Source organism: Loxodonta africana, chromosome 4 (genome assembly GCF_030014295.1).
Source record: "Loxodonta africana isolate mLoxAfr1 chromosome 4, mLoxAfr1.hap2, whole genome shotgun sequence".
In the NCBI taxonomy this organism is placed as follows: Eukaryota; Metazoa; Chordata; class Mammalia; order Proboscidea; family Elephantidae; genus Loxodonta; species Loxodonta africana.
The window spans coordinates 150,360,970-150,433,058 of record NC_087345.1 but is presented as its reverse complement, the minus strand read 5'-3'; positions in this window follow the sequence as shown (position 1 = coordinate 150,433,058).

The window sequence follows — 72,089 nt, the reverse complement described above, 5'->3', positions numbered from 1 at the left end:
GGCTTGCATGTTGCTATCATGCTGAACAGGTTTCAGCAGAGCTTCCAGACTAAGAACACACTAAGAAAAAAGGCCTGGTGATCTGAAAATCAGTCAATGAAAATCCTGTGGATCACCTCAGTCAGATCCACAAGCAATCATGGGGATGGCGCAGGACCAGGCAGTGTGTTGTACATGGAGTTGCCATGAGTCAGGGGCCAATTTGATGGTAGCTTAATAACAACATCTTTACTGGAGCCACACAGTGAGGATCAGCCTGAATCCTGGGGTAAGTAATAGAACAGTCTCACTGTTGGGTAAGTCAGGTCAGTGCCACTGAGGTAGACGTATAGAGGAGAAGCGTGAACTTTGGAGTCATCGTGCTTGGGTTTGAACCCTTACTCTAGCACTTACTAGCTGTATACTGAAATTACTTAACTTCTCTCTATTCAGATTTTTTCACTGGTAAAGTGAGTAAAATAAATGTACCCATCTATAGAGTGAGGAGCGCTGGTGCTACATTGGTGAAAGTGCTTGGCTGTTAACAAAAAGTTCGGCTGTTCAAAGCCACCAGGCCTTCTGCAAGAGAAATATGTGGCAGTCTGCTTCCATAAAGATTACTTTCTTGGAAGCCCTATGGGGTGGTTTTACTCTGTCCTACAGGGGTGCTATGAGTTGGAATCCACTCAGTGGTGGTGGGTTTGGCTGGGGTTTTGGTTTATCTACAGAGTTGGGATAAAATGAGCTAATATACATGAAATTTAGAAATGCTGGCAAATGATGAGCACTGTAAAATTGTTAGGTGTTATTCTGAAGAACCTGTAGCACAAGGTCAGAGAAGGCAAAAGCACTGCTTTACAAAGTCTATAGGTTCTGGAATGACTAGGCTGGAGCCCCTAGGAGACAGAAGAATTGCTGTTAGCAGCGAGAAAGAACAGAGTGGTCCTCTGTTTAAACCTTCAATGGTTCTAAATACAGTTTTACAGGATCTGTGATTTCTTACCTATTTGGGGGGGAAAAAACTTATAAGGAAAAGGCCACGGAAATAAAATTGCTGTGACATATTTAAAGAGGGGTTTACTTAAGTTGTAATAGAATTCTGTTTGTCACCAAACAAAGGATTGTGATAGTTTTTAGACAGAAGACTAGTTCTTAAAGTACATACTTATTTGTGAGAGGAACTATTGTAGAAATTTAATAAACTTGTTTAAGATGTCTCAGTCACTGACATGACTATAATGATTCATGTCAGTTGGTGGCAGCAGTGGTGGGGGGGTCTGTCAACAAGGTTAAATTTCAAAGGCTCATAGGTGAGAGACACATAAAGGGGTCAGTCAAGCGAAATGGAAATTTCTGGCAAGACGTAAAAAGTTAAACATACCAGCACTATCCCTCTCTAAAGTCAAATATAGATTTATTGAGAATTTGTAAATCACTCATTTTGGGGATGTAACCTTTTCTTTTTTTGATGGCAAAACTTACATTTTGGGCTTTTCTCCTTTTTAAGCATTTTCTTGTTTCAAGCCAGGCAGGGCTCAACAGAATAGAACCCACGTTTACTACTGGCTTAAGCTAAAATGAATTAGGGAAGCAAATCTGCTGCTCCCCTCAATAATCAAACCCTGCGTACCAGAATCAAGTCAAAATGAATTTTTAGACTATCTGTTATTTGGGAATATCTGTACTGTGCCTCCTTCAATTACCAAATATAATTCGGAGCAGACTGCAATTTAAGCACTTTTAGCTGGAGAAGTTCATGAGCCGTTCAGACTAAATCTAATTCATTTGTACAGTATTTCTTGGGCAAAGGTGGGTAGCTAGGGATTTGCCTAAGTATCAGGAAGAGGAAAAGTACAGCATGAGGGACTTTCTAAAGTCCCCTAAGTAAGGTGGCAGCAAAAATGGGGAATCGGATTTGGCTGTTCTCATCAGCTCCACGGCAGTGGTTTTTTTTTTTTTTTTTTTGATCCCCAGCGGCATCACAAAGGGAGTGTGGGGGATATGGACGGCACTGGGTGACACTATCAGAAGGGGTTGACAGCAAAATGGCTGTAAACATATCCCTGTAGTTAGTTATAACAACAAAAACATCTTTTGTAAGCCCAGCTTACGTGTATCAATATACCTACAATGCTAAATCTCTATGCGGATTTACTTTTTAAACCTTCTAATGCGTTTGGTCAGAGCTGTCATTATCACCCAATTACAGTGAGGCTTTGAATCCATGGGGTTTCAGCTGCGTGAGCTACAAGCGCTGCTGTTGTTTTCCTTGCTGCCAGTGTTTTTATAGTCATTGATTTTGCCAAATTTTCTGGTGTTTTAGCTATAATGTTGTGATAATTAATATTTGTGAACCTATATCAATAACTTTTTTGAGACTGTAGTAGTAATTCAAGGAAAAGAAAGAATGATATACAGGAATTATGATTTATGAAAAACATTAGTACAAACGTTACTAAGGATTCTGTAAGGTCTGTTATGGGAGGAGCTCCATGGGGTGGTAATACCATGAGTTACTGCACTGGGTGACACTAAGGATTCTGTAAGGTCTGTTATGGGAGGAGGCCCATGGGGTGGTAATACCATGAGTTACTGCACTGGGTGACACTAAGGATTCTGTAAGGTCTGTTATGGGAGGAGGTCCATGGGGTGGTAATACCATGAGTTACTGCACTGGGTGACACTAAGGATTCTGTAAGGTCTGTTATGGGAGGAGTTCCGTGGAGTGGTAACACCATGAGTTACTGCACTGGGTGACACTAAGGATTCTGTAAGGTCTGTTACGGGAGGAGCTCCATGGAGGGGGGTGGTAATACCATGAGTTACTGCACTGGGTGACACCAACTCTGGTGACACCACTGCTCACCCCCATCCCTTCCTGCCTCTTGGTTTGCCTGACTTGCCTGCTCTGACTGGCCACAGCTCCCCACCCTACTCTCTCCTTTCTGCACAAACACACTATGTCTATTTGGGAAAATAATAATAATAAAAAAGCCTGGCTGCAGCAACGTTTGCACATATTCTGTCTATGTGCACCCCCGTATGTGCACATCCTGTGAAAACCTGGAGACGGTGGTATTTGGATATAATTGAAAGGGCGCATGCTAATTTGGATGCTGTGACAGCATTGTAACCAAGATTTACAGTTGCAAATGTTTGACAACTCAGCTATTGGGTGAAAAGAGGGTGATGGGAATCTGATTAGATGGGATGACCCTTTTTGACATGTGAACAAAGAAACCTGCATATCTATTTTTAACCAGGCTCTGGAGACTTCCAGTAATTGACATTTGGAGCTGAGGCTCACTCTTGTCCCAGTTCCTGGGGATATTTGCATCTCTCCCTGTGTTTGGGTTTTGTCTGTCTAAATCTTGTGAGCAGGTTGGTAAGCAGCATTAGCCTCACACATAGGCAGAGAGCTCAGAGGGGATGCCGCCCTCCCACACACGTACGCGTACATACAAATACTGCAGTCTTCCCGGATTTTCTTGGGTCAGGGCTTCAAACCTTGAGTCCAACGTTCTTATTCCAGTAAAAATGCAAATACTACTTTGAGCTATTACGATTCGCTACATCTTAGCACAAAGGATAAATCTAAGTTTAGTTTTTGTAGTTATTTTTGATTATAGTTGGAAAGAGGAAGAAATCAAGATAGGATCCTTGAGTTAAGGTACAACAGAAGGGAGAATGAAGCCAGGACCTGGCATTTGGGGGCTTCATACAAATATTTCTTGCCCAAGGTAGTGATTATAATTAACTGTTAAGTCTGAATTTAGTTTTGAGACCTCCTGGTTTCTCTTCCTTTCGTTTCTTTATGGTGTTACTCATTTCACCCTATCAACTTTCCTATAGTTGATCTTTTATTCTGTTGCTTCAGGAAAAAAAAAAAGTTTCCCCATGAAGGGATCCAATGATTTATCCATACTGAGATTAATGGATAAATGGGGCTTATGTGTTACTTCTTATCATGTTTTTAGGCTATGATTTTGTTTTTTAAGACTTTATTTTTTAGAGAAGTTTTAGGTTTACAGAAAAATTTTGCAGAAAATACAGAGTTCCAACATAACCCCTCTCCCTCCTGAACACTGTCCGTCCTATTATTAACATCTTGCATTCCTGTGGTACTTTTGTTACAACTGATCAACCAATACTGATGCATTCTTATTAACTAATGCCCGTAGTTTACATTAAGGTTCACTCATTATGTTGTACAGTCCTATGGATTTTGACAAATGCATAATGTCATATGTCCACCATTATAGTATCATGCTTAATGGCTTCACTACCCTAAAAATGCCTTGTGCTCCACCTATTCATCCCTTCTCTTTTCCCCCTGGAACCCTGGAAACCACTGATCTCTTCACTGCCTCTATAGCCTTCCCTTTTCCAGAATGTTATATATTTGGAATCACACAGTATGTAAGATTTTCAGACTAACTTCTTTCACTTAGCAAGGTACATTTAAATGTCCTCCCTGTCTTCTCATGACTTGATAGCTCATTTCTTTTTATGGCTGAATAATACTCCATTGTGTGGATGTATTATGGATTATTTATCTCTTCACCTATTGAAAGACATCTTGGTTGCTTTTAATTTTTGGCAATCATGAATGAAGCTTCAAGAAACTTTCATGTGCAGGTTTGTGTGTGGACATAAGTGTTCAGATAGTTTTAGCATTTTAATAGGGACAAAGCCTTAAGTCAAAGGGATAAATCTTTTATATGGTGATTTCAGCTATCTAGTGGAGGCAATATTTTCAGTTCAGGTTGGATCTTGTGGCTTTATCTGGAATTATTTAAGTGTCAACAATTAAGTATTTAGGCCTTTGCTGTTTCTACCAATATAAGACCTATCTCCCTTAAGATGTAGGTAAACATGTGATATCTGGAAAATATTTTAAAGTTGCCAATCTGCTATCCACAATAAGTCACCAACGAGATCGCCAGAGTGATGATTTAGACAATACATATCTCTTTACTCCAACTTAAAAGCTAAGAGTAGTTTATCATGGCTCTTAAAATAAAGACCAAAATTCTTAGCTTATTCAGCAAACCTCCAGCAGATTCCAGTCTTCTCTGGCAACCTCGCTCCTTCTTGCTTTCTGAGGTCCCACCTTCTAGTTCCTCAAACATGCAAACCATTCTATAGTCCAGCAACTACCTCTTCTAAACCAGAATGGGTGATGTTCCTTCTGCCTGGACTCCCTCACCTCTCACTTTCTTCCCATTGCCCCATCCCACAAAGTCTATCCAGATAAGACAAATTACTCATTAGATACTAGATCAAATATCACTTCCTCAGGGAATACTTTTCTGATTGGGTCCAGGCTCCTTGTTATTTGCTCTAAGTGCTTAAACAATTTGCAATTATACATCTATCTGTGTCATTATTTCCTAAATGTCTAAGCATCCATCTCCACGAGGGCTGAGGCTGCATATGAATTGCTCTCCATTGAGATGCTCCATCTCTAGCAAAGTGCCTGACACCGGAAGTGCAAAAAGAAGTTGTTATGATATCAATTCATTGATCTATGGGGCCCACAAATTATTTTGAACCCCGAAAGTTGTGCATAAATTCTCTTCTATCCTGAATGAATAATTATTATCATGATAGTTAATTTAGTATTCATAAAGAAACTTAAACACAGTTTTCTTTAAAAACATATACTATTATTTTCATTGGTAAGCTTGATACATATATGTATGTGTATAGTCAGAATGCTCCTTGGAAGCGAGGATGGCAAGACTTCATCTCACGTACTTTGGACACGGTATCAGCAGGGGCCAGTCCCTGGAGAAGGACATCATGCTTGGTAAGGTAGAGGGTCAGTGAAAAAGAGGAAGACATTTGACAAGATGGATTGACACAGTGGCTGAAACAATGGGTTCAAACATAGTAGTGATTGTGAGGATGAGGCAGAACTGGGCAGTGTTTTGTTCTGTTGTACATAGGGTCACTATGAATCGGAGCCGACTGGATGGCACTTAACAACAATAGCAACATACGTATATAAATGGGCAGCATAATTTGGACCATATTTATTTTTCAAAGGCTCTTTCATATCTATTACCATAATTGCTAGTCAAAAAAAAAAAAAAAATCCCTGTGAGGAAAGTAAGGCATTTTATTGTAAGGGAATGTGTGTGTGTGTATATATATATGTGTATGTGTGTATATATATGTATATGTGTGTGTATATATATATATGTATATATATATATATAAACTAGAGTCACATTGCAAGCTAATTGCAAAGACAGAATCATTACTAAATTTTATAATCATGTGTGATGATTAAGATGATGAAAACTATGTGGGTGTTTTTTGAAAAGACTGACTTGTGGACAACCCTTCCTTCTGGGTTGACGTGTGTGAAAATGGCTCTTTGATGTTCACACTGTCTTTTGCTGTTTGCTTATGATAATAAACTGATGAATGCTATGAGAAGTCTTTCATTGCTGATTTTTCTGTGAAGTCAGAGGGAATAAAACAGAAGTCTGTCAGGAAGGAGTTGAGGCCAGAATGTGTCTGTTCCATAAGCACGTTGTTCGGTAAGATCTCCAGACTTCAGTTTACTAAGAAGGCTGTTACAGGGCTTCGATGAAAACTAATGAGTATGTAATTTGGAGAAATTAAAGGGTTTCTCCTTTTGAAAATAGATGGAATTAGGTATAACAATGAAAGTTACATATGTATAGTGTCTGCTTTGCATCAAGTACTTCGCTAAGCACTTCCATAGGATTTATCTTTCTTTTTTAATCCTCCCCTCACCCTATGAGATATAGGTATTGCATTTGAAGGAATCAAAGTAAAGAGAGGCCAGGAAACTTGCATAAAGTCAAAGAAGTAACCTGATTTCTGTCCTACCACTCTAAACACAATTAATCAGTTTCACTGGCATAAGATCTTCTCCTGGAGCTATTTTCCATTTAAAGTGAATATTCTACAATAGACTTACTGTCCTAGTAGACAAGTTTCTAGGCACTGAAAGGACTGGTATCATGGCGGGGCTTGGTGTTCACACAGAAACCCTCATTGATACCTACAGAGCTGGTCTGTAGACAGCTCCCGGTTCTAACACCCGGATCTAAGCAGTGCTTCAGCATCCTTGTAATGAGATGGACTTTCTGTGGTTCTCCTGATTTACGATGGACAGCTTGTCATTAGTGATAATTGGTTATCACTAATTTTCCACACTTCTGCCCCACTGGAAATATCCTAGAGTGACCCAGTACCATGCTGGTAATTCCCAGGCCTTGCTGTTAGTGCTCTCATTTTGCAATTTCTTACTCTCTACATGCATGCTTTATGCTAACTCAGCATCCCCAAACTCAGATTTGATGCTTGCTCCAGGTTTGCTGCTACTTCTTTCACCTCGTTCTGAAGCAGGATGCCATGATAACAACATGTGCCAGTCATCATGCCAATCATTTCAGTATATTTCTTATTGAATCCATCAGAGCACACTATGAGGCAAAAAATATTGTGATCTCCATTTTACTGAAAGTAACACCGAGACAATGAAAGAAAAGGAGTTCCCCAAAGACACGCAGCTTGAAGGAGGTTTAGCTGGGATTTTGCCCCCAGGTTGTATATCTTTCCGACTTGCACTATTGTCAATTAGTATGCTGATGAACTACTTGGTGGGAGCAGGTGGGCATTTTTTGCTTGACTTCTACTTTTATTTTGCTAAATCAGTAGATATGGACAATTATTACTAAAGAACATACTTAGAAAATTTTAAACATACAGAGTTGATAGACCAGGAAACACATTTCTTTTGAATAATCCAAGTATCAAACACAAAGGAAATTCATTCTGGAGAACATCACACCCTAGTACATCAGCAATTTAGGCATTATAATGAACCAGTCACAAAGAAAAAGATGCAAAGGTCTGGGAACTTAAGTGTGAGGTCAGAAATCTTCTGGCATGGGGGACATCCCTACAGTTTTGGAGTAATGAAGAAGAGGAGACATTTCATAATTTGGAAAAATGATAAACTGTATGCATATTACACCCAATGTTCCATAGAGCTGGCCACAATTTAAGCCTCTTTCTCAATCTTGTCTATTCTGACGACTGCCAGTATAGTCTCTACACGTGGATTGGACTGGAACTGAGAATGTGCTCAACCTACACTTATTGAATGAATTAACCTGGAAAATATTGTGGGATTTCTTATTTGATTTCCTGACGAAATTCAGTAGAATAAAATTTTCTATACAATTTCGTTAGAATATATGTATTGCAATGAATTTATAATACACTGTGAAACCAATTTTCACTTCTTTTTAAAAAATTTTTGACTGAATATAGAGTTTTCTTTGTGGAAGTTGGTGCACATGCTCAGTTATTTGCTAATCCAGGTTCTTTGGCAAATCTGGGTTGTGCCATAGTGATTTGTATGCTTTCTTTGGTGTTTGCTTCAGCGTAGATTCATTGGCATGAAATCACCTTTGAGTAACCTTTGTAAATCCCTTTAGTCTATGTGTTAAATGAGCATTTTCAGGAATATCAAGTATAGTCAAATATTATCCATAATTTTTCATGTTAAAATTTCACTAAATATGATTTATTATATAACCTGACATATTGCAAAGGTGATGCAAAAGGGACCAGAAAGTGTACTATTTATTTTTATCTAACTGATTATTTCACCATAGGTTAGTCTTCATATAGCCCAGTTTCTGGGGTTATTTGCTCAGCATACAGATTGAATAGGAATGGTGAAAGAATACAACCCCGATGCACACCTTTCCTGACTTTAAACCACTCAGTATTCTCTTGTTCTGTCCGAACGACTGCCTCTTGATTTATGTACAAGTTCCTCATGAGCACAATTGAGTGGTCTGGAATTCCCATTCTTCCCAATGTTATCAGTAATTTGCTATGATACACACAGTTGAATGCCTTTTCACAGTCAATAAAACACAGGTAAACATCCTTCTGGTATTCTCTGCTTTCAGTCAGGATTCATCTGACATCAGCAATGATATCCCTGGTTCCACGTCCTCTTCTGAATCTGGTTTGAATTTTTGACAGTTCCCTGTCGATATACTGCTGCAGCCGCTTTTGAATGATCTTCAGCAAAATTTTGCTTGGATGTGATATTAACAATATTGTTCGATAATTTCCACATTTGGTTGTATCATCTTTCTTGGGAATAGGCATAAATATGGATCTCTTCCAGTCGATTGGCCAGGTAGCTCTCTTCCAAATTTCTTGGCATAGATGAGTGAGCACATCCAGGGTTGCACCTGTTAGTTGAAACATCTCAGTTGGTATTCTGTCAAGTCCTGGAGCCTTGTTTTTCACCAATGCTTTCAATGCAGCTTGGACTCCTTTCTTCAGTTCCTGATCATATGCTACCTCTTGAAATGGTTCAACGTCAACTAATTTTTTTTGGTATAATGACTCTGTGTATTCCTTCCATCTTCTTTTGATGCTTCCTGCATCGTTGAATATTTTCCCCATAGAATCTTTCACTATTGCAACTCGAGGCTTGAAAATTTTCTTCAGTTCTTTCTGATTGAGGAACTACAAGTGTGTTCTTTCCTTTTGGTTTTCTATCTCCAGCTCTTTGCACATGTCATAATACTTTGTCTTCTCCAGCTGCCTTTTGAAATCTTTTGTTCAGTTCCTTTATTTCATCATTTCTTCCTTTTGCTTTAGCTGCTCAACATTTGAGAGCAAGTTTCAGAGCCTCCTCTGACATCCATCTTGGTCTTTTCTTTCTTTCCTGTCTTTTCATGACCTCTTGCTTTCTTCAGGTATGATGTCGTTGATGTCATGCCACAATTCGTCTGGTCTTCGGTCATTAGAGTTCAATGTGTCAAATTTATTCTTGAGATGGTCTCTAAATTCAGGTGGGATATACCCAAGGTCATATTTTGGCTTTTGTGGACTTGCTCTGATTTTCTTCAGTTTCAGCTTGAACTTACATATGAGCGATTGGAGGAAGACTCATTAACGACCTGTGTTATGCAGAGACACAACCTTGCTTGCTGAAAGTGGAGAGGACTTGAAGCACTTACTGATGAAGATCACAGGCCACAGCCTTCAGTATGGATTACATCTCAGCATAAAGAAAACAAAAATTCTCACAGCTGGACCAATAAGCAACATCATGGTAAACGGAGAAAAGACTGAAGTTGTCAAGGATTTCATTTTACTTGTATCCACAATTAACACCCATGGAAGCAGCAGTCGAGAAATCAAAAGATGCATTGTATTGTGCAAATCAGCTGCAAAGGACCTATTTAAAGTGTTGAAAAGCAAAGATATCACCTTGAAGACTAAGGTGCTCCTGACTCAAACCATGGTATTTTCAATCACATCATATACATGTGAAAGCTGGACAATGAATAAGGAAGATGGAAGAAGAAAACTGGTGCCTTTGAATTGTGGTGCTGGCAAAGAATATTGAATATGCAAAAGAATAAACAAATCTGCCTTGGAAGAAGTATAATCAGTTACTCCTTAGAAGCACAGATGGCGAGACTGTGTCTTACGTATTTTAGACATGTTGTCAGGAGGGATCAGTCCCTGGAGAAGGACATCATGCTTGGTACAGTACAGGGTCAGTGGAGAAGATGAAGACCCTCAATGTAGGTGGATTGACACAGCGGCTGCAACAATGGGCTCAAGCATAACAATGATTTATAAGGATGGTGCAGGACAGGGCAGTGTTTCATTCTGTTGTGTATGGGGTCGAAAAGAGTCAGAACTAACTTGAGGGCACCTAACAACAACAACATGTTAGTCTCAAGGTGTTATTTTAATTCTCAGGGAATTTAAATGCAATAAAGCTTGTAGTGGTGCCATGAGCGCTTATCGATCAAGGAGCAATGCATTGAAGTCCCTGTGTTGCATCCAGCATTTTCACTATGATAGACATGCAGGAAAGGTACTATTAAAGCCACCTGTAAATTTGGGAGTAGGAATCCCTGAGTGGTGCAAATGGTTAACACACTCTGCTGTGAACCAAAAGGTTGGTGGTCAAGTCTACACAGAAATGCCTGGGAAGATAGGCCTGGCAGTCTACTTCTAAAAAATCAGCCATTGAAAACCCTGTGGAGCACAGTTCTACTCTGACACACATGGGGTCGCCATAAGTCGGAGTCAAGTTGGTGACAACTGGTTTTGGTTTAAATTTGGCAGTACAGTTAGCCACAATCCAGGAGGAACTTGGGGAGTATCTGGGCAGCTTTCTTTCTGAGTATGGTCATGGGAGTGGCATCTTTGAAATCTCATGGCATTGCTTCACTGCTCCATAGGTAGAAAAGCAGTCCAGACATGTTTATCTTCTTCCTTAAAGAATTCTGCAGAGTGGAGCATATAGATAACCCTAAACTAAAGTCACAGGGCCCTTCCTTAATAAGAGAGCACTTACTGCATTGGCTGCATTATTGCAATGAAAGGGTTGCAGGTAAAATCCCAAATCCAAAAATAAAAAGAACAGAGTGACTATGAGAAAAGGTATCCCCACAACCCAGTAAATACCTTGCTGTTCTGATTAGCCCGTTCGAGAGTATTATATATACAGCAGCAGCAGTAGCCCTTGCCGGGGATCTATGGCTTAGAAAGAACAATGGTAAAGGCTTTACATGCTTGAGTCACAAGGGAGAATGGAAGACATGATTTCGCTGTCTGGTCCTTTGAGAAGGCCCATTGTTTCTCTTAGCAAAAATTTCCAGACTTGCTGGCTGCTCTGATCATTTTTCTTTCTCCTGCTTCAGGTAGCAAATTGACAGTGGACTGGGGAGAATAAGTGCTGGGGTAATAGAAATTATGTAAATGTCGCATTCCAGCAAGAAAACTTTCAACCCCCAGAGGTCTTTTAAACACCATTAATTTTAGAAATTAGATACAAAATTTAACTTTTTCATGCTTATAATGATTTCATAAAGAAAAACTCGTTAGTAAAGGTGACAAATATGAAGTTCTATTGAACATTTAAATTCAGGAATCTCAGTGAGTGCCCCAGGGAGATATTTACCCAGGCAATGGCTCTCTGATGTTATTAAGAGGTAATTTATTCAAGAAAGTCTCCATTCATGAGTTTACATAAGAACAATATCTACTTTACAAAGGTTTGTGTTCTCACTATAGCATATACCTAATTTACAATGACTTTTGGTTAAAATTTTCATTAGGTTGGCTCAATAGTATTTGATAATTTTAATTCAGTTTTATGAGGTCCCAAGTTCCCATTTATAGGAAGAGAAAAGGCAAAGGAAATAAATTTTTAAAGAGCAAATTCATCTCTCAAATGAACCCTGCTAATTTCAGTAGCAAATCTGAGGTGGAGGAAAGTTAACCTTTAGTATTCCTGCAGCAGCCCTTTTGGGTATAGACTGTGGGCATCTATTTAAAAACAACTCTGATGCACTGTATCTGTGCTTTGCAACTATGCCTGTACGCATAGTGATTTGACAAGGAGAGACTCTAATGGTAAACGCTGTAATGGAAAAGGCACCCAGGAGTTTAAGTAAAGGATATTTTCCTGTGCTTTCTTTTTTTTTTGAGGACAGGAAAGGAGCAATGGTCCTCAGGCACAACGCAGGACCCAAATAGGTGAGAGGTGAGTGCTAGCTGCTCGCTCTGGCAAGAAGGGGGTAAGGAGCATGTAATTACCAGAAGCCAGGAATGCTCACAGCATCAGGAGTTTGGGTAGGCAATACACTATTTAAGGATTAGTCAGGAATGTGAATCGGGGAAGTCTCCATCCCAAATACAAGAAGATAAGGTAGCCATATATGGGACCAGTCTTCTCGGTATGTGGTATGAGCCTGTCCTAGTCACAGTCTGATGTCCTGTTCCAGGGAGGAAACAGATCTCAGAGAGCTGGTGGACCCGATCCTGGGGACGTGATAGGGAATTTGTCCAGCTTGTCTGGAGAAGGAGGTGATTCAACAAAAGGCTGCGAACAAAACAAAATGGAAAATAGAAGTTTCTCATCAGTTTTCTGTTGAAGCTACCTAATTTAGACTTACAATGTGATAACTTCGAACTCCTTTCCAGCTAATCTGTAAAGGGTATTGTTTTTGTTAGATGCCTATGTCCAACAGAACGAAACACTACTCTCTCTATTCTGCGCCATCCTCACAATCATGGCTATGTTTGAGCCCATTGTTGCAGCCACTGTGTCAATTCATCTCATCAAGGGTCTTCCTCTTTTTCACTGACCCCTCTACCTTACCAAGCATGATGTCTTTCTCCAGGGACTGATCCCTCCTGATGACATATCCAAAGTATGTGAGACGTCTTGCCACCCTCGCTTCTAAGGAGCAATCTGGAGCATAGGGCCATGTAAAGTGAAACACTACCTCAATTTTACCAACAGGGTAAAAGAATACAATACTATTTGCCAACAATGCAATCCATCTCCTTACAATATTGCCTTCATGCTGACAGGGGAAATGTAAGCAACATTCCCTGTCACTTTATGCAGCAGGGTCCTGATAATTTAGCTGTGGTTTGACTGCTGTGGGTGAAAAGATCATAGAGGGCAATCTACTCCCTGACCTACCACCACCATGCTGAACTGACATTTTCACTCTAATTCTTCATGTAAAGGAAGAGAGTTGCGAAGCAATTATCCAATGGATTTGATCAATGTAGAAAACCAAACTAGATTATTCAGGTTCTAAATGTCAGTTTGCATTTACTCACAGTCTTATTTGTGTTTCTTCTCTTTACCTAGTTCATAAAAGAGCCCTCAGTCTGCTTAGGAAACAGACTGTTTCACACCCTTACTTGAAACAACTTTCTTTATCAATAGGAGTCCTATGCTATAGAGTCAGCCCCATATTAAGTTGGGAATCAAATGAACATCTGTGTTTTTAGGTCTTGGACCCTTGAGGCACTATTTAAAGCTTTAAAACCGACGTCAAAAGCTCTGTGTGTTATTGTATATGGACTTTATAGTCTGTTTAAAATGCTATCTGCTAGTATTAGAAGCAAATCTACAGAATATATTGTATGTAATTTTCATTGTCGTTATAAGTTATGGCTCTACATTTTATAGTGTGTAAGGAAATGAAATGATAAAAGTGACATTAAGCTTTGGATTTCAGTGTTTAAATCATACATCTTATTCATCATTTGGCAGCTAAGTGTCTCTTAAATACTGTGAAAAGTTTTATGATTCAGTGTTTTCCTAAAGAACTGAAGAAAATGTGTAAAGCTGCGTTAATAAGTGAAGTCTGACCACGCTGCTTAAAACCATTAGAAGACAGATGTTTGGTCCAGTTTGGCCTCTAAGAGGAGGGTGGGGCTGAAATCTGAGCTGAACTATGTACCTCCGGATTCCACACTCCTAGAGGCTTATTGTCTTCATTTCTTAGGGCTGCTATAACAAAATACCTCAAAGGGGTTGGATTTGAAGAACAGAAATTTACTGTCCCGGGGTTCTGGAGGCTAGAAGTCCAAATCAGGGTATCGGCCACGTCAGTTCCTTCTGAGTGTTCTGAGAAAGGAAATGTTCATGCCTCTCTCCTTGCTTCTGGTTTCTGCTAGCAATTGTTGGTGTCCTTTGCTGCTTGTAGATGTCACTTCACATGGCATCTTCCTCCTTTGTAGCTCTGTATACATGTCCGTCTTTTTTATAAGATCCCAGTCATATAGAATTAGGACCTACCCTACTCTTGTACGAGCTCATTAACTTAACTGGTGATATCTTCAAAGAAAGACCCTATTTTCCTAAATGAGGTCACATTCACAGGGGCAGGGGTTAGGATTTCAACATATCTTTTTTGGGGGACACAATCCAATCCATAACACTCACCAAAACACACTATTCATAGAGCAAGAGTTGACCCACTTTCTAACTGCTACATTTAGCTTTCCATGATAACCCTTTACAACTCTTCTTTCATTTTAAGAAATTGGTATTTTGGTTTCTGGAGGTCATTGGTGTTTAGGCTCCTGCGTTTTTTGGCTTTGCTGTGACCAATGAGAATTCGTCGTTATGTGAGAAACTTAACTCCCAGTGGCTAAAGGCTCAGTGAAATAGCGTCTATTGTTGTGAATATTGTGTGTCTGGTGGTTTTCTTAAAGACTTTTACTGACTGTGAGCCTTGCTGGTCAGTTTTAGGAGCTTCAAAACATTCCGTTCTTGTGATGGAAGGGGGCCTAATTTGACAAAACTCTTGCTGTTACTAGTGAGTTTGTAAACTTTAAACCCTCTGCCAATGGAAAGAGTTTTCCATTACCTGACCACCACCCCCCATCATCATAGGCCAGGTATGAATATGGGCTGAAAACAACAGCACCTAGTTTCGAAACTCATTTGGTTTGGACTTTGCCTCCAATTAATCATGACCAGCCTTCGCATTGATAGAGGTGCAACCCCCTTTGTGATATGATTTCAGCGGACCTGGGAAGGTCCTAATACTTCCCTATAATGTTTGTCCACCTGCTGGTTCATATAAAAACAACCATAGTCCTGCGTCATCCGTGCTTCATCCCTTTATCCCAAGGTTTGAATCTCAGGCACTATGCAAAGGTTGTAACACAGGTAACTCTCCAAGGTATAATTAATCATTTTTTTTCAAGGTCCAGGAAGTATGTGAGATTTGTTGTGGGCATAGGAGGCCATGAAAGTAGAGGTTCTAAAATGGGATGGAGTGACAGGGGACTAAAAAGAAAGAAAGGTAAAAAATTGAAAATCCAGAGTTTCAGGAGATGATTCATCCCATTTGATGCACACTTTTGCCTTTGGCGCTGTTGCCAGAACTCTAGGGTCGTATAGGGTCTAAATTGGTTTTGTCATGCTCTCAATTAGAGAGGATAATCCTAATATTAATGAACACTGGAGAGCAATAAAGCGTGTAAAATATTTTCCCTCTCACAGCCCAGCAGGTCATATATGACCCGGATCACAACTATCCATGAGATGCATATGTATTTTAAGATTAAGTCACTTTCCCCTTTCCCATCTGGGCTCTAAGTAGGTGCCATATGTCACCTAACAAGGTATTTTCTACCATTCTTTTATTCAGCTCACTGCATGCTATTTCTTTTGTCCCTTGAAAATTAGCCTGTCTATAATCAGAAATCACTTCCACTCACAGTTCAGTGCACCGACTGTAAAGGTGGCAAACGCTTGTTTACGGGGCTGGTAATTGGATTAAAACATTGAAAAGAAACAGAAAAATGGAATGGAATGTATTGAAAAAACAAAAAACACAGGCATGAAAATCAACAAAACCAAGCCAAATTAAAGAGCTCTAATGAATGAATGAAATGAAATTGCTATTAATAGGACTCATTTATCAGTAACAATGCTCCAGAGTTTGAGGTCCTCAATTTTCAAATGCAATGATATTTGAAAATCTAAGAGAAGGAGGAAAGGGATTTTCAATAATCTTTCTGGGAGGATGGCTTGAAATTGGATGATTAGTTCCCATGTATCTTCTGCGTAGCCTTGCAGAACTGGCAAGACGTAAATCTCTACCAGGTCTGAATGTAGAAACACTAGACTAGGGAAAGATCTTCTGTATTAAATTATTTAAGAGGGAGAATTAATTACTCTTTTAATTCTGATATTGTTGTTAACACAGCCACAGTCCTCCGTCATCAGTGCTTCATCCCACTATTCCAAGGCAGGAATCCTAAGCACTAAGTAAATGTTATAACACAGGCGACTCTCCAAGATGTTATCAAATACATCTCAAGGTGCTGGAAGTGTGTGAGTTTTCATGTGTGTGTGAGAGAGATGTTTTGGATACTGTTATTTGGATGTTCAAAATCACAGAAAAGAGACAACAAATCTTATCTCTTTCCAGAGTCCTGCCAGGTGGTGACAGGCGGAATGTGACATTGAGGCCCCTTGATCATGGTGTGCTATTTTGTCAATTTCGGAGTGATGGTGTTGGCATATAGTTGACTGCTTCCTTCTTCAAAACCATACCCACAGACTTAATTTCCTGCATATTCTTCTAATAACATTATTCATAATATTTTTAAAAGAGGCCAACATTTTGGTGAAACCAACCAAACAAAACACCATGCAATAAGCCAAAAACAATAGTAATACAGGAATGTAAAATTGAATAGTCATACAAGAATGCCAGTATCAAACAATAGGTAGGTTCGCATCCAGACATGATCCAAAGAGAGAATGGATCAGACTTAACGGTAAACAAAATCCAGAAGTTAAAAATCCAAAGAGAAACAACAGAAATGCTTAAATTCCAGAAACAGTGAAAAAGTAGAAAATCAAAAAAATCAAAGCCGTGTGAACAAACTACCATCACCATACCTTTTTAGCAGGTACTTTTTAAGCAGTCCATGTTAAATTTTCAAAAGAGGTAAGTTCTTACCTGAATATTTGGGTCACGCCTTCCTTCTAGCTTTGTAGACCTAAGTATGAATAGAAATAAACATAATGAAGAATCAAAACCAAAAACCAAACCCGTTGCCAACAAGTCTATTCTGACTCACAGTGACCCTATAGGACAGAGTGGATCTGCCCCCATAGGTTTCCAAGGGGCACCTGGTGGATTTGAACTCTAACCTTTTGGTTAGCAGCCATAGCTCTTAGCCACTATTTCACCAGGGTTTCCTAAAGAACGGTCCTTCAGTTTTAGAAAGACATTTTACACCTTTTTCTGTTTTGTTTTTAGAAGAAATTAGAGTGAAGACAATATAACAGTTAAGCAAGTGAGACTAAGTTTGTATTATTTGTTCTTGTAAATCCCTCCTCATGCGGGCTACTTCATCTGAATATGCTCAAGTGAAATTGAGTTGTAGGGGGCTGTGAGCTCAGTCCTCATCAAAGCAAACTGATGTTGCTGCATTAAAAGATTTACAGTTTCTGCCACATCCACGCTGCAGATATTTTACCAGTTGGTCTACACTACCCTGGAGATTTTGATACCTGATGGCTGCCTTTTGTTTTATCTTAACTTGAATTGAGAGGAAGGGAAGGTTTTAGTGTCCTTCTTCTGGACTGAAAATCCTACCTTGAGTTATAAGTGAGGGGATTATTATGGGAATCTGTTTGGTCTGTTTTATGTAATGGTAGAATCTAGAATATTAGCCATCTGTTCTGGTTAAATGCTTACTGAAATCCACTTACTACATGTAACATTTGTAGTTTTTGGCCAAGCAATACAAACTGGGTTCCAAAATGTTTTACATGAGTTACAATTCATTTTCATGGTTGTCAGGGGTATAAGGCTAATGAATTAGGAGCAGTCAGAAATATCCTATAATAAATGGAAAACCTGAACCCAACTCTAGAACCCCTGAATCCACTGGCCAAGGCTAGGAGTTAGCAAACTACACCCCCCTGGGCCAAATTCAGCCTGCTGGTATTTTTATACACCCCGTGAGCTAAGAATGGTTTTTACATTTTAAAATAATTATAAAAAAATCAAAAGAAGAACAACATGTCATGGATGTGAAAATTATCTAAAATTCAGATTTCGGCGTCCATAAATAAAGTTTTATTGGATCATGGTCACACATATTTGTTTAAATACTGTCTGTGGCTGCTTCTGTGCTACAACAGCAGAGATGAGTGGCGGCAACAGAGTACGTATGGTCCTCGCAGCCTGAAATATTTACTACCTGGCTCTTAAAAAAAAGAATTTGCCAATCCGTGGCCAAGACAGTTACTGATTTCATCTTTGTGGGGGTAAGGACAGTGATGTGGTGATGCCCTAATAACTGAGGCCGATCAGTACAGATAGGTGAATACTAGCTTTTCAGAGCATTAAAATAAAATGTCTTGCATTCCGGGGTCATCTGGGTGGCTCACCATAGACCATGAGAGGCTTACTCATGAACAAATGGGGTCCTTAACTGCTTGTGTAGGAAGTTCTAGGAGGCTTCATCACTCTAATATGGTTACTTATCAAATCCACTGGCATCTTCTAATAACAAGAATTCAATCAAAACAAAATAAACAAACTTAAAAAAAGAATTCAAGATTCCCCTTAATAGTTGATAAGAAGAATATCCAGGGCATTAACTCACTATGGAGTAAATAAAATAAAACCCGTGAAAGAAGCAAAACAATATAATATATTAAAAAACCAAACCATTGCTGTCAAGTTGATTCTGACTCATAGTGACCCTATAGGACAGAGTAGACTGCCCCATAGGAATTCCAAGGACAGGCTGGCTGATGGATTCAAACTGCCAACATTTTTAATTAGCAGCCGAGCTCTTAACCACTGTGTCACCAGGGCTCTAATATAAGTATACGTATAATTATTTACATGAAATGTTTATACGAAGTGTAATAAGTTTATATATTTACACGAAGCGTATATATAATACATAAAATACTTAAACATTAATATGAAGTTCAAAAACAAATACAACCAAAAAATGTTTAATAGTGCCTATATATAATAAATATATAATATATAATAAAATATACACACATATAAACATATTTATTCATATATATGTGAAGCCCTGGTGACGCAGTGCTTAAGAGCTCATCTGCTAACCAAAAGGTCAGCAGTTTCAGTCCACCAGCTGCTCCTTGGAAACCCTAGGGGGCAGTTCCACTCTGTCCTACGGCATTGCTATGAGTTGGAATTGACTTGAAGGCAATGGGTTTGGTTTTTGGTTTATTCATATATATATAAAACCAAAACCAACAAACCCAGTGCTGTTGAGTCAATTCCGACTCATAAGCGACCCTATAGGACAGAGTAGAACTGCCCGATAGAGTTTCCAAGGAGCACCTGGCGGATTCGAACTGCCAACCCTTTAGTTAGCAGCCGTAGCACTTAACCACTACGCCACCAGGGTTTCCCTATATATATATATGTTTATATCCATACGTGCACACACACATAAACATATACATCACAGCAATCAGGCTAGTGGTTACCAGGGAGGGGAGATGACGTGGTTTCTAGGATGCTGACAATATTCTATTTCTTGATCTGGTGGTGATGAAATGAATATTAACGTTTAATTACACTTTAAGTTGTACATATATATTTTGTATGATTTTCTGTATTTATATCTCGATATAAGAGAAAAACAGTCTTCATAGAGCAAGTTATTATAAACATATATGCACACACACCCAGACACACACATACATATAAATGGGTCCAATGTTCCAACTGAAATATTCAGCTACACAGAAGATTGTCATCTTGTCCATAATCTTATTACTCAAGGACCAGTACGTGTTTTTGTATGAAGTCACTAAAACCCACTCAAATTGTAGATGTGCCCCCCCCACCCCACACCTACCATTTGATAAACAAGTGTTCTTCTAGGTGTTTTACAACTTGCTGAAGTGGGAAAGAAAAATAATAAATAAATAACCAAGCTCTCACCTGAGGTCTTTTTATTTTAGCTTAGTTGTTCAAAGAAAATCATCACAATTTTCATAGTCAGAGGATGGAATATTGATTATTTTTTTTTGCTCCCTGCTTGAGTCTTGGAAGAAACCCTGGTGGCATAGTGGTTAAGAGCTCAGGCTGCTAACCAAGAGGTCAGCAGTTCAAATCCACCAGGTGCTCCTTGGAAACCCTATGGGGCAGTTTTACTCTGTCCTATAGGGTCGCTATGAGTCGGAATCGACTTGACGGTAATGGGTTTGTTTTTTTTTGGAGGGGGGGGTTGAGTCTTGGAAATTCTGTCCCACTGCTTATACGGGTATCTTGGAATGGGGTGTTCCATTTATTTTGGTTTGACTGTGTCGTAGCAGTATAAACCTTGTCCATATAGGTTACATCAAATGACTTTAAAATCTCAGCTAAACCCGGTAGAGCCACATATGATCATAACAGTGAACTGTAACTTTCTCTATGGATGGGAATTGGAACTTCTCTCCCTATTTCAGCACCTACTCTAGTTCTGGAAATAATGCAGGCCTAATTTTGTTTTTTTTTAATAAGTAAATCATTTTTAACTGATTGATCACAGGAGGACTCAAACCTATCAACAGTCAGTCCCCTGTAGCCTCAGAGTTCCATTTTCAAGTTTCTGGTCTTTTTGCAGCCATTGCGTGTCCACAACCCAAACCCAGTAAAAGCCATGGCACATGCAATTTTGTTACGTGGAAAGACCGCAGCCACCTTCCACATAGGGATGAGCATCTTGAAAATAGCATGTAATTTTTAAAGGCATATCATTAAACTTCTTTAGTAGTTTCCAGCAATTAGGGACTGACAAACCTGATTACAGCCTGTGAACACAGATTTTGTAATATAGTCACAGTAAGGTAAAATAATTTTGTGTTTACGTGACTTCTTTTAAAGGTGTCAAGTATAATTTATTGATATTTAAAAAGAAACTAAAACTCAACTCAGTTTGAAAACAGTATTTGATAGATGTGATTTATGAATATCTCCTGTAAAGTAATATAATTGAAGGTAACAAAGAGAAAGCAGTCATAAAGCTGGTTGGTAACTGAGTAAAATAGGCAATGTATGCCAAAGAAATAGACTTTTACTAGAGGACTGCATCAGTGGCCTGCTCTGACAAAGGGGCTGAAGTTCCTAGATCATCTTATATAGTGACTGTCTTTTAAAGTCACCCAGATCAACCGTCACCAGTCAATTCCTGGCAATTGCATTACTTGGTTCCATCTGATTCCATTGTTCATGTGGCCCTAAATAATCAGGCCACTCTTATTGATTAGTGGCTTGTTCTGGTCAACTGAACAACTCAATCAAATTGACCCTGTGGCAGCTGGTTTCGTTGCTTAGCAGATAGCACTGAGTCAGCCATATTTGAGCCATTTAAAGCATTAGACAAGAAGCAGCTGTCAAGCAAAGAACACGCTTACAGAGAACGAACCACTGGATGGCCCTACTGTGTGTTGTTCTGGGGCCAGCTTTGATACACTAAAGGCAGTGCTCAAATTTTATTGTTCGTAACAATCGTTTTAGGGAACTGATTGACTTGATAGCAACCAGTGACTGGTGTTTAGAACTCTGATTCCTAGGTCCCATTCTAGAGATTCCGACTCAATATTCTGTGTTGGGCCCCCAGGAATATGCATTTTTATTAAGTACCCAGATGATTCTGACTTCGATGGTCTCAGAAAAACCCTAGACAAACATCAAGTTTTCTCCAGGCCTGTAGCCCTAAACTGTCAGAACTGCTTCTAGGCTTCCAAAAGGGGCAGTTGGTTTCTACTATCACCATATAGCTTCATGTGCTTATGCCAGGACCCTTTAGTTGCAACACATTCTATGACCCAGTAGAGAAGGTTGCAACAAACGGAATTGTCCACAAGCCATAAGACTTATTTGGCCGGTGTATAAATGGTACTTTATTTGGTGTTTCTATATAATTTTGATGATGTAAACGATGTGACCCTTTAAAGTATTTTATTACCATCATATAAATGTATACACCCCAGAGAATAATTCTGGCAAGTTTCTTTCCCTAAGCCATACATTACTATAAAAAAGCCCAAACCCATTGCCATTGGTCGATTTCAACTCATAGTGGCCGTATAGGACAGAGTGGAACTGCTCCATAGGGTTTCCAAGTAGCACCTGATGGATTTGAACTGCAGACATTTTGGTTAGCAGCTGAGCTCTTAACCACCATGCCAGCAGGGCTCCTACATTACAATAGTTGTTCTTATAGCTGTCAAATAAAATCTTGAGCAGCTGGGCTGAACTGGTTTGATTTTTTTCTTTTTTGGACTATAGTAAAAGACTTTATATTGTTACTAAATGAAGGTAATTAAAGTTTAAGTATTTAGCTCACCTTAGAATAATGACTGATTTAAATTTTTTTTTTTTTTTATAAAGAAAGGTTCAATTTAATTCCCTAAATTTAAATGTGGCATTTCTACCTATTAAAAGTCTAAGAGCTAAACTATGAGTAGCCTATTTTATTGTTGTCAGTTTTTTGAACAGAATTGTGTTGATTCACAAGTGAACTGTATTGTCTGATGGTCACAGCAGGGCTGGTCAATTGGTAAAGGTGTCATTACTCTCACTGGAAATTGAGAGTGGGACAGAAAGTCAGTTTAATTTAATTTAATGATATGTGTTGAGCACATGTTACATTTAAAGCCTGCATAAGATTCAGCCCTTGCCTGCAAGAGGCATGCAATTTTAGACAAATAGCAATAAAACACTGTGAAAAACATGTAAGATCCCTAAGAGGAGTTCAGGTTAAAGTCTCTGGGGCTCAGAGAAAAAGGAAATTGTATCTTGTGAGGATAAACTGAGATGTCATAGAAGAGGTGGCATTAGGAATAGTGATAAAGCATGGTGTCTATTGAGAAAAAAATAATCCAGCTTGGGTGGTCCATAGGTTGCATTTTGAGGGTGACAGAAAATGAGGCCCAGGAGGAGGTTTGAGTTTTGTTCAATTACTAATGGATCTGAAGACTCTTCTCCTTTCATGCATCTGGATTTCAGTTCCTATTGATGCTTCACTCATTACGGATTAGGATCTCCTACTGCCAACTCATAGTGACGCTGTAGAACTACCCCAGAGGGTTTCCAAGACTGTAATCTTTATGAAAGCAGACTCCTACCTTTTTCTCCTCGTGCCACGTAAAAAACTTAACTCAAAATTGATCATAGACTTAAATATAACACCAAAACCTAAAAAAATTCTGAGAGACATCATAGAAGAATCTTTGTGACTTAGGGTTAGGTAAAGATTTTTTTGATATGGCACCAAAAGCGTGATCCAAAGAAGATTAAGTTGATGATTGGAATTCACCAAATTAAAAACTTCTGCTCTTCAAAAGACACTTTTAAGAGAATTAAAGGAAAAGCACAACTGGATGAAAACATTTGCAAATAATATATCTGAAAAAGGATTTACATATCTTAAAGGATTAAAAATTTAAAAATAAAATTTAAACTTAGGTTTTCTTGACATCTTCAGAATAAGAAAACAAACAACATAATTAAAAAAGGGGCAAAATATATGAACAGACGCTTCACGAAAGAAGAGATATGGCTGGAAAATAATCACACAAAAAGATGCCCGACAGCTTTAGCAATTAGGGAAATGCGAATTAAAACCACAATGAAATAGCATTACCAACCAACTGACCAGTTGCTATCAAGTTGATTCTGACTCATGGCAAACCCATATATGTCAGAGCAGAACTGTGCTCATTAGTGTTTTCAATGTCTAATTTTTTGGTAGCAGATCTCCAGGTCTTTCTTCCAAGGCACCTCCAACCTTTTGGTTACTGTATTTTTATGCAAATAACGCAAGCCTTCTATGTTCGTCAATTGCACCGTCGCATAGTGAGGCATTTTTGTAAGTGCTGCTATACCAACTTTTATGCCACAGTGGCACTTATAAAAATATCTTTCAGGGTTGGGGGAGCGGGCACAGTTGGCAAACAAATGTAGAAGGCACTTGTTATTTGCATAAAGATATGGTAGTAACTGTTAGCCATTTGCACCCTCTAGGGACTGTAATCAACAGGTGAATAGATAAACACACTGTAATGTAGCCACACATATACTACTAGCAATAAAGAGGAATGAACAGTTGACCCATGCAAGAAAGTGGATGAATCTTAAAACCGTTATGCTGAGTGAAGGAAGCCAGACAAAAAAGATTAAACATTGTAGGAACCATTTACACAAAATTCTAGGAAATGCAAACTAATACATAGAGACAGGAAACACAGATTAATGACTGCCTGGTGCGACTTGACGGCACTGGGGCTTTGGGGGGCTGGGGTGATGGAGTTAGAAAGGATGTTGTAGGAGATGGTGGAAGGGAAGGATTAAAAAGGAGCCTGAGGAGAAATGAGGGTGACATCTTCATAGTGGTGATGATTGCATGGATGAGTACACTGAATCACCTTATGAGACTGTGAGCTTTAAATATGTGCAGTTTATTGCATGTCAATTCTACTGCAATAAAGCTGTTACAAATGTTGATGGTAAAAGCAATTCATAGGACAACAGACATGTTCACTCTAAATTTTTGGTATATTGAGTCTCTCCCTCCCTCTAGGCTAATGTTTTATCTGAATTGTCCATTTTTGTCCTTTCAAACAGTATAGAAAACTAAAGGACTGGTACAGCTGCTATTGTGAATCTGTGGCTCTTTTTGGCACATAATTTGAGCTGTGAGTGTAGTCAAAGGATTGTGCCAGAGGTGAGGGTGTGCAGAGAATCACTGGGCTAGTTTTAAGAGTAAAAAGCTAAAATGAACTCCCATTCTAAGATGCCCAGAATAATCTTGACTGGTAAATGGCATAGGCTATGCCCCTAGCGAGAAGAAAGCCAAAAAACCAAAACAAACCTGTTGACGTCAAGTCGATTCCAACTCACAGTGACCCTATAGGATAGAGTAGAACTGCCCCATAGAGTTTCTAAAGAACGGCTGGTGGATTTGAACTGGCAACCTTTTGGTTAGCAGCTGTAGCACTTAACCACTACACCACCATGGCTTCCAATGAGTAGAGAGTCTCAGTTATATTTCAATCTGACCCTCTCTTGAGTCAACATTGTACTCTATCCCAGAAGTTCCAGCGAATTTGGGGCTAAGGTCTGTGTATACACAGAGGCCCCTTTGAGACATCTAATTTGCATAAGCCACACACTGTAAAGCGTTGAAAAGATCCATCAATAACTATAATATTGCTCCTGCAGATAAAAATAAAAAGGTTCCTTGAAATTTGAGCGAATATATTCAATAACGCCAGCTTACATGCTCTTTAAGTTATAGGAAATTTTTCCATGCTGATTTCTAGTTGTGAACAGCTTTGCAACTATCCCTGTGGACTTTCGTGCTTAAAAACATATCCATTTCTGTGTGTTGACACCCGAGAACACTAGCCCGCAGTCATTAATATACATGCTCTCATTTATTTGGAAGGAGCTGAAAGTACCAATGCAATTTTGAATACATTATATTTCCAAAACAAATGCTTGGTCAATTTTCAAAATATTCGCTGATACAGGCAGTCACTAAAATGGGAAGCTGACCTCAAACACTTTCTCTGATTCTGTTGTGTAATTAAAAAAAAAAAAAAGCTCTTCCTGGTGGATCCTCAGCTGTTTGAGCCATAATACCAGAGGAGCAAGTCTTCCGTTCACATAGCATGGTACCTCTGAACCTGGCATTTTAAATATTAAAACATTTTCAGGCAAACAGACCATTTTGACCAGTGTGCACATTCATTTCTCCTATCATTCATCATGCTGTCATGTTTTCTTCTGATTATTTGAGGGGATTTTGTCTTATAGGTGTCCCCGCGTAGTGCAAATGACTAAGCGCTGGCCTACTAACCAAAAGGTTGGCAGTTTGAAGCCACCTAGAGACACCTTGAAAGAAAAGCCTGGGATTTGTTTCTGTAAAGGTGACAGCCAAGAAAACCCTATGGAGTTCAGTTCTACTCTATAACACGTGAGGTCACCATGAGTTTGAATTGACTGGATGGCAACAGGTTGGCTTCTTTCGACCCTGGGTGGTGCAAATGGTTAAATGCCAGACTGCTAACCAAAAGACTGGTGGTTCAAACCTATCCAGAGTTGCCTTGGAAGAAAGTCTTGGTGATCTGCTTCTGAAAGGTCTCAGCCATGAAAACCCTATGGAGTACGGTTCTGCTTGGAAACACATAGGGTCGCCATGAGTTGGCATCTACTTGATAGCGACCGGTTTATTTATTTATTTATTTAGCTTTTTGCAGGGGTAGGGGGGATGGTTGTTTTATGGGAGTCCCTGGGTGGTGCAAAAGGTTAACATGCTTGGCTGCTAACTGAAAGTTTGGAGGTTGGGATTCACCCAAAGTGGCTTGGAAAAAAGGCCTGGCAATCTACTCCTAAAAAATCAGCCACAGAAAACATTATGGAGCATAGGTCTACTGTGACATACATGGGGTTGCTATGAGTTAACTAAATGGCAACTGGTTTTGTTTTATAAGTGTATGCTCTGTGTGTGTGTGTGTGTGTGTGTGTGTGTGTGTGAGCCACCTGAGAGCAGTGTAGGAGTTGGACTCAATTCTTTTTCCCTGGGGCACACTCTTCTTCCTCAGGTGAGAATCTTAACTGTTTCTGAGACAGTTTGGGGTCTTCTTTCCCTTCTTACTTGCTGCATCCATTACCATCTTGAGGCTCTTTTCTGTGTTTCTTCAACGATCCAATTCAAGAGACAGAGTGGTGTGAATTGCTTGAAAATATTTATAGGTTGGAGGCAGGGCTGCCATCAGCATTTGGTTCCCTGGTGCTGTGCTAGGCACTGACCAATGAGACACCAAGCCAACCCAAGCCCTTCTACCTTGAACTGATGTGACTGGCGGAATCTGACAAATGGCACATACTCAGTCATTATTGCTTGACTAGGACTTTTCACCTACCACAGGGGAAGAGTAAAGTTATAGGCACCGCTGAATAGAAAGGATGGGATTTACACTGTTGGGTTGAGGAGTGTCTTTGGAAATCCAATAAATGGCTATGAAGCAAAGGAGCTCTAAGTCTGAAATCCTAACCAGGGTTGCAACAGAGCCAAAGGAAGAATTTCCTCCCCTTTGCAAGGAGAGAGAAGGTCGAAGTGCACCGAGAAAGTCCCTGCCTATTCGTATCACCTGGCAGGGTAGGCTAAATCCTAATTGTAGGCTTGGGGGATCTTGGCTTCACCTTCCATTGCTGATGATTGTGTGAAACGAACTTTGTATCTTTCTTGCACAAGTAGTTTTTGTGGAGCAATATTTTTCCTTTACAATTTTATGCCCCTTTTCTACCAAATGAGTTATTTGTGGACCCTAACATTTAGGACTTGTAGGATTTTGGTGCATCCAGCACAACCTCCCTGAGCAATCCTAAATTCTAGCATTTATTAATAAGTGACTTACACAATTTTGGTATCACCCTTCTTTTCAAGCTAATTTTACATAATACATTGAAATTAAGATTAAATAAATGAATAGAATCATACTTTATTAGAGCAGTGTTAAGTTTATTTTCAAGTACAAAATGGGTGCTCTTTAGATACTAAAATTGTAATGCCTGCTAATATGTATATATGTCTAGGGTAAACAATGGGCTTTCAGAGGGAACTTGCTTCCCATTCAACTGAAGACAGATAATTAAACAGGTAATTCCAGGTGCTTGGATTACAAGAAAATATAAGAATTTGTTTCTTGCTTTTACATGTATTTCCATACATCCATAATATGCTTTATGCATTTTATAAGTTTGTAATGCAGAACCATTGGAAACTCAATTTGCAGACAATATTGCTACTTTCACAAAGTTACGGGGATAAGCTCTGGATTTAATTTTGATTTCCATGTTCTTTTCCACATGCAGGGATATTACTTGACCCTAGGAATAGGTTTTGACCTTTGCAACTCCTTTATTCAGTTTGACATTAATTTTTATTCTTTATTCTTAACAGAGTTTCATTGTACTTAGTGAACAACACAGGGGCCCTGGGGGCCGAAGTAAACCTGTAACGTGCCCGTGAATTTTAACCAAAGACTGTGGCCCTACATGATTAAAAGCTTTAAATTCTCAAAGAGCAACATGATTGATCCGGTACCACAGTGCTGAGTGGCTTCACACTGGCTTCATTTGTTGGTATTGTTATTTTCCTTGTTTATATGCAATTTGCTGGAATAATGGTGATTTTACTTTATACAGTTATGTGAATATCTCCCTGCAATTTCACAAACAGCTTAACTATTTCAATAATTTTTTAAACTACTCATATCTGTCTTTGTGAGAAAAAGAATGCAAGCACAAGATATGAACACGAAGATACCAAAATCCAAAACCAGACCAGTTGCTGACAAGTCGATCTGACTCATAGTTGACGTATAGGACAGAGCAGAAACCCATGGGGTTTCCAAGGCTTTACGGACCCCGACTGCCACATCTTTCTCCCATGCAGAGGCTGGTGGCTTTGAACCACTGACCTTTTGGTTAGCAGCCAAGCACTTTTAACAACTGCACCACCAGGGCTCCTCAGTAGGAGGAGAGCTTCACCTAAACCACACAACCTGGGGGTACCAACTTGAAGGCAAAGACAAAAATTCTCTTCAATTTATTGTGTGTTTTGCAAAACTGAAGGCAGATGGTTCAGCTGGTTTTCTATCCTGGTTTGTTTTCTATCTAGCTATTTTTAAAGATCTCTAGGATCCCACACTCTTCCTTGATAGCCCAGCCCAGTGTTAGAATAAAAAAGTGCATCCATAATTTCTAGCCAAACTCTACTTCTGCACTTTCTTTTTGGCTTGTTCTTTTGCAAATACAGAGAAAATCTGCTTTGTGTCTTTGTAACATTGCTTCAAATACCCAAGGGTTGCTATGAGGGTATTTTGTTAGCTTCACTATTCCAGGTGAAAATTCCCCTATTATCATTAATCTTTCAATTACAGAGCTTGCCTAAATCACTTTGTGTTTATATTTCTGTATTCATTTTTTAAAACTTGAGCCCCAAACTGGTTGCAATAAAGATCGTTACAATGAATGTTTAAATTGAGCAGTGGTTTCAAGTCTCACTTCATCACACATTATTCTGAAGGAATACCTGCTGTTGTTATCATCATTAGATTGACATATCAAGCATATATCACGACATGCTAAAAATTTCTCTAAAGTTCGTGATCTGCTAAGACAACCAACACTGTTTTCAGTGCTTTTGCCTACATATCCTTTTCCCAGATTTTAAATGGCCTCATTGTTTTTTGACTCTTTGCAAAGTTAATACGCATCTATCTTCAGCGGTTTCTATCCTTAATCTAATGTGTTCTTGGAGTTCAAAGTTCTTTAAGATATGCTCCAGAAGGCTAAGTAATTCCAAGTTTTCAACGTCAATTTGTCTTTCCAAGTGTCACTTAAACCAAAATGAATTTCCTTTGTTTCAGTAGGTTTACTACGGGTAGTAAGCTGAAGATGGCATGCTGAAGGAATCTATATATGCTCTAATTACATAACATATGGCTACTGTTGAGTTAGAAGAGTAATAATATTTCTGCTACATACTAGGATTCATTTCCTAGGGAAAGAATAGGTATTCAGGCCCGGGGGCGTGAGTCTCTGATGCCAGGGATAAGTAAGTAAATGCAAACAGTAAAGTCAGTCTTAGATGCTTTTCAGTGGGTCAGTCAACTGTCACAAGGCCACTTTATGGCTTACATAGCTTGCTGCCTCCACCACCATTAATTGTTCCTAGTTGCCTGTTCACCCAGCTTCTGACAGGGCAGTTCAGCTCTGAACATTACAGCGTCTAACTGGCGTGCACAGGCAGGTCCCATATGGTCTTCTGTGATAGAAACCAGTTAGTTACTGTCACAGTCAGTCTTTCAACTGCTGTAGATACTCCTTGCCCATCCCAGCCTTGCCTTATGTGGGTTCCCGTGATTACAACCTCTCCCTTTGCCCTTGCTAATGTGCTAGAAACATTTAAACTGACCAATAAGACTTCAACATGTGCTAGTCCCAATACCTCACCCTGCTTGCCATACGTAAACTATCGCCTACAATTCCAGCTTGTTTTTGCCTTGTCCCTCAGTGCGATCCCTGTGTACGTGTGCTATGGTTTCCTCTCTGGGACCTGTGAGAACTAAATTCTAGGCATTTTCTGACCTTCTTGCCTGAGTCTCACTTCCTCCTGCCACACCCGAGAGACCATTCAAGATACCCACAGACCCCGTTTGGATCATTAACTGAGGCTTTTCTTACCATCTTACCTGTAGTTTCCTATATGCAAAAACTGTCATACTCTTTTCTGATTACTGGGTGTTATGTGAGAAATAATCAACTTAAGATGTTTCTTTCTGTTTTTCTGTTTTTTTTTTTTTGCCTTGGTTCAGCAGCTGACATAGACATTCTTTGGGTCTCAGTTATCAAATGGGTGGGAGAACTGGTAGCCAAAATCAATGTCATAGTAGTTTGAGAATGTAACTTAAGGGGTAAGGAGGGGGTTTCTGATGACCACTGTCTCTCACTCGGTGTATGAATATTCTCTATTCTTACTGGGATTTTACTCTTTTGAGGAAACTGGGGAGGAGTTGCAACTTATGAGACTATTTCCCTCGAGCAGTCCTAAATATTAGCTTGTGGCTGCTTGCTATTGAACAACCACAGAGAAATAACAAAAGATTAATAAATTTTGCTCGATTTTATGGATGTTGTTCTTGGGCAAATTCTTCCTCACAGTGTTTTGAGTGTACACAGGAGCTGAAAGCTTAAAATGAAACGTTTTTCAAGTTCACCTTTTAGCCCCTCCCTGTAATATTGCAGCTAAGCCTGCCTGAGGACTTCCTCTCTTTCTATGATAGAAACAATAAACCATGATGAGTTTGCAATAACACCTCTTGTTTCCACCACCATCTTATTTCTAAGAAGGGGAACAATAGCTCCTTATATTGCTCTGAATAAGACCCTCCAGAAGAGTGGAGTTCAGGCTGAGAAGCTGGAATGGATTTTGTTCATACGAAGTGCCGCAAGGGTCATGGACAGCCATGTTGACATTCAGTTACCATGGATGCATTATGCGGTTGTGGTGACACTCCTCTCTGTCAGCAAGTGGTTAATGTACATGCCAGTTAACACATGAGAAAGCAGAGATGCTATGTCGAAAGATCATCTGGTGACCCCTAACTTCCCTCTGCCGATGACTCACTCCATCAATGCTGGCTTGGCTGCAAGGAGATAATACTGATTTTTTGCCATTTTGTTACTTTTTCTTTTTCATTTTTATACCCATTCATGTCAATTTAGGATTAAAATATCCCTCAAAGAAAGATATCCCTTGCTCCAAAGACGAGGCCCGTGGAGGAGAGGTCAGTTTTGAGGACTGAGATTTTTAGGCACACATATTTCCCTCAGTTCACAAGTCAAGTCCTTTCTCATATGCCTGCCTGCCAAGCCTGCTTAGCTTACAAATCTGTGATATTCATTAGTAACTAAAGCACCAGGACTCAGTGGTGAGCAACCACTGCTAGGATCTAGGTCAGCACTGAAAGACTTCAGAGGGCAGGCAAAATCCCTGTGGTGCAAGGCCACCAGGCGGAAGTTCAAAGGCGGCAGCTACTGCTGGCCTCTTAACCCTCAAGCAGTTGCATAAGTCTTCAGGCTTATACTTAGTCTGAGTACATATCTGTTATGTAGGCCCCAGAAGATGAACCTTTAGGAGTGATACTTGAGAGTGCATTTCTTTGTATGGATTTGTCTATCCAGAGCAAATGTGGGAAAATTGTAATATGAAGTACACTTTCTGCATCCTAGTGGCTGGTACAGTAGATGTTGTTACAGCCCCACCCAAATCCCCTTCACTAGGCTGGTGGATCCACCTACCAGTTGCTGTGTCTGCTGTCTATGGCTCACAGCTGCGCACTTCTCCAAGGACTTGCCTTCGGCCCCCACAGCCCCCAGTGGAGCCAACTCACCCAAGAGATGCCTGGGAGGTTACATCCTGAATGCCACCAGCACCCCTCTGGGAGGAGGGCTGTCCTTAGCAAACGACTGTCTGGTATGTGGTTACAAAGATCCAGCTCTTTTACCTCAAGATAGGATGTTCTAGAAATTCCTTTGAGGTGAGAACGAGGCTGGGCTTCAGCTAAAACCACCTCTTTACTTAGCTTCTTCCCTGCCTTACCCCTTTACAGGTTTCTCTTCTTCTGTCAATACATCATTTCCACAAGAGTCCCTGCCTCAACCTCTGCTGTAATGGAACTTGACCCAAGACACGTGGTAACTAACTACACCATTGCAATGCATGCATATTCATAGGACAGCTATGGTAATTTGTGTATTTGTTATACAGTTTAAATGTTAGGTTTATGTAGTTCCTTTAAGTTACAGATTTACATTTACAGCGTGACACAGCGATTCCACTCCTAGGTATTTATCCATGAGAAAGGAAAACATATGTCCAAAGAGATCTTGAACAAGAATGTTAACAGCAGCTTCATCAACAGAAAAATGGAAATGGAAACTATGGTATGTTCATAAAATGGATTCTGACTCAGCAAGAAAGGGGTGAACTGATACATGTAATGACATTGGTGAAATTTACACGCTGAGTGAAAGAAGCAAATATAGAAAGATATACACTGTGCGATCCATTTATAAGGAAGTCCAAAAGGTGATAGAAATCAGATCAGTGATTGCTTTGGGGGAGAATGCGGAAGTGACTGGAAAGGGGCAGGAAGGGATTTCTGGGCTGATGGAAGTGTTCTGTCTTGACTTGTATTCATCAAAACTGACTGGAGAACACATTTAGGACCTGAGCATTTTACTGTATAAATCATACCTCAATTAAAAAAAAAAAAGACATGTAAAAATATATCTTTTTCTGAATGTTGTTTATTTTGATCATAAATTTGTGTTGAACAGGGAGTATGACTAAGTTAGCTCAGAGTCCTGGAGACAGGCCAAAGTGACTGGTTGCAATATTTTAGCATGTTTATGCCAGTGTTCTATAGAGCCATTCATTTGGGATCAATTTCAGGTTTCCTTTGGTTTAGAAAATACAGAGAAAGAGTCAGATTGATTTTCCAGAGTGCTTAAAAAATCAATGCGATATATGTCATCTTGTTTTTTTATCCCATTTTTTAAAATTATGGTAAATACATAGGTAACAATATATTTATCATTTCTACAATCTTCACATGTACAGTTCAGTGACATTAATTATATTCATAATGTCGTTCAACCGTCAACATTAACCATCTTTGAATTTGTCCATCACCCTGAACAGAAGCTCAGCATTCCCTTAGCATTGTATCTTCTCTTCTCCCTCACTCCCAGCTTTCCTTGATAACCATGAATAAACTTTGATCTCTATATACTTGCATGCTGTAATATTTCATATAAGTGGGACCATCAACAGACGAATGGATAAACAAAATGTGGTACACACATATTATGCAAAATTACTCAGCCACAAAGAGAAATGAAAGCCTTGATACATGCTATGATATGGATGAATCTTGAAAACATGATGTTGAGTGAAACAAGTCATAAGTCATATTTTTCTATGTTATTTTATTTGCAAAAAAAAATTAAAATTTCCATCATCACTTGTTTTTTTTCCTGTAAGACATTTGTAATATACTCATGGTGTTGCAGGTAGTGAATTAGATGCCAGAAATATAAAGAACACATTGTCTCAGCCTCAAAGAAAGTGTTAAAGGAATTGATCGTCGTTAACTCAGCTGCTAACCAAAAGGTAAGTAATTCGAACCCAAGCAGCTGCTCTTAGAAACCCTAAGGGGCAGTTCTACTCTGTTCTATAGGGTCGCTGTGAGTCAGAATTGACTCGATGGCAACTAGTTTGGTTTTTTCTGAATATGGCCAGAAGAAAAATGGATGCCTTTGAATTATGGTCTTGGCAAAGAATATTGAAAATACCATGGGCTGCCAGAAGAATAAGCAAATTTGTCTCGGAAGGAGTACAGTCAGATTGCTCCCTAGAAGCAAGAACAGTGAGATTTCCTCTCACATACTTTGGACATGTTATCAGAAAGGACCATTTCTGGAGAAAGACATCATGCTTGGGAAAGAAGAGGGTCAGTGAAAAAGAGGAAGACCCTCAATGAGACGAAGTGACACAGTGGCTGCCACAATGGGCGCAAGCATAACAAGGATTGTGAGGATGGTGCAGGACCAGGCAGGGCAGTGTTTCTTTTTGTTGTACATAGGGTCGCTATGAGTGAAATCGACTTGATGGCACCTGACAACAACAGTATGATGTTAAAGCAACACTGCAAGGTAATTATTATAAAGAGATGGAGGCTCAGAAGGATAAGCAAATTGCCTAAAGTGATTGCTATGTGTGTAGAAGCGAGATCATAACAGGTTTGTCTAAATCCAAAGACCTCATACTTTCATAGGACTGTGATATCTCTTCTGGTTTCCTAAAACTCCGAGTTTCTTATTTCAAGCACCACCACCTTTAGGAAGCCTTTCTTAGTATCCTCAGATAGATCTCTCCACCACCTCTATTCTACATCAGCTGTGCCCAGTCCTTGCTCCTAGCAGAGCCCTTCTTCTATTCTATTGCTATAATGTTGTTGTTCTTGTTAGGGGCCATCTAGTCAGTTCTGATTTATAGCAACCCCATGTGACAGAGTAGAACTGCTCCATAGGGTTTTCTAGGCTGCAATCTTTACAGGAGCTGATAGCAAGGTCTTTCTTCCATGGAGCAGCTAGGTGGGTTCAAACAACCAACTTTTTGGTTAGCAGCCGAGTTCTCAATTGTTGTGCCATCTGGGCTCCTTAGAAGCTGAGTGCTCAGTTGTTATACCACCAGGGCTCCTTAACATCATACTTGTTGCTATTGTTATTATCTGGGAAAGATTACATGTTTAAGTCGTGGTCATTAATTAACAGTTTGCTTTATCAGATTAGCAATCCAGTCTAATAGCAAAAAACAATTACTGACGAAATTTGATTTGGGGTGTAAAAGATCAAATGGCAGCATTAAACAATTTGTTACAGAGGTCAGAAGTCCAAAAGAGGTCAGCAGAGCCACGTTCCTTCTTGAGGTTCTAGTGGAGAATCCATTTCCTTGCCTCTTCCAGCTTCTAGAGGCTGCCTGCATTTCTTGGCTCATGGTCATTTCTCCAGCTCCAAAGCCTGCAGGGTAGCATTTTCAAATCTGTCTCTCTCCCTCTCTGACCTCTGCTTCCACCGTCACATCTTCTTTTACTCTAACCCTCATGCCTCCCTCTTAGGCACACCTTTGTATTTAACACTGATGCCACCTGGATAATCCAGGGTACTCTCCCATCTCAAGATCCTTAGATTAATCACGTCTGCAAAGTCCTTTTTCCTTATAAAGTAACATATTTACAGGTTCTGGTAATTAGGGCGTGGACATCTTTGTGAAGGGGCAATTATTCACCGTACCACAGATTGTATACGGATTATCCTGGCAGTTCTGAGTAGTTGAAAGGCAAAGTGGGTGGGAGCGAATGGAGGAAAGGCTGGTTAGGGCCAGTAAAAAGCATTTTATGTTTCTGTGAAGGAATTGGAATTAAAACCAGTAAACCAGTTGCCCTCGAGTTGACTCCCACTCATGGTAACCCCATATGTGTCAGAGTAGAACTGTGCTCCACAGAGTTTTCAGTGGCTATTATTCAGAAGTAGATCACCAGGCCTTTCTTCTGAGGTGACTTGGGTGCACTTAAACCTCCAACCTTTTGGTTAGCAGCTGAGCACATTAACAGTTTGCAAGTTTTAAAGTACCCTGAAAGTGGCAAAGTTAGATATGTGCTTCAGGGAGTTAATTCTGGTTAGAGTGGAGAATGGTTGGGAACTGAAGGTGTGACCATGATCTTGGAAGCTATTGTAATAAGCTAGATGAGGTAAGAATGAGGATGTTCGCCAGTTTCATAATTTTGCCCAAGGTGGGTTCCATCCTTAAAAACCATGATGAGAAAGAGATTTGGAGAGAATGAAAAGGGAAGGAGAGGGAAAGAAGAGGAGTGCATTTCTTATTTTCAGAGTTTTGACAGAGTAGGTAATCACTAAAGGACAATAACCCACATGGGACTGATTTGTAATTACTCACTTTGAAATTCCTTTCAATATTGCAACACTGAGGGCATTTTTGACTTGGGAACGTAAATATTTTATTAAAGAGCAAACAACTCCCTGACTAACCTGATCGGAAGATTTCCTCATTATGAAAACCGTGGCAAATTATTTGTATACAGGGCACGATCTCCTTAATAAGCTCCTGTTTTCTTTATGAATTGAGGGATTAGGTGGGTCAAGAAGAACTTAAAGAGCAAAAACCATTATTATCAAGGTCTTGTTTTATATTAAATAAAATCATTTGAACAGTATTTTCACAAGAGTCTAAGTAGTTTATGCTCAAATTTTCTAATAATCAGATGTCAAACATAAGTTTTAAGCATTCTTCTGGTGAGCATTCATTACTTTAAGCACCTCAAACTGGTATGAAGATTGATTTATGAGTCCAGCATCACCTCTGGGTGAGATGCTACAGATGCTCCTGAAACCACACAGAAACTCCCTCCTCCCACCTGCAGATTGTATAATTCCTAAGAAGACCTTTGCATTTTCTTTGTATTATCTAGACAAGATATATAAAGTCCTAGAATGTAACCAATTCTGGGTAATTAAGACTCTGTGAGGAACAAATTTTATCGGGCCAGTTAACATGTGAAATTTTGGCTTGAAGAAAAGGCAAAAAGAATGTGTGTAATCACATTCAAACTCCCTGAGGGACCAAAATACTGGGCTGAGGGCTGTGGGGACCACGGTCTCGGGGAACATCTAGCTCAACTGTCATAAAGTAGTTTATAAAGAAAATGTTCTACATTCTACTAATCTTTCCCTTGTGTCTTTAGTTTTTTTCACTCTCCCTTGCTCCAGACAAGGTGAGACCAGTGGAGCATCTTAGATGGCTGCTCACAGGCTTTTGAGACCCCAGATGCTACTCACCAAAATAGAATGTAGAAAAGCTTGTCGGCAGCCATCTAAGTTACTCCACTGGTCTCACCCCCTCTGGGGCAAGGAAGAAAAAAGAAAATCATAGCTACAAGGGAAAGATTAGTTAAAAGGACTATCGGACCACAACTACCACGGCCTCTACCAGACTGAATCCAATACAGCTAGATGGTGCCTGGCTACCACCACTGACTGCTCTGACAGGGTTCACAATAGAGGGTCCCAGGCAAAGCTGAAGAAAATTGTAGAACAAAATTCTAACACACACATACACACACACACACACACACACACAAACAGGCTTACTGGTCTGCCAGAGACTGGAGAAACCCCAAGAGTATGGCCCCTGGACTCCTTTTTAGCTCAGTAATGAAGTCACTCCTGCGGTTCACCCTTCAGCCAAAGATTAGACAGGCCCATAAAACAAAACAAGACTAAAGGTGCACACAAGGTCAGGGGCAAGGACTAGAAAGCAAGACAGGACAGGAAAGCTGATAATAAGGAGCCCAAGGTTGAGAAGCTGAGAGTGTTGACATGTCGTGGAGTTGGCAACCAATATCGCAAAACAATATATGTACTAATTGTTTAACGAGAAGCTAGTTTGTTCAGTAAACCTTCATTTAAAGTACAATAAAAAGAATGTGTGTAATTATATATATATAAATATATTGAAAAGTTTAACAATATAGACTATATTTTATAAAGTTAAACTTTCTGAGTACAATTTTATCCATTGTTGTTGGGTTGATTCTGACTCATAGCGACCCTATAGGACAGACTAGAACTGCCCCACAGGGTTCATAAGTCTGTAATCTTTATGGAAGTAGACTACCACATCTTTCTCTTGCAGAGTGGCTGGTGGGGTTGAACCCTTGGCTTTTTGGTTAGCAGCCAAGCACTTAAGTGCTGAGCCACCAGGGCTCCTTCCAAATATAACAGTCTTTCTTTTATTGCAGATACTTAGGAAAATGCAGAAGAATAGGCCTAAAAAGCTTTGATGATTAAAAAAAAATTATAAAAATTGGCAAAACAAGCCCAGATTTTGGTTTTCTGTTAGAGGGATACACAAATTTGCCCAGACATTCTGTAGGAGATCTGATCCTAGGTCCAGCTGGTAGAGATTTATATTAATTTATTTTAATTATAACAAAGCATACTCATTCAATTGTCCAGTGGATTAAAATGGCAATATTATCTTGGATTACAAATTTGAAATTTAAGATAATCTCAAAAGGTGGAAATGTGGTCGAAAGGGATGATTAAGCTGCACAATGAACAATGGAGCAAATACACCAACAGTGTTAAGAACCCAACAGTAGAGCATTGGGTATATGTAAATGAACAAGAAGAGGTCACAGTGATCCTAGTGGCCCACAAGGTAACATATATTAGCTTTTCTTTTTAAGACTATATTTTTGGATTTTAGAAAAAATACACTCAGGAATTTAAAAATAGACCATTCTTGACAAGGGAATTGTGATAACTTAAAAGTCTTGACTTTTCATGGAGAGAGTGTGGGAATATCTTTCCTAATTTCCTCCAAGCCTTTAAGTTGTGACCAAAAATGATAGATCTAACTTCTCTTTCATTTTACCACTTGGTGTCAATCTGAATGGGAGCAGAATGTTGATAACAGGGCAAGCCTACTTAGATGCAGCAATGTTTCACTCTGTTACATACATTAAAAAAAAAAAGGTCTCCATAAATCAGAGCTGACTTGATGGCAACTAACAATAACAACAAATTAAAGCTTGCCCTAATAAAACTCAGCTGACTCTCCTGCATAAAAGTGTTTGTTGGTCATTATTATTATTTTTATTATGAAATAGCTCGAAAATTAAGATGATATAAGTGACATTATAATGAATATCTTGTATCTCCAACCCAGCATAAGAAATAAAATATGATAAACAGAACTGAAAACCCCGTGTAAATCTCCCAAAGCATACTCTCTTCTTTTCCCTCTTCTCTTGCCCCTCCCACCACATCTGTCATTCCCATGTGTGTTTGTATACATACATCCTTAGTATATATGTCATATTGTTTGCTGCATATTTAAACTTTATGTAATTGGAACCATATTACATGTATCCTTTTTTCTTTTTACTCAAGGTTATGTTATGCTAATTACTTATGTCGATAATTTTGCCTCTATTTCATTTTTTATGTTGTGACTTTTTAAAAAATAACTTTATCAAGATATAATGGACATAGCATACAATTCACCCATTTAAAGTATACGATTCAATTTTTTTTTTTTTAGTATATTCACAACTCTAGTTGTGCAATGATCACCACAATCTAATTTTAGGGCATTTTCAAAAAACCTGAACTCATTATCAGTCACTTTCCATTTCTTCTCTTCCCCACGGAGCTATAAGTAACCACTAATCTACTTTTGGGCCCCTGGTGGTGCAGTGGTTAAGAGCTCAGGCTGCTAACCAAAAGGTGGGCCGTTCAAATCCCCCGGCTGCTCCTTGGAAACCCTATGGCGCAGTTCTGCTGTGTCAAATAGGGTCGCTAAGAGTTAGAATTGACTAGATGGCAAGAGGTTTTTCAATCTACTTTTTGTTTGTATAGATTTGCCTATCCTGGACATCTCAAAAGGAATTATACATTTTTTTGGGGGGGACATCTCAAAAAGAATTATACATTATTTGGCCTTTTGTATCTGTCTTTTTTCACTTAATATTTTTCACATAATACTTTCAAGTTTCACCCATGTTGTAGCACATATCAGCACTTCATTTTTATGGCTAAATAATATTGCATTTTTGCATTGTATGTATATATACTGCCTTATTTTTATCTATTGATCTGTTGATGTACATTTGTGTTGTTTCTACTTTGGGACTATTATAAATAATGGTACTATGAAGATTTATGTACAAGTTTTCTTGTGTGGACATATGTTTTAATTTCTCTCGGACACATATCTGGGAATGGAATTGATGGGCCATGTGGTAACTCTGTTAAAAATTTTGAGAAACTCACAAATGTTTTCCAAAGTGGCTGTATCATTTTACATCCCTGCTAGCAATGTATAAAGGTTGCAGTTACTCCACATCCTTGCCAACATTTATTATTGTCTGTCTTTGTGATTATAGCCATCCTAGAGGGTGTGAAGTGGTAACTTATGGTGGTGTTATTTCATTTTTTAATGCTGTATACTATTCCATTCTATAAATAAATATTCATTACCCTGTTAATAGATACTTACGTTGTTCCAACTGTGTTGGTCTTACAAATAACACTTTGTACATTTTTATGTAGGCCTCCTGTGCATCTTTAAGAATATATTTAGTGAAATTTCTGTATCATACAGTATGCACATCTTCAAGTTTATGAGACATTTTGGTAATTTTCTGCTAAGAGTTTGAATAGAATTAGAAGATTTAATACTTTGGAAGTAAGATGAATAGCAGATGTTTGAATGTGCTCCATGAAAATGCTTCTGATTCTCTTACTAAAATGTCTTGCTCTTCTATTTCTACACAAGTGAATGCTTTGACTCAAATGTTCACAAAGCTTTAAACAGGGGTCTTTCTTTTTTTTTTTTTGGTGGGTATGTTTTATTTTTGTATTCATTTTCTTTTCATTACCTCAAATTTCGACTTTAATAAAAATACCACTAAGGGATAAGGCTGTGTGTTGCATGGTTCGTTACTGCTCCTTGGACACAGATAGAGCATTTGTGGAGCATTAAGTAGTCTGAAAGTTTTTGGCAGATTGCAATGTAACTGAAGCTGTGGGAGCCAAGCCCCCTTCTCTCCATATGGAATGAACAGGTTATGGCGGGGTGGATGTCTTTGTTGAGCTGTCTCAGGAATCGATCTAAACGGCCACTTAAATCATTCCCCTGTAGAGATGGATGTGGAGGTGGTAGAAGTCAGCAGATTGATTGCCCCAGTCTGGAAGAATCAGAATGCTGGCTCTCAGGCTTTGGAGTGTCCCCAAAAGCAGGTGGGCACAAAAGGAGATTTCACTGTATGTACGCTGTATCCTGGTCCTTTTATAATACTGAGAAGTGTGCAATCAGGGCCCGGTGCTTCAGGAATTCTGGAAATATCTGGGCTTTTGGGAACTTGCTTGTTCTCTTAGAAGCAGAAGAGAAGCATCACACCTCCAGATACAATTTAGGATCATAAAATGGAATCCTCCATGCAAGGCTTTCATTGCTCAGACATAGGGTTTGTGAATTTAAATGGCCACCTAAGATGGGTCTGTGTGGGTTCTATTTCCCTTTCTATAAGATGTATTCATATACAGAACTTATAAAAATAATCTGGGGATGGTCCAATTTGTTTTTTCCCATAGGAAATATATCAATCTGAGTAAATATAAACGAGAAGACACATCCTGTCATCTAGTTACAACAATTTCCAACCTCCCCAGTAGAAAAAAAGACGTGCTTTTCACTTTAAGGTAGTAAAGGCAAGTATATTCAGAAAATGCTGCTGCCTTTTATTTATTAGGTGATTTTGCAAAAGAAACCCTCATCATCCTTGGCTATGAAGAGTGTCTAAGTGTGTATGGGATTACATATGAGAATCCAGTTTCATCAGAGTGGAAATATCCTTGGATAATGGTTTCTTTAGGCATAGTACCTCTTTCAAGGCGGAATAGATGGGAAAGTAGTTTCAGCCTAGCAGCGGCAAATCCAGGATTGGAATCTCTAGCCTTGAGAAGTTACAATATATCATAGGAAAAGGTGAGGAACATGTAACATTTCAACTCCCTGGCTTTCATGGGGAAACAGGCAGAGCAATAGGCAAGAGCACAGTCTATAAGCAGTGTACCTCCTCCCCACTTAGTTCAGTCATTGAATCAAATGGAAAATGGTTACAGCAATATTTTTGAGAAGATCAAATTTCAAATAAGATTGGTCTAATATTTTGACAAAAAAAAATCATGACATTTAAGGATGTCTTCCTTCGGGCTGCTGGGTAGTATGGTCAATCATCTTGGATATTAAGAAATGAAATGACAAAACCATAAAATATTTTTCAACAAGCTGTAAGAGGAAATCAAAATATACACCTGGCCCATCGAAGTTACAGACCATTACTTCCTGAACACTATATATCACTACACAGAGCAGAGAGGAAAAGCTGTGGAGGTGCATGGTTCAACATTACGTTGTATATTAGTTGTCGCAGTTATTTTTTAGCTTGGGCTGATGGAGGAATGGACACATATTTTAGCCTGCCGCTGCCCCCCCCCCCCCACCCAGTTGCAGGAAACTAAGAAGCTAGTTCATTTGTTTATTCATTTGACAAATATGTATAGAAGAGCAGTTAGGATAGGTCAGACACTGGGCTGAGTGTGGCTCACATACTAAGAGGCATAAGAGATGATCCTCATGTTCCAGGACATTAGAGTCCAGTAAAGGGAGATAGGCATATGAGGAATAAGATGTATGAATATACAGGAAGACTGAGTTTCTAGACTGGGTGGTAGACATGGCTGAGAGTTGGGCCCCGAGTCCCAGGGGGAGGAAGTCAGCATGGGTATGGGGGACTGCAGCACTTGGGCAGTGGGTCATTTCTTCCCATTGCTGCTCAGTAGTCCCCCAGCCCCCAGATGCCTGCGGGTGACCTGTGGTAGATAAAACAGATGCAGTTTTGTATAACGCTGGATCAGTGTAGCTGGAAGGTTCTTGAAGGGCGAAGACATTGAGCAGGGAGGCTTTCAGATATATTGTAAAGTTTTACATAAGGTTTGGAGTTAAAGGGACCTGGGTTTGAACCCTGGCTCCGCCACTATTTCTGGGATCCTAGGTAAGTAAGTCCAACCGTGGATCAGTTTTCTCTGTTCTAAAAATGAATTAGTAACAACCATCTACCAATTTTATACAGCAGTAATGAGGATCAAGTTAAATTACATTCTAGGATTTTTTAAACTGGTATTATAGCCCCATGAAATCTTTATGGACTACCATTTTATATAATGGTGAGTTGCTTAAAATATTTTAAAATTAAAAATGAGCAAAATGAGCAAGCTTATCATGGAAGATAAAAAATGACATCACGTTTGAAAATAAAGCAATGGACTTAAAATATTATATGCTTGCCTGACACTTTGGGTATGTCCCCAAGCCACTAGGAATACACATTCATTGTCCTCTAGCCTAGGGATACATCAGGGAGGAAAAGTTTGAGAAGTGCTGTCTATAAAGGCACAGGGTAAAATATAGAGCACTGTACAAACAGTGACCTTAACTACTTGTAATCATCATTTAGTGATAGGTCTCCTGAGTTCTTTACCAAGCAAGAGCTAGACTTTGCTTATAGAACACTGGCTTTGGAATTTGATGGAGAAATCTTATCCACACTTATGTTTCCATTTAGAAATCCTATTATATTTGTCAATAACACACAAAAGGATTGAGATCAGGTCTCAGGCAGCTTTTACATAAAGAAAGTGATGCTGTGCACACCCACATATGGAGCTAAGTGAGGCAGGTTCACAGGCCAGGAAACCTCAGGGACCAGGATCAGCGAGAACATCTTCTCGCAGCAGGTGCCACTTCAGCAAAGCTCTGGAGGAGGGTTAGGGTTTAGATTTGAGGAGGAATGGGGCAAGGGGAGTTGGGTGTGAGGGAGATCTGAGAAATGGGAGCCAGAGGGGCAGGTGCCAGAGGAACATAGGACTAGGGGCCTCTCTGGGGCACAGGGGTCAGGCTGTGAGATATGTAAGGAGGGGCCAGTTAATTTAGGGTCTGGTTGCAAACTCAGAAATTAGGACTGAATCCAAGAAGAAGGATTAGATATGCTTTACTATGCCATAAAGTCACAGCAATATTAGATGGCAGAAAACTTGATGATTAAGTTTGTCATCTCTCTCACCAATAAGAAAGCTTGCAGGGAAATGGAATGGTCAGAACTTGTGTAGTTCACTGAAAAACCAGTTGCTATGAGATTCTGACTCATGGTGATGCAATGTGCATCAGAGGAGAGCTGTGCTCCATGAGATTTTCAATGGTTGATCTTTTGGAAGTAGATTGCCAGGCCTTTCTTCTGAGATGCCTCTGGGTGGGTTCCAATATCCAGTCTTTTGGTTAAGCATTAAGCATGTTACATAGCTCACTAAAGGGCAGGGAAAAATTATCTTATCCTGACTTGAATGGAGACAGCTACTTACCCTCCTGCACTCCATTTCTTCACTCTAGGGTCTGAAACAGTGCAGCTGACAAAGCTAATATAAAGCAAAGCTTAAGTATTAGAGAGAGGCGCTTGGCAAACAAAGTACCAGGAGAGTTCCACATAATGATGCGGCACCTCAATGGCACCTGTTTCTAGTCAGAACATCCCGGATCAATATTTTATTACAGCTGGTCATAAATATTCCATGAAACAAAACTCAGGAAGTAATACTGGATTTGGATAATTTTTCTAGCTTGGGAAGTCATAGCAGCGATTTTCATTTTCAAAGCATCTAATCCATTTCTTAATTATGCATGAAGATGAATGTGACTGCTATAATATTTAACACTATCAAGTGTTGTAGCAATGGAAAGAGACTTGGTTAAACAGTGAGGAAGCATGGGGTAAGGGGCTGAGGGACTGCCTGCAGAAAACCAGGCAGCTCTTCATGGATGGATGAATGACAGACCAATGTTTTAAGGGAAAACTGTGGAATAAGCATCAATTAGACATGGTTTTCATTTACATGGATTTGATGATTTTCATTTTTTCCAGGTACAGACTCTGCCTTTGTTGATGGATGTTTATTGATTGGCCATTGGGGAAATTGTGAAGTAGGTGGATTTTCTTTTGGGTAGTTCCCTTCTTCCCTTTCTGTCCTTGCTTAAGACCCCTCAATCTTTGCAGCACTTTATTTCTAGGTACTCAGAGATCCTAGACTCCACCAGCTGCCCTCTCTCACAGGAAAAAGGAGATCAATGCATGCCTAATAATTTGTTAGCAATCTTAGATATTACCCCTGAACTGAGGATTTACATTTTCAAAGGGGAAGGTCAGAAGAGGGCAATCTCCTCAGGACCCTAACCCACTGGTTTAGGATTAGTATAACTGGGAAGGTTGTGGTTCACATCCTTCGTCAGACGAGATTACTGAGGCCCAGGAAGCTATTGTCCTGATGTCAGTCACAGCTAACAAGGTGCAAAACCAGAATCAAAACTTGTTCACCCTCCATCATGCTCTCGTGGGAAACTGGAGTTGTTTCTAAAAGGGAAGGAGAATTTTAGGCCGGAAAATCTTATTTTCATTCATTCATTCCTTCAAAAATCAAGGTATAGACTATCTGTTCACTGTCAGGCACCTGCTAGACCTGGGAGACACACAGTGAGCCAGAGCCTCTCTCTGCACTACTTCTGAAGCTATATCCGCTATCATTCAAATCCTGGCATAATCACAGTGGTGACATGTGTTTGGAGGTAACTCAAGAGCGCCGTATTCCAAGACTAGCCTATATGAACAGGTGTGAGTTGCAGAGTTGTGAAGAACTCAGCCAGCCCCTGCAAGTGAATGGACGTTGTCCCTGGAACCCAGCCTTTGGCAAGGGAAATTCAGTCTTACAGGATAACATTCCATATCTACTTAACAAGTGCTACATGGCATCCTACTGTCCTGAAAGCATCACTGTGCTTTCAAAAGAGGTCACTATCCCTAGAAGGTCATCTACAGCCCTGGCAGGGCATTTTTGGTTTGTTTTTACAGCTACTGGGAGAGTGGCTCTCTCACAGTGTCTCGGCTAAATGTACTCAACACTGCCCTGAGTTACAGTTGTCCTGCTTCATCTGCCTGTCACTAGGATTTTTGAAACGATGTGAAAAAGTGGAAGTCCATCTGACATCTTCTAAATCATTGCTGCTTTGTTGACATTCTCCCAGTTGTCCTGGTGACAACTGTGAGACATTCCACAGCACACTTGTCCAAAGAGCTTGCCGTGTGAGGGTGAGCTGAGGAAACCAAGAAAAGCCGCGTGGAAGTTTGCAACACCAAAAAAAAAAGAGGCTTTTGTTTGGTTTTTGAAGCAAACCACCTCAGAAAAGAAATCCACAAACATCAGCATTGCTCACTACACAGATGGCTTCCTGCTTTCCCTGCCTGGGTTGATCCTTGCCTCATATAAAAGCCTGGGTCGGATTAAGGTGAGTAGATCACCCTGCCTCCGTGGAGATGGGTGCCATGTTCCAGTGTGCAGTTCACTGTGATGTGGCGTTGGGTTCAACTGTCGTGAAACCGAAAGCCAAAGAATAAAACTGACCCTGCTTGGTCTCAAAGCATAAGCTCTGAAGTGCAAACACACACACACACACACACACACACACACACACACTCTCTGCAGTTTCCTAATTGAATCTAAAATGTAAGTGCTTTGCTGTTTAAAAGGACCTTGCTATCTTGATAAGAAAAACTAATGAGATGCCCTTTCCAGAGCTGGTCACACAATAGCCATGGTGACAAGGACCTCTATCAAGAAATAAAGCAGAAGATAAATGAGATTTTTCTAATATCCATTTCACCCATTGTTCACAAGTGTCAGGCAGTACAGATTCTATTTATCATGGGGTAGGAGGGAGGAGACATGATTTTGTGAAGGGAGCCTAAATTGCAGCATCATATTTTCAGCCACAGGTAAACCTCTCTGTCACCCAGTGGAAAACAAAGGCAAGGCTTGGCTTTGGGAGAGGGGGATGTCCATAACTTTGCATTTTTACCATAAGGCTAAGACAATATCCAAGAAATTACCTAGTGGAAGACAGGGAAGAAACAGATTATTTCTGACTATGGACTATATGAGTGTACTGTTGACAACCGATTAAATTGTTAACTGTATCAAATGTTCAAAATGCAATTGGAGACAAAGAAATTGCCACTTAACACTGAAGCAATTTAGAATTTTCAGAGGCTGCCTAAAGAAGTGATACCCAATTTCAGGTGCAGGAGAAGGTTGGATAGGTTTATAGGAACCCCCTCCCCTCACATGTTCTTTTCCCAAGAAGGAGCTCTATAGGGATCAGTGTCTAGACGTTCCATCAGACACACGATTAGTAAAAGAGAGCATTAGACAAAGGATCAGGTATGAACCAGAAAAACATGTAAAATTCTGTGATCTCACTTTTCAAAGATTTACACGCACAAGAATTACACACTTGTCAGAAACCTGACGCTGCAGGAGCCTCACTCAAAAGAGAAGTTTGAATGCATATATGTCCTCTTCCAATCCCCCTCAGCATTACAGGGAGGATAGCCTTGTGATGGTTAAAAAGTGTTTTAATATTTTGCATTTCAAAAGAACTTTCTTATCGGCAGAACTCAAAGGGCGGTGCCATCTCCAATTCTCACAACAACTGCTGCTTACTGTGGATGCAGGTGAGAAGCACCCTTGTTCTCTGAGAAGGGGGAACAGCTGAGAGGCTGGCTGAGAGGCAAACTGTATGGAGCAACAGCACCTGCTCAGATGACAGGCCAGTCTGAGGGTTTTCTTATAAGCTCCTCTGTCATTCAATTCCAGTCTAAACTCAGGAGAGTAGGGCTCCCCCTGCAGCCACTGCTTTCCACAGACGCATTGAGAAAATGAATCATTTTTGACCAGTAGTAATCTACTTTTCTGGAATGTTTTACATTACAAAGTGTACATTTAAAAAAAAAGTTTCCTCCCTAAAATTCTTAGGTATTTTCATATTATTTAGTAAAAAAAAAAAACAACCCAAACCCATTGCTGTCAAGTAGATTCTGACTCATAGTCACCCTATGGGACAGAGTGGAACTGCCCCATAGGCTTCCCAAGGCTGTAAACCTTTATTGTAGCAAACTGCCGCATCTTCCTCCTGCAGAGCAGCTGGTAGGTTTGAACCACTGACCTTTTGGTTAGCAGCAGAGTGCTTATGACTACCTTTCATATTAAACCCCCAAAAAACCCCAAACCCGTTGCTATTGAGTCGATTCCAACTCATAGCGACCCTGTAGGACAGAGTAGAACTGCCCCATAGAGTTTCCAAGGAGCACCCGGAGAATTCGAACTGCCAACCTTTTGGTTAGCAGCCTTAGCACCTGACCACTACACCACCAGGGTTTCCACTTTTCATATTAGTGCCCTGTAATATTTAGATAAGCAAAGGAGTGGGGAGGCAACCCCAATGCTGTTATCTTCTTACAGATTTTCCTTTTCAAAAGAGCTAAAGAACAAACACAAAGGCATCATTTGCATTTCAATAAACATTTTCTCTCCCTGGTAGTCATTTCAGTTTTTGTATTGCTTCTTGCTGAAAGATATCCTTAGCGTGGCTGTGATATCACTAATACGGGTGACACTCTGGGTCGGTTGGGTAATGTGAATTTTAAGCTAAGGTCGGTTTGGATTCAGGCTTTTGATGGAGAAACTATTCATAGAGTCGCTGCTTGCTGTGACCTGGCTGAGGTTCCTGTTGCTCCACCACTATACCTGTTGCTTTGGAGTCGATTTCGACTCATAGCAACCTTAAAGGACAGAGGAGAACTGCCCCAAAGGGTTTCCAAGAAGCGGCTGGTGGATTCGAACTGACAAACTTCTGGCTAGCAGCTGAGCTCTTAACCAGTGGACCACCAGGGCTCCAAAGAAGGGCTGTAAGTGACTTCCAGTTACTGCCTTGACTTGGATAGTGACAAGACATTGGAGAATAATTGTGTGAGAAGGAGAAGAATTTGCCTCAGACAATAAGTAGGAAAACCAATGACCCTAGAACTCATAAATATCCTTGCAAAGGCAAAGTGGACTGTCTCTGCTTGTTGATCTATGTGTAGCAGGCTACCTGTTTTCGTTTTTCTTCCAGAATGGTCTTGATTGACTGTTAAATGAATGAATGAATCAATCAATCATTTAGTGACCATTATCAGGTCTTTCCTAGGCACTTAGAAATAAAAAGTGTTCTTCCTCTCATGAGGTTTATGTTCTAGTTTGGAAGCTTATTATAATAAACAGCATGGAAAATGATATGATAGCAGAAAACACAGGATGCATGAGAATATGAAGGGGAGATCTAATCAGGCTGAGAGTTACGAGTTGGACTCGATGTTTATTTTAACCCACTTTTATCTAAAAGTTATGATAGGGTTTGGGATAAGGATTGTAAGAGAGTAAACTGAGATAAGCAATAAAAAATCTTTAGCACTATGTGAATAAGGAGAAGGGAAAGAGTGCTTAGTATCTTCTAGAAATTGTGCCAGGTGTTATTGTTAGTTGTCAATTCCGACTCATGGGGACCCCATGTGTGTCAGAGTAGAACTGTGGTCCACAGGGTTTTCAAGGCCATGAACTTTTGGAAGCAGATCGCCAGACCTGTTTTCTGAGGTGCCTGTGGGTGGGTTCAAACTGCTATCGTTTCAACTAGTAGTGGAATGCTTGACTATTTGTGTCATCCAGGGACTCTGTAACAAGTTCAGAAATATATTAATTTTAAATTTTCAGTTTAATTCCTGAGAACTACATGACACAGGTGTTATATTCTATTTTATAGAAACTGAAACTAAATAAGTTGTCTGATCACATCAAGACTTAGAGACTTTAAATCCTGGTCTGTTTGTATACAAAGTCTGTAATCATTTTTACTGCCACATGTTGCCTTCAAAATATGATTATTGAAAATATGATTATGCCCAGACTGTGGGAAGCTGGTAAAATTTTATGTTTATCTGGGATGTCCAGAAAGACATGGCTATTTAGAATTTATATCCCACAAATTCCATCAGGAGATTATATTCCATTCAAAGATTTTTTTTTAATTCTTTTTTTCCTTGAGGAAGAGATGTCATATTCATGTGATTGGCTTCTAGCTAGTCAAAGTCTCTGCTCCTTAAAACCAGGCAGGTGGGATTGGGTGGCAGGCAAAATGTGGAGGAAAGCACAGATGGCTGATGGATGGCCCACCCATTGCCATAACTGGCTCGATCCACTTACGTGATGAATAGCAGAAGTAAAACGAAAACAAAAGCAGGAATTCTGTAATATAAGTCAATTAAATATCTTATTTTTCTCTTTTATAAAACTGTACAATAATGTCAGATGCACTGATTTTTTCTGCCAAATTTTAACATCCATCCATCGATTCATCCAGCAAATATTTATTGTGTGCCTATTATGCTGTTCTAGAAATTCATAGATACAATAAATGGATTTTGTCCTGAAGGGATGCACAGGACTACTGAGTAAAGCTGTTGTGTAAACTCGCCATTGCAGAGTCATGAGCTTCCTGTCATGACTAAGGAATACAGAGATTTCTACAGAAGTGCAGAGAGGGACCGTAAATGACGGACGTGAGGGTGATAATTGGAAGTCCTGATGCATGAGTAAGAGATTAAGGTAGAGGAAGGAGTAGGGCTTGGAAGAAGGCATGCATCCCAGACAGAGGGAGCAACAACATGGACAAAGGCATTAAGGCAGGAAGGAGAATGGTATTTTCACAGACTGGCTAGAAACGATTGAAGCCAAGCATTTATTGAATACCTAATATGGTCAAACCCTCAAGTTGCCCTCAAGCTGTTTCTGACTAACAGTGACCCTATATGTGTCAGAGTAGAACTGTGCTCCACAGGGTATTCAATGACTGGTTTTCAATTGTAGATCACCAGGCCTTTTTTTCTGATGCCCTCGTGGGTGGACTTGAACTTCCAGCCTTTCTGTTAGCAGCCGGATACAGAGTCCCTGGGTGGTGCATAGAGTTCACAGACTCAGCAGCTAGCAGAAAGATTGGAGGTTCTAGTCCACCTGGAGGTGCCTCGTGAAAAAAAAAGAAGTAAGCGCTGATAACCTGCTTCTGGAAAATCAGCCACTGAAAGTCCTATGAAGCACAGTTCTGCTGACACACCTGGGGTAACCATGAGTCGGAATCGACTCCATGGTAACTGGTTAATGTGGTCAAAACATTGTTAGGGATGCAAAGATACGACAAGATTTTTATCCTCTCACTGAAGAGACAGATATATAAATAACCAGAGGCATAAAGAAAATAAGTGTTAAAGAGGAGTGCAAGTAACATGCTGAGAATCCAGAGAAGGGGTAATTAAGGAATCGGAGAAGGCTTCTTAGAGGAGATGGCATTTGACTTGAGGCTTAGATGACAAGTTGTCAACAGGCAGTATTACAGGAAGATATGACAGGGAGTGAGAAGAGTGTGCACAAAGATAGAGAGCCTTTCAGGGAATGGAGGATATTCCTGTAGGGCTCAATCACAGCATACACAGGGAGAACTAATACTGTATCAGCCTGACTGTGCTGACGCCATCTTGTTCGCCATCCCACTTTCATTGCTTTCCCCTAGTAAAGGTTGTTTGCTTGGTATAGATAGCATGAAGGTGCTCACGTGTGGAAGTTAACTCTTGGAAAATCAGTTGCCTGAATCAAATACATTTAATTTAAAATCTGGTAATTATTTGCCCTATTAAGAAACTACACTGCAGCCCTAGTGTCGCAGTGCTTAAGAGCTCAGGCTGCTAACCAAAAGGTCAGCAGCTCGAATCCACCAGCTCCTTGGAAACCCTGTGAGGCAGTTCTGCTCTGTCCTATAGGGTCGCTATGAATCAGAATCCACTCGAGGGCAACGTGTTAAGAAACTACACTAAAATAAAAAATAAAATAAAAGATTTATCAAAATTTGATTAAAGATTGCCTGGAGCTCTTTTATCATTTCAATAATGTTTTGGAAAGATTTTAAAGATATATATGGGTGAATTAGAATCCATTTATTCTAAATTCATAAGGAGCCCTGATGGTGCAGTGGTTAAAATGCTCGGCTGCTAACTAAAAGTTTGGTGGTTCTAATCCACCAGCTACTGCTCAGGAGAAAGATGTGGCAGTCTGCTTCTGTAAAGATTATAGCTTTGGAAACCATATGGGGCAGTTCTACCCTGTCTTACAGGGTCGCTATGAGTCAGAATCGACTTGATGGTGGAGGGTTTGGCTTTGGTTTATTCTCAACTCTTTTGCAAAATACAGTTTGAGCAAAGTCCAAGTTGAAATGGTTACAAAAAAATATCTTTATCACTTGCATCAGTGCTTTGTAAGAATAAATCTTTCATGCAACATTTATAAACCTCCCATATATTTTTTCAGTTTTATTTTCAAATTTTTAAAAGATAGGAACATCTTCAAAAAGGCGCAAGTGCTGTTAACTGTAACCACGATTTCAATATTCAAAGAGGGAAATCTCAAGAGCTATAGTGCAGTTTGCAGTATAATCCAGACTAGAAAATATTTCTTTTGTCATAATTATTAGCACCATATGCCAGAAGCCAACAATAAAATTAGCTATTAAAAATTATCAAGACACTTAGGGTATTCGGTTATTTAGAAGGAATTTCAAAATGTCCGTGCCAATCACACAAACCAGAACAAATGCACATTTCTCCAAGATGTGTTGTAGCTTGTTTTCATATGACCATAAAGTAGAAACCAGCTTCAAATATTAAAATCTCTCTTTTGGGTTTTTCAAAGGAAAGAGCAAAACCAAAAGCAAAATGGAATTTTAGAGGAGGAAATGTTAATTCAGCCAATGTGACAATTCAAACAGTGGTGGTGAGGACGTCAGAAATACGGGCAGCGCAGGCTCCTCCGACTGCAGACCCACCGCAGCTGTTTCCTAGACTTTTATAATCGGATGTGTACTTGGTTAGCCAGGGTAAGATTGAAAAGTTTGACAGCAAAGTCACACATTTAATTTCAATCCACCTCTGAGCCAACCCATCATGTTCCTGAAAAGAGTTCTGCATTTGGAGAAAAAAGATCAGCCCAGAAAGAGTGGAGAATTTGGTCGTTTGAAATCAGTGCAACATTCAGGATTTCTGCATTTGAGGCAGACAGACTCCAACCCTGAATTAAATGGCTGTGAAGAAGGCTTGGTGTTTAGTGGTTTTAACAGTCATCAATCATGTCATATAATCACACCAGCACCAACGTCAGTCAGACTCATAGCAAACCCAAAGGGCAGGATTCCCTAGATAGTACCACCTCTGTAATTGACCAGTAGATATTATTAGAGTTGGCCGGCCCTGAGGCAGATATCATAATTTAGACATCTGTGATTAATTACCTGTGCTCCTCATGACACATTTCTAATAGCATCTCCTCTAGTGAGCACCAACTTCTAGAACATTATGTTTCATAACAGCCATGGATGCCCTCTAAAAAGAGGTAGATACAGTGATGATGAGTCTTACCAGATAGGTGTTTCTTTAAAATGCTTCCTTTCCATTAATGCCTCAAACAGAGAAGCTGGAACGAATTTATTCGTGATATTCATAACTTTCCAGTAGATGTTGCACAGATTATTTCACAGTTCCAAGCTCCAATTATACCGCAGTATGACCATTTCCCCATCATTCATAAATGAGTGGATGGATGGATGGATGGATGGATGGATGGATGGATGGATGGATGGATGGATGGATGGATGAATTCATTAATGAGTGAAATGTTTCATGATAAGATTAACTATGGCCTTGCAGCAGAGAATACTTAGAACTTCAGGTACAGAAACTAAAGAATCCTTCAGTAATCAAGAATGTTACTGATATGCATCTGATTGCATCAACTTATATAAACAAAAGAAAATGGCATGGTGAACATTGTTTTATTCTGTGACTAAAAAAAGACAGGCAATATTGTTTGGGATATTTAAAGATATTCCACTCTGTCCATGTCAGTGCCCTTAATTAAACTGAATATTTCTTAAGATTCTTTTTTTTAATGAACTATTTATCAGTGGAAACCCTGGTGGCATAATGGTTAAGTCCTATGGCTGCTAACCAAATAAAGGGCAGCAGTTCAAATCTACTAGATGCTCCTTGGAAACTCTATGGGGCAGTTCTACTCTGTCCTGTAGAGTCGCTATGAGTCGGAATTGACTTGATGGCAGTCAGTTTGGTTTTTTTAGTTTTGGTATTTATCAATTAAACTAGAGGGGAAGCCATACATAAAAACCTTACATGATTTTTCTTTTCTTTCTTTTTAAAGAGGCACAACCCTTAAACTGTTACTGAATTTTCCAAATATGATACTTGTTTTTAAGGACCTCAGAGATTCTATTTAGCTCTTATTCAGGATGTAGAATTTAGTGTAGCAGCAACAAGGAAGCTTCTGGTAACCAAAAGGGTCAAACAATGTTTTATTCAGGTTAATTCACACAGAGCAGAGATTCTATGACAAGTTCAAATCATTTGAGACTTGGTTAAATTTAAAGGTGAATTCTAAATTGTTCAGATAACAATTGTGTTCTCATTTCCACTGAGGAAGAGCACTGTTCCCCCTCCCCACACTGAAGTTATATTTGCTGGACATTACCAGTTTTGAGGAGTCCCTAGGTGGTACAAGGTGCTCAACTACTGGCACAAAGGCTGGTGGTTTGAACACATCCAGAGGCACCTCAGAAGACAGGCCTGGCGATCTGCTTCCAAAAGGTCACCATCTTGAAAACCCTATAGAGCAGTTCTACTCTGCATGCATGGTGTCACCATGAGTTGGAATTGACTTGACAGTAATGAACAACAACACTGGCTTTGAAGTGTTTAAGCAACGATGCCTCAGAGCTCTGAAAGTAATTAGCTCTCTATTTTTTAAGTGGTGGCTACCAGGTCCTTTTTGATCACCTATTACCAAGGCCAGCATTCATGGAAAATATTTTCCCTTGGACTGAGAAAAACATAAACTCAAAGACAACAGCTACAGACCATTTTCTTTCTGTGGAAGAAGAGACAGTATAGTGTGGGGATGGGGGCATATGCATCATCCTGAGATCTAGGAAGATTAAGGTTCTAGTTCTAATCCTATTACCAATAATTAGGTTGTCTTCAGCTAAATATCTCTGTAGGGAAGAGATTCTGGGAAACTAAGGTATGCTTTGTGGGGACATAGTCAGTTCTTGAAGGATTTGGATTACAAAATATTTAAGGGATGTTCCCTAATATTTACAACTTTCTTTTTAATAATTCACCAGGGGTTGATCGCCCATGTGGTGTAATGGAAAAAAGTGGACCTAGGTGGGCCAGAACACTAGATTCTAACACAAGTGCAACCTCCTAAGAGCTGTGTGGCTGCGGCACCTCTGAGCCCCAGTTCCCTCATTTATAAAATTACCATAATATTTGAAGTACTGTCCACTTTAAAATTTTTTGACTTGCTGATTTTGTTTATGTGTTCTACCTATCTAATCCCTAGAAGAGATGTATTTTAAAATTTATATCCTATTGTGAAAATAGCGTTGTTGTTGTTAGGTGCCATCAGGTTGGTTCCAACTCATAGTGACAGTACGTACAACAGAACAAAATACTGCCTGGTCCTGCACCATCCTCACAGTCGTTACTATGTTTGAGCCAGTTTTTGCAGCCAGTGTGTCAATCAATCTCATTGAGGATCTTTCTCTTTTTCATTGACCCTCTACTTTACCAAGCATGATGTCCTTCCCCAGGGACAGGTCCTTTCAGACAACATGTCCAAAGTATGTGAGACAAAGTCTCACCATTCTCACTTTTAAGGAGCATCCTGGCTGTAAGTCTTCCAAGACAGGTTCGTTCATTTTTCTGACTGTCCATGGTATATTCAGTATTCTTCGCCAACACCATGACTCAAATGCATCAGTTCTTCTTCAGTCTTCCTTATACGTTGTCCAGCTTTCGCATACTTATAAGGCGATTAAAAATACCATGGCTTGGGCAGAAAAGTGTGGAGCAGAACTCAAATTCATGCTAAAAGACCAGACTTGATTGTCTGACTGAGACTGGAGGAACCACCTGAGCCATGGCCCCTGGATGCTCTGTTAATCCAGAACTAAAACCATTCCGGAAGCCCACTCTTCAGTATTAAAACATAAAATAATACCCACGAAGTGTGTGTTTCTTAGTTCAAGCAGATACATGAGACCAAATGGGTGGCTCCTGTCTGGAGGCAGGAAGGGACAGGAACTGGTTGAACGGACACAAGAAACCCGGGGTGGAAACGAGGAGTGTGAAAAGAAAGAAAGAAAAAATACCATGGCTTGGGTTGGGCGCACCTTAGTCCTCAAGGTGACATCTTTCCTTGTTAACACTTTGAAGAAGTCTTTTGCAGCAGATTTTCCAATGCTATACATTGTTTAATTTCTTGACTGCTGCCTCCTTGGGCATTGATAGCGGAGCCAAGTAAAATGAATTCGTTGACAGCTTCAACCTTTTCTCCGTTGATCATAATGTTGCTTATTGGTCCAGTCGTGAGGATTTTCGTTTTCTTTATCTTGAGGTGCAATCCATACTGAAGGCTGCAGTCTTTGATCTTCATCAGTAAGTACTTCAAATCCTCTTCACTTTTAGCAAGCAAGGTTGTGTCATCTGCATAACACAGATTGTTAATGAGTCTTCCCCCAATCCTGATGCCACATTCTTCTTCATATAGTCCAGTTTCTCAGATTATTTGCTCAGCATACAGATTGAATAAGTATGGTAAGACTACATCATATCCCCTTGTTCTATTCAAATGACTGCCTCTTGGTCTACGTACAGGTTCCACATGAGCACAACTAAGTGTCTAAAATTCTCATTCTTTGAGATGTTATTCATAATTTGTTATGAAAACAGTACTTGTTTCTATTTATTGTAATAATCTTTTTTTACACCTGAAAATGTCTCATAAATCTAAGTTTCCAGAATTTGTTGAATCATTCTGCTTTATAATCTCTCCTATAGATTATTTTCACAGGGAAGGTCTTTATGACAGTAGAAATACTTGCGTTATTGACTCCATAAGAATAATAGGGTAAAGAAATTAGAGAGAAACTGACTTCTGGGTACCCATTTAATGGATTATTGCTAGTCTGCTTGGATATGACTTCTATGTTTGTAGTGGAGGATGGTAGGGGAGATTGAGGATGCCATGTATTTCCATAACATTTCCTCCATTTAAATTGCCCAGTGCAGTAAACACACAACTATTGTGATGCAGCTCACAGACTTCCTCTGAAATGATATATTCTGCTCAAGCATGGGGCTATTAACAGAAATGTGAATCTGATTTTATTGCTGAACTCAAGGCTACTTTAAATACTGGAAAGAAAAATGTTAATATATGCAGCAGAAGGTATTTTAAATAAATATCTGTCATATATAGTTAAACTTGTGCCTCCCTGGTGTTAATTATGGCACAATCAGAGAAGAATAGAGAGGAAGGTATTTATTGCAGGTTGAAAAGCCAAATATTAGCTAACAAAGTAAGTCAAGTGAAGTGGCAATTACATATTGATTTGATCATGCAGGGAATTCTTTAAAACAGATATTTTCTCATGTATGTATTATTGATCTGAAGGGAATAATTCAAATAAAAACTTTGACTAATTGGCTATTACAATGGTATTTTGGAAGTGTTAAAAATGTATTCTTTTAAGTTATTTAATACATCTCTGATGTGAAAAAGGTTTCTGCCCAATAATCTTTTCTTCCGGGTATTAGTTACGTATTATTTCTGTTTAAATAGAACCAGGATGGGACAGGGGAAGAAGAAAGTTTTTTGCTCAAATACATAATAGGCATTCTTAAGAAAACGTGTTTGCTGTTGTTAGCTGTGGTTAAGTTGGCTTCTGACTCATGTGACCCCATGAACAATGGAACAAAATGTTGTCCTTGTCCTGCATCATTTCCATGGTCAGTTGGAGATCAGACAATAGCGATCCATAGGATTTCCATTGGCTGATTTGTTTGTAAGTATCCAGGCCTTTCTTCCTAGTCCATCCTAGTCTGGAAGGTCCACTGAAACCTGTTCAGCATCATAGCAACAGGCAAGCATCCGCTGATGGACAGTTGGGCTGCACGTTCGGTGCATTGACTGAGTCTCCTGCATGGAAGGTGAGAATTATACCACTGAACCACCAATTCCTAAGAAGATATAAATTGGCAAAAATTATATTATCACCACACCAAGCATTCAGGAAGAATGATTTGGAGGTCACATTAGAAGTATATGTTTAACACTTAAGTGATTATCTTGCTTTTTAGAAAGAATTTGAAGAAAACAGTACCTAAAAAAAACTTTTCACAGGCATGTAGTATCATTCCTCTTATATGCCAACATTTTTTTGATTTAGTAAGTATTTAAAGGTGATGTCATTATGTTTATTTTTTAATTTTGAGGAGAACAGATGGAGAAGGTAAGGATACACATATTTATCCACATAATTCATCCTCTTTCTACATGTATCTTTTAAACACAAAGATTTTATATAAGATGTGATGCTTAAAAAAAGGAAAGGAGTTTGGACTTTTACAGTGTTTTAGAGTTGATTTAGAATTTAGGGGTAAAACAAGGAAGAACAATTAAAGGAGAGAAAACCCTACAGTGGGAAATAGAACACAGAATGACCTTCTGAAAAAAACATTGGTAACTGGGGAATGGGATCTTCCACAGGGAAAGGAAAAATGACTTGGAATCATTCCCCAGTTATGTTTGAGAAATGGATTTTAATAAAGATTCCTCAGTGTAATGCGTAATGATTTTTTGGAATTATTCTTGTGTAAATTATTTCACTTGCAGGATAATAAATTAAAGAGCTAATTCTTTGAGAGATGAGCAACTGGACAACAATTTTGCTAACTTAGTCAATAGAATTAAGGGAGAAGGCACATTGTACATATCTGATTCATTTCTACTTCCACACATGGAGGTGAATTACCTTTCCTTGCCCCTTGAACTTAAGCATAGTTGTATTATCTGTTTTGACCAATAAAATGTAAGCAGAAGTGATGGATGTCATGTCTGGATTTTAATTTCTGGTTCTTCTCTCTTTATCCATCTCTTCTGCTCTATGATCTCCGTGAAAGCATGTGTTAATATGAAGGTGCTGTAAAGGCCAATGACATCCTTAGGTGGTGCAAACAGTTAACATGCTTGGTTGTTAATCAAAGTTTGGTGTTTGGAGTCCATCCAGCTATGTCTTAAAAATAAAAAAATGAAAAAGACCTGACAATCTGCTTCAGAAAAACCAGCCATTGAAAATCCTGTGGAGCACAGTTCTACTTTAACACACATGGGGTCTCCCTGTATTGGAGTTGACTCCATGGCAACTGGTTTTTACAAGAGCCAAGACATGGAGCATTGCTGTCCTAGAGACTCACTTGGCCCACAGCAGACTTCAGCTGGGCAAGAAATAAACTCTTGTTATGTTAAGGTGCTAAGAATTCGGGGATGATTTATGGAAGCATAATCTAGTTTATCCGACTGACACAAATAACCAAACTGAGGAATAATATTTATAATTGATATGTTATTTATCTGTAAAACACAAGAGAATCAGCTGAAAAACTGCCACAAACAGTACAATAATTCAGTAAGATGTCTGGTGCAAAATCGATACACAAAATTAATAGCTTCATATATACAACCAACAATAAATTAAAATGTATGATAGAAGAAGGAGCCCAAATTACAATCCCATCTCAAAAATTAGAAAAATACCTGTAATAAACTTAATAAAACATGTGTATAACCTATATGAAGAAAATTTTAAAACATCGCTATAGATTTCAATTCATGTTCTTGGATACAAAACTCAGTGTTATGTTATAAATCCTAACCCCTATACCAGTGGAGATAGTTCCATTTGGAATAGGCTTTTCTTTGTTATGTTAACAAGGCCATGCCAGTGTAGGTGGTTTTAAGCCTACATTAAGCCTCAATCAATTTTGAGATATAAAAGGAGCAGAAGCAAAGAAGCACAGATGGGAAGATAGATGCCATGTCCCATGAAGATTGCCAAGGAACTGAGGAACAGAAGCTGGAAAGAGACAAGGACCTTCCCCCAGAGCCAGCACAGAGAGAAAGCCTTCCCCTAGAGCTGGTGTCCTGAATTTGGACTTCTAGCTATCCTTCAAACAGAACAAGAGGATACTGTGTGGTTTAAAGTCAGGAAAGGTATGTATCAGGGTTGTATCCTTTTTCCATACCTATCCAATCTGTACGCTGAGCAAATAATCTGAGAAACTGGATCATATGAAGAAGGACATGTCATCAGGATTGGAGGAAGACTCATTAACAATCTACATTATATAGATGACACAATCTTCCTTGCTGAAAGTGAAGAGGACTTGAAGTACTTACTGATGAAGATCGAAGACTACAGCCTTCAATATGGATTACACTTCAAGGTAAAGAGAATAAAAATCCTCACAACTGGACCAATAAGCAACATCATGATCAATGGAGAAAAGATTGAAGTTGTCAAGGATTTCATTTTACTTGGATCCACAATCAACATCCATGGAAGCAGCAGTCAAGAAATCAAAAGACACACTGCATTGGGCAAGTCTGCTGCAAAAGACCCCTGTAAAGTGTTAAAAAGCAAAGACATCACCTTGAAGCTTAAGGTGCGCCTGACCCAAGCCATGGTGTTTTCAATTGCCTCGTATGCATGCAAAAGCTAGACAATGAATAAAGAAGACAGAAGAACTGACATCTTTGAATTGTGGTGTTGGCAAAGAATATTGGATGCACCTGGACTGCCAAAAGAGGAAACAAATCTGTCTTGGAAGAAGCACAACCAGAATGCTCCTTAGAAGCAAAGGTGGTGAGACTATCTCTCACGTACTTTGGACATGTTATCAGGAGGGATCAGCCCCTGGAGGAGGACATCATGCTTGGTAAAGTAGAGGGTCAGTAAAAAAGAGGAACACCCTCAACGAGATGGATTGACACAGTGGCTGCAACAATGGGGTCAAGCATAAAAATTGTGAGGATGGCAAAGGACCAGTCAGTGTTTTGTTCTGTTATACCCAGAGTTGCTATGAGTCGGAACAGACTCGATGGCACCTAACAACAACGGCCTCCTAAACTGTGAGAAAATAAATTTCTGTTCTTGAAAACAACCCGCTTGTGGTATTTGTGAAACTAAGACAACTGGCATCATAAAGATTTTTAAATCTTCCTATGTTAATTTGTATTTTTCATGTGATCCAACTTAAAATATTAAGACAAACTTATTCTAAAATTTACATGGTGAAATAAAAGGTAAAAATTATAGGAAAATTCTAGAAAGCAGAATAATGGCATTTAGATTAGCCTTAGCAGTTACTAAGATGTATTATAAAGCTATAAAAATTAAAAACCGGTGATTCTTGTAGTTGAACAGACAGGTAACTGGAACAGATTAGAAATTCAGAGACCAACCAAAAGACATAAATGATATATGATAAAAATAATATTTTAAATCATAGGAAAAATATGTAATACTAAATAACAGATAAAATGAAAACTAAACTCATTGCCGTCGAGTCAATTCTGACTCATAGCAACCCTATAGGACATAGGAGAACTGTTCTGTAAGGGTTTCCAAAGGGCTACTGGTGGATTTGAACTGTTGACCTTTTGGTCAACAGCCATAGGCATCATGAAAAATACTACGCATACACCTCACTTTTTAAGGGTCAAATTTTTGAAGGCTAAAAAAAAAAAAATCATTAAAATACTAGAAAAACCAATAATATCAAAGTAGTAAAGGTTTTTTACCTGTGACACTCACCCAGATGACATAAAACATGGCAAAAGAATACACAAAATCAAAAGGTAAATCACAAAATATAAAAATATTTGCAACTCATATGACAAAGGATTACGATCTTTAATACATAAAACCAAAAAAACCGAACCCATTGTCCTTGAGTCGATTCCAACTCGTAGCGACCCTATAGGACAGAGTAGAACTGCCCCATAGAGTTTCCAAGGACCGGCTGGTGGATTTGAACTGCTGAACTTTTGATTAGCAGCCGTAGCACTTAACCACTACGCAGCCAGGGTTTCCCTTTAATATATAAAACCACTGCTGTCGAGTTGAAGAAACTCGGTGGAAAAAAAAAATTTAATATATAAGGACTTATAAATCCATAAAAAGATCACAGTCCAATAGAAACATGGGCAATGGATATGAACAGACATCCTCAGATAAGGAAATAGAAACACAAAAAAGATACTAAGCAAGAGACATGCAAACAAACACTAAACTGAATATTATTTTCACTTGCTAGATTTGCAAAGATCACAACCTTTGTCTACAGAAGGTGTTGAAGAGAATATAGGAAAGTAGACTTGTACTTCTGATGGTGTAACTGATAAACCTGTATGGGAAAAGCTCAGCAACGTCTACGTACCTTTTTAAACAGTCTCATATTCTTTGAATCATTAGTTTAATTATTTTAGAAATTTGTCACATCTATCTATCTGGAGCCCTGGTGGTGCAGTGGTTAAGCATTCAGCTGCTAAACAAAAGGTCAGCAGTACAAATCCACCAGCCGCTCCTTGGAAATCTTATGGGGCAGTTCTATTCTGGCCTATAGGGTTGCTATGAGTCGGAATCTACTCAACGGCAGCAGGTTTGCTTTTTCTTTTTTTCTATCTATCTGTCTGTCTATCATCTGTGTGTGAAATGTGTTAGGCTCAAGTATAGAAAGTGTGATAATGATAATGGTTAATAATAATGATTATGATAATAAAGATTGGAAAATAGCTTCAATGCCTTTGAAGAGAAAAACAGTTACAATAACAAAGTATAGTACATCCATATAATGGAGTACTACACAGCCTTTATAAAGAATGGGGCATTTCTGTACCTACTAATAGAGAACAAGCTATAAGCTATATTGTTAAGTATGAAATGCAAGATTCAGGTGCAGAGCAGGTGCATATGTTAATAGCTGTGTGTCCGTTGGTATAAGTACATGTGCACTCGCACATAATAGTATTCTGGGAAAATATCCTAAGGACCTTCCAAATAACCACCACCTCCAAGGACAAGAATTGGGATACTAGGTTCAGAGATAGGAAGAATACTTACATTTTCATGTTATGAATCTTTCTTATCACATATTAAAATAATTGAATAATTATAGAATAAATATTAGGAAATGCAGATAGAGGAAAAAAAGGGCTTAACAACTGTATAGAGAGTGCAGGTTCACTGATGGTTAGCGATTCTAACAGGAGTATAAAATAAAAATAGCACATGAGGGTTGATTGTTCATGATGATCTAATTGCCATGCCACAGAGCACCTGTACTCTCAGGTCTAGGTTATCCACTGTTTCATAGTGTAGGACTTATCTAGCTGTCTGTCTGTCTGTCTATCTGTCTATCTATCATCTATCTACCTATCAATCATCTATCTACCTATCAATCATCTATCTATCTATCTATCTATCTATCTATCTATCTATCTATCTATCTATCTATCTATCTATCTAATCTATCATGTATCTATCTATCTACCTATCTATCAATATACACGAATTTTTTTTGGGGGGGGAATTGGAGTTAGACTTCTAGAAATATGGCAGTTGTGACAGCTTCAAAGGATCACTATATTATTCACTTCATTACTTACGAGGTTAGGAGACAATATAAAGCTCTGTTCCATCCATCATTCCTCCCCAACTTTTGTAACTGTATCTCTAAGGAGAAAGAATATGCCATCTCTCTTGCTCCAGTAGGTGAAAGGTAGGGATTACATTTGCCTGGAAATAACAGCTTCTCTACTTTGTTTGGGGTTAGGAGAATATCACCCAAAACGTTCTAGCACCTGAAAATAAAGTGTAAAGATGAGGATGGGTTGGAGTAGGTTAAATTTTACAGGTTCCCCCAAAATTCATGTCCACCTGGAACCTCAGACAGTGATCTTACTTGGGAATAGGATCTTTGCTGGTGTAATTAGTTAAGGATCTCAAGATGAAAGCATGCTGGATTTAAGGTAGGGCCCATTTTTTTTTTTTTTTTTTCCCAAGCCTAATGACGGGTGTCCTTATATCGGGAGAGAACACAGAGAGACACAGGGAAGAAGGCCACGTGAAGATGAAGGTTGGCAGGGATTAAAGCTGTTGTCACAAGCCAAGGCACGCCTGGGACCACCAGAAGCTATAAGTGACGGGAAGGATTCCTGTCGAAGGGCCTTCTGAGGGAGCCTGGCCCTGTTGACACCTTGATTTCAGATTTCTGGTCTCCAGAATTGTAAGAGAATAAATTTCTATTGTTTTAAGCCACTGACTTGGTGGTGATTTGTTATGGCAGCCCTAGGAAATTAACATAGACAGTATGTGAGAGCAAACAGAACTAGTAGTTACGGAAAACAGCTGGTTTATGGTGAGCATCGTGCTAAGCGCTTTACGCAGTTATTTCATTTATTCCTCACAACAGGAAGAGGTATATATTATTAACCCCATTTTATGCATGAAGAAACCTAGACTCTTGAAAGTGTAGCCTTGCAGCTGCGAAGAGGCAGAACCAAGTTTCCAACACACTTTTGCACTTTCCGCTGCACCACAAGGTTTGGACATTATCTGGTGTCTTTGTTCAATACTTTTCCTACTTTCTTATCTCACATTTTCTAGAACATCACTCTTTCTTTATGAGTAGAATCTCACCCATGTTAGGGAAAATTTTGGCACTAAAAACTTAGAAGAGGAATTAAATGTCAAATGTGGATACCACTCCAAAAAATAAAAAGAATGGTTATTCGCTAAAATCTTAACTCATTCTAAGCCCAGGAATTTGCATCTTCCCTCATCTTTTCCTCAAATAAAATAATAAGATTTTATGTTTTCTATTTTTAAGTACCTTAAGTAATTTTCTTTCTAAATTTCTAAATACATGCACACATTTTTAAAATAGTTTCTTTCTTTTTTCCTTTAGCCCTAGTCTAGTTTGTTCAAAAGCACCAGGAGTTTGGCTTTGTTTCTAATGAGGAAAGGTGCCTTTGTTCATTCTGAAGTCTTCCATTTAGGAACAAAGTTCCAAATGTCAGGTAGAATCTGGAAGTGATTACTCATAGGAATACAACGTGATAAGCACATATTTGAATGAACGCTCACAGCTGTGTTTTTTATTAAAGAAATTCAGCGAGAAGACTTTTAATGCTGCATTATCATTGAGAATCTTAAGGTGTACAACACTGGCAATTCCAGATTAGAGCTCTCCAGGCAACTGTCACTCCATGACATCACATTTTGTCTAATGAGGCATAAAAATGTATACTTCGTGTGCTTCACAGCTCCTTCGTGTACACAGGGAATAAAGGTAAGGGGAGAGTGGGAACCATCTCTTTGAATTCTTAGCTATAATGTTTCATCTATGCAGGTTTCTTTATTTGCATCCATCTTTACTGTAATTCTTGTCATTTAGTGATTCTAAAGCATTGCCCATGCTGTAAGTGCTATAAGGATATTCGCCAAGTCCGTCATCTATCCATTTATCCCACTCCCATCAATTTCCCTTCCAATCTATAAGATCTTCTGGAACTATTAACAGGTTCTATGTTGTATGTTTATATTTGTCCAAAACGCACTCATTTTATGAGCTTTTAGTTTAATGGCTGCAAAACTTTTCATAGCATCCATTGAAAATCTCTACCCAGTGGATTTGGCTTCACCCAGTCACCAGAGTCCTGTCCCTTTCACTCACGACTCTGGCTTCTCTCTGCAGGGCCAGTCGCTATGGAGAGATTCAAGTGGCTTCCAGTCCAGATGGTGGATGCAAGGATTAACTCTCTGCCTAGATGCCACATAATTCTTTCCCTATTATTTAGCATAACCCTTAGTGGAAAAAAAGAAAACGTCAGTGAGGAGTGTGGTCTGCTGGACAACCTTCACAATCACTAACTCTGAGTTTCAGAGGGGTAACTGCACACTTGCAAATGCCCTTGCTTGCAAAATGAGAATTGAACAAACATTAATTCTTCAGTCCCTTCCCCCAGACAGTGCCACACAGATGGGCTGATTACAATCATAGGTCTCTGTTAAAGGAAAATTATTGCGCTAGAGGAAGCATTTGGGGAAAGTGGGCGATGAATTGGGAAAAAAATCACAAACAAAAGCAGATGGAGTGTCTTTCTTGGCAAGATATTATTCCATTATTGTTTCATTATCTAACTTTTGAAGTGGGAGAACACAGAATAATAGTAAGTACAGATTTGCCAGTAATAAAACATCAGGTAAAACTCCTTCAGGGGCGAAACAACTAATAGGATATTGTTTAATACCTTTACAAAAGGTTGATTTTCTGTTTTCAGTTATGCTTTGCAATGGTTCACTTATGCAAAGAGCTGCTACATAACATGACATCACATGCAATGTGTCCAGGTTCCTAAAACAAATCTCCAATTAGTATTTTAAAATGGAGTACACTGGGCACTCCAACATTCTCTCTAGAAAATAGCTCATTGGAAGAGTTCTGTTGCCTTTAAGCACACAGGTTCCTTTGTTGGAGAGATTATAATTCCTAAAGAATTTAATTTCTGTAATCAGGAGAGAATGTAATTCATGTAATAATGGTTTTGTAGTTTATGTTGCAGAAAGCATGATAGTTACAAGTTTATCTAAAAGGGTATAAAATAAACCAAACCCATTGCTGTCCAGTCGATTCCCACTCATAGTGACCCTATAGGACAGAGTAAAACTGCCCTACAGGGTTAAAAGGATATAAAGGAAGGCTTACTTAAATTTAAGGAAGTCATTTTTTAAAAAAAGGAGATTAAAATCAGTTTTCAGATAATCTAGGGAATATAAGAATCTTGACGTTAAAAAGCAAATGCCTCCATTAGTCCAACGATTTGCAAGCTCTATCTTAGGAATCCAAACCAAACCAAACTCACCACCATAGTGTTGATTGTGACTCGTAACGACCCAATAGGACAGAGTAGAACTGCCCCATAGGGTTTCAAAGGAGTGGCTGAATGATTTGAACTGCTGACATTTTGGTTAGCAGCCATAGGTCTTGGAAGTGCCTTTTGTGAGCCAAGAATTTCCATCTAAACCATGAGAGAGAAACTCTTGACTTGAGGCCATTTTCAGGAAATGGCAAAATGAACTTGGGTAAGAGGAAGGGAAGGCCAACACTAAGGAATGGCTGGAGCTCATGAAGGTGCTGGAGAAGTTTGAGGCAGTTACCCATCAAATTTTACGCATCAGAGAATTACCGCAAACTAACTGTCTCAGGAGAAAGGATTGGCTAGTCCTGACTATTAACGTAGAAATGAAAATGTGGAACCTCTCAGCTCCTTAGAAACTTTAGGGTCTTAACATTAGAAGTTGTCTCTCATGATCCTTTTCTGTTGATCCTCTTCTATGAATTTATGGGAAGGCAGGCTGGTAAAGAGGAGAGTTTCAATTGTGAGATATGTGTGTCTGCCACTTTTAGCCCACTGACTAGTGGGTTAGACACTTAATGTCTGAGACTTGATTTATTCATCTCCAAAATGGAGGTTATACTCTCCGCCTGATAAAATTTTTTGGAAACATTGGTGAAAAGCACACACAGAAAGGATCTAGTGGAGTGGTTGGCATATGGTAGATACTCCATAAATGAGTTTCTTTCCCTCCCTTCCTTCAGTTTCCTTTCCTGAATGGAAGCAGTTGAGTCTACATGATAATAAAATATTTGGTTCTATGGATACAAGGATCCTGATAATTTTTTTTTTTTTTACTCTATCCTACAAGGTTTAATGTTCCTAAAAGGTTTATGTAAGAATTAGGAACTCAAAAGACCCTGAGTAATATTTTGTTAGCTGCTGTTGAGTCAACCCCCAACTCATGACAGCTCCTGCACAATGGGATCAGACCATTGTAATCCAAAGGGTTTTCATTGGCTGATTTTTCAAAGTTAGATTGCCATGCCTTTCTTCCTAGTCTGTCTTAGCCTGGAAGTTCTGCTAAAACCTGTTCAGCATCATGGCAACATGCAAACCTCCACTGAGAGATGGATGGTGGCTGTGCACGAAGTGCATTGGCTAGGAATTGAACCTGAGTCTCCCCCAGGTGAGAATTCTACCACTGAACCACCACAGCCCTCACTAACTAATACGTTAAATACTAGGAATATAAAAAACCCATTGCCACTGCGTTGATTCCAACTCATAGCGATCCTGTAGGACAGAGTAGAACTGCCCCATATGGTTTCCAAGGAGCAGCTGGTGGATTTGAACTGCTGACCTTTTTGTTAGCAGTGAACCTCTTAACCACTTCACTACCAGGGCTCCACTAGGAATATAGTGATGAACAAATCAAATATACAAAGTTCTACCCTCATGGGGCTTATATTCTGCTAGAAAGTGAAAAAGGAAATCCCATTTTTTTTTTTTTTAGAGGTTTCGTAGAAAGTTTATTTAAAAGGGTAGAAGCTGTAGTGTTCTAAGACCTCAGAAGACCCGGGAGGCCAAAGTGAGTGTTGAGTGTGTAAAGTTCAGAGAAGGGATCTGAGTTGGACCACCCAGTTCCTCCTCTCTCTCTAGCTACTCATTACCTTCAACATTCTGCCCCAAGAGTCGCTATCTTCTGAGATCATCAACTGCCCACTGGCAGGTGGTGAAGCACAAACAAGAAAACATCTGTGAAAAAGCTCTGTAATATATCAGGTGCTACATGGAAATGGGGCCATTTGGTTATTAGGGCTCTGCCTCAGCTCTCTGCAGGCCCACACCCTCAGACGTTTTGACCTCCTCTTAAATCCTGGACTACCCCGCTCGCAGATGTACAATTAATTACCAGGCACAGTGAGGACTCCAGGAGGAGGTTCTCAAAATCACTCACTTATTTAGTATCAGCCATCAGGCAGTTAAAAATGCCAATATCGTTGCAGCAAAACTACCTTAATTCTGAATATCCCTTGTCACTTTTGTTGTCAGTTGTCTTTAACTCAGGGTGACCCATGTATAACAGAACAAAACGTTGCCTGGACTTGCGCCATATTCATGATCATTGTTATGTTTGAATGTGTTGTTATGACTACAAATAAATAGCCCCAGTGAGCCAAAAATAAATAAAATGTATACTTTACTCCTTCCTTCTCAAGGTATATACCTTCGTTCAGAGGTTTTATTGGGAAGTACGAAGTCTTACAGACCTAGCTATAGTAGTTTGTGCTATGAAAGCGAGTTGTGTTCACCTTCTTTCAGAAATAAAATAAGGATACTTTGGGGCCTGTGTACATTTTTATTGGGTGGCCTGGGAGCTTGATTCCTCTGACCAATTCTCTATTCAGTTACAACAGCCACTAAGCAGTGGCTTCTTGAATGCCAAAGACCTAGAATTTGGGATTAGAGGGATGCTCCAAGAATTTGTTTTTATTTCTCAAAGCCCCTTGCCTGCCTGGGTGCTAGAGTTTACCGAACGCTACAAAAACGCTCTTTAGTCCTGCAACACTGGATATCACCTCAGTGATGCTGACAGAGAAAAATACTCAGCATCTTAAATTTCTATTGCAAACAGGCGATTAAGGATCGGTTTTCAGGACCTCAGAATTCTAAAATTAATATACAGGAGAAAACACATTTTAATAAGCTGTCAATGAAGTACACCAAATAGACAATAGAGTGCTGAGAGCTATCAGAGCTAGCCAGCTGAAGAATTATTCTGGTTCAACTCAATAATATAGGAACCCTTAAAAGCATTAAATATTAAGTTCTAAAATAAAAAAAAAAAAAAAGTTGTAATAGAAAGAATACAAATCCATAGCAAAAAGACAAAACCCTAAAGGGAGAATTCAGAAAGCTCTGTTTATTTGTAATCGTTTTTTCTTTTCTTTCCCTCCTGAAAGCTCTGTCAGTCGCTTATGGGTCTCAAACACATGAAGCTGTTAATCACATTTAGGAAATTTACATGCTGTTAACTGCATGTGAAACTCACTTCAATCGGACAGATTTACTATCCTAGATCAGTCTTATCACATTTACTCTATACCTATTCCTAACACAAATTCATTCTAGCATGAAAACGTGAGGGTGTTTTGACTTGAAAATAACCCTTTGGTCAGAATGAAGACCCTGATGCAATTCCCCAGCTGTTTGGAGAAGGTGTGATTCTGCAGCTCCGAACTGCAATATACTATAAATCAATAAAGCAACTGACATGCGTCACGACTGGGTGCAGGCACACAAGGACACCAGCTTGGTGAAAGTAAAGACAAGGAAAAAAAAAAAGTCTACATTCGCTTTTTATTTTGGTTCAAGTTGGCAGCAAAAACCAAAATGTTATTTTCATTCTAGGTGACAGCAGGACTTCAGCGGCAGGGAAAGCTGGCTGCAGTGTTTTATACTTCACTGTGCTATACTAGGTTTGAATCTTGTTAGCAGACAACTTGGCATCTTTAGGGGGAAAAAAAAAAAAGAAACCTCATGAAATAGACACAATGGCCAGAGCTTTCAAAGAAATGAACTGAAGGAAATCATCCTGGCTCAGAGGGACCCAGACACGTGGATCCACCCTGTCCCTTTAGGGCTCAGGAGGAAGATGCTTGTGTGCACCTTGTACCTTCAGCACCTTGTCAATAAAGAATGGATACAAGTGCAAATGAATGGGATGTGCTAAGACTGGAGGGGAAAGGATGCGATGAAGAAAGGGAACCTCAAGGAAGCTGGCCCAACAGGGATGGTTTCCAGGGCCAGCCTGAGCTATAAATGATCAAGTAAAGGGTTTTCACTTCTGCCCTGAGGCTATTTCATTACAGGGAAGAACTCACTGCTCAGAGCTTCAAGATTTGAAGTTCTGAGACTTCACTCCATTCCCAGCTGGTCTAGCAAAATGTGATGCTCTTTTTTTTCTGTGAAAATATAAGGCAATATTGTATGCTCTTGAGCACTCACGACTTTCTCATGTGTAAAATGAGGTTAATATCAGTACCTACTAAAGTGCCCTATAAAAGGTTGCTATGAGCACTAAATGAGTTAATATATAAAAGTGCTCAAAATGGCAGCTGCGTAGGGTACAAGACCAGTAAACTACCTGCTTCTGTAGCTGCTTTTGCAGCTATTATTGCCATATTTCCATGCTAAGAATTAGATTAAAGACCAAATGGGGGAAATAATTAGTCTGTTCTGTAAAAGCAGGAGGTCCCTGGGTGGCCCAAGCGGTTTGCAATCAGCTATAACCTAAGGTTGGTGTTTCAAACTCACCCAGCGGTGCCACTGAAGAAGGATTACGTGGCTGTAATCTTCCCTAAAGAAAACCCTACAGTTGCTGGGAGTCAGAAAAATTCCCCCTTCACTACATTTTCAATCAGTGGCTATCTAATTTAACTGAAAACTAGTCAGAGAAAACATTAAGAGGGGGAGGGATCACAAAATGACAATGTAAAGCCTGTAGTTTTTTTTGTTGTGCTTGTATTATTTTTTGACATGAAGAAACATTCCTTTGCATGTAGACTTGGCAATGGTGCTGCAGGGGAAGGGCGTAAGCATCTAGGTGGCATTTTTTATTATAACAAAAGTGGCAGCACTAGGACTCTTTTTCCTGACATCTGCCTCTCTGTGTCCCTGAGTGCCCTCATTCCCTGGGGGAAGGTAATTAGCCATCAGTCATTTCAGCAGTACAGAATCTCCCTCAAAAATCTCAGTTGATTGTCTTAATTTGTCAAATCCCAGGAAAACATCGGAGTACAGTATGCTATTCACAGATTTCTGGCTTTTATAGGATTTGAGAATGTGTCCCACAGGGTTTTCTGCAATCAACATTGGTAATAGCATTAGGGCTAGCTTTATAGTCATGGTGTGGCATTCATTTTGGTCATCTTACAGCCCATTATACATCGATTGACCAAATTAGCCAAATGTGATGTGAATCGATTAACATAGCTAGATTTACTAATTGATTGTACTGAAACACAAAATCATTTTGATTGTGTAGATACGGACCATGTCTTTTAAATGACTTGGATAATGCAATGTGTTATTGGGTGCTGCTCCCCGCAGTGATTTGTTAATATGGCTCACATGGACTGGAACAAAGGCGAAAGTTTAATGTACTAAAAGGCCTTTGTGGTTTGC